At 47.9% G+C, this 72,089-nt stretch overlaps 2 protein-coding genes across 6 annotated transcripts in view; both read left to right on the top strand.

Annotated features, from left to right (window-relative positions):
- Positions 1-17,453: 17,453 nt before the first annotated feature.
- Positions 17,454-19,446, top strand: LOC144129615 (uncharacterized). Its single transcript, XM_077663736.1, has 3 exons — positions 17,454-17,626; positions 18,222-18,477; positions 18,985-19,446. Exons 1-3 carry the CDS (start codon positions 17,454-17,456, stop codon positions 19,444-19,446), a joined length of 891 nt encoding a protein of 296 aa, XP_077519862.1.
- A 32,304-nt stretch (positions 19,447-51,750) lies between these two features.
- Positions 51,751-72,089, top strand: part of LOC144128093 (adenylate cyclase type 3-like) — a 394,302-nt gene continuing 373,963 nt past the window's right edge. For 2 of the 5 annotated variants that reach the window (XR_013313680.1, XM_077661173.1), the window contains exon 1: positions 51,751-51,938. Coding sequence is in view for 2 of the 5 variants with exons in the window: in XM_077661173.1 (XP_077517299.1) it covers positions 51,937-51,938 (2 nt within the window). In the remaining 3 variants the exon portion in view is untranslated. Of the gene's footprint in view, positions 51,939-55,817; positions 55,933-66,568; positions 66,777-72,089 lie in introns of those variants that run through there. The other 3 variants (XR_013313679.1, XM_077661172.1, XM_077661174.1) reach the window with 2 other exon arrangements.

Here is a 72,089-nt window from a genome sequence, read left to right on the forward strand (position 1 = left end):
TCGTTCAGCTGCAGGCAACCAGTCATCACACAGGGCTCGTTGCACTGCTCCCGGATGGTCGTTGTGCTGCTCAGCATACAGTGGACCGCATATCTTCGCTGCTGGCCTCCGTTGTCGCGATCCCACCGCTGGCAACCAGTTGTTGCAAATGGGTCGCAAGCCCCAAGGGTAGCGTTGGCCTGGCGGCCTGGGGCACAGCTGGAAACATCCGAAGGTCCTGGCAAAGGATGAGTCGACTGCCAACAGAACAACTTGTTTATTCTAGCATCGCAAAAGAGCAGCCGGTCAGGGCGACCATGTTACTCGACGGAAGAAATCGAAGCCTCTCTTGGCGTCCGGGGCAGCTGCCTTTATACCCTCGGAGTCGAGGGCAAGAAGGAACGGCTCGGGATGAGGCGCACGAGACGGCGACGCACGGACATGTTGAGACGTGACGTGACGCGTCCGCCGGGCCGGCGCCGGTCAGACCTCCTCGCCTCCCAGTTGGGGAGCTCCTCTCCCCGGCTGCCGCGCTTTTACAAGCGTGGGCACCAACATGCACACACACACACGCACACACGAAGACACGTGGCATTGAAACCTGCCTGGACGCGCTTGGCGGGAGGCGTTGCGGCAGCACTGAATGGGCCAAAATGACCGCCACTTTGAACGAAGCCCCGGCGTCCGTTGCATCCGCGCCGGCTATTCCGCGCGTCGTAGGCGAAACGTAACACCTCCGACCTACTGCTGGGACGATAGGCTAACGACTACCGCAGGACGCGCACGTCGATGTAACAGCGACCACGTCGAGAGCGGACGCAGTACGAAGATCCACATGCAGACGGCGCCTCACAGACGGTTTTTGGAGAATATGGATGAAGGAGTGTATCCTGCAGCTTAGTTCTGCGCACTACGTCAAGAACAAGCTCTGAGCTCAACACCAGTGACATCGTGCTTCTGCACGTAGAAAATGCCTCACGGCAGCTGTGGAAGCTACCGCGAGTTTTAGAGAGAAGAGTTCCGATGGGTGCATCCGCTCCTGCAAGATAAAGCTCGCCGATGGATTCGTCACGACAAGAGCAATCCATGCAGAAGCTTGTGCCCTTGGAGCTTAACCCGATACGTTGTTGTTAGCCTATCAAAAGATGGCACATACACTGGGGGACCGGCCAAGAATCATGTGGCTACTCACCTGTGCTCAGTTAATAAAAAAAAAGAAAAGCACGCGGGAACGCAACACCGGTGGATTCTACCTCATGAACAGAAAAGGGATGAGTTTTGATTTCAAAATAAATAAATAAATAAATAAATAAATAAATAATAATAATAATAATTAAGAAATGAATGATTAAAAATGAATAAAAAGGTCTAAAAAGAATTCTTAAGTCAAAATGTAATAATTGATAGAAAAGAAAATTTTGTAGCACTTAACCCGATATCTCGCGGCCGGAAGTGTTGAATCTTTTTCACTCCGCTTTTAAAAGGATACCAGTGCCAGGAAAATGGACGCACGGCAACTCTAATTAACAACCACCTAGTCACCATAGCGCATGACGAAATTGAGGACACGGGGATAGCGCACGTTATAACGGAGGTTATTCCCAAAAAGAAGCATAAAGCCAAAAGCACTTTCATAGTAAACCTATATAGCCCACCCAGACAGAAGAGATGCAATTTCAATAAGCTTTTCATGGAGGTGGGAAGACTAGCTAAATCCAACACTCTGCTTATCGCGGGAGACTTCAACGCGAGAGACCCCAGCTGGGGCTACCAGAAAGGAGAGAAAAAAGGACAACTAATCTGTATAGCAGCGGAAAATGCAAACTGCACCCTACTAACAGATGAGAACCAACCAACGCTACTAGGGAACAGCGTTAGCCCAGACACGTGCCCAGGCCTGACTTTTGTCAGAGGAGCGCGGCAGGTCGAGTGGGAGAACTTGCTGGAGAACCTGGGAAGTGACCACTACGTAATCAAGGTCACTCTTAAAGCAGATAATACTAAAAGAAAGATTGGAACCGCCCACATAACAGACTGGGATGCTTTCCGGGGCGATTGTGGGCAGATGCAAGGCGCAATCGCCTCAATAGAGGAATGGATGGAGCAAGCAGCTGAAAGACTTGCCGGAACAAAACACACAAGAGATAGACAGAACGGAAGTCACACCGGAAGTAAATCCGAGGCTGCTTAGGCTATGGGAAGCAAGGCGAGGGCTCACAAAGAGATGGAAAAGACAGAAGCTTAACAGGAAGCTGCGACTCAAGATCGCAGAGGTCACCAAGAAGGCAGGGGAGTATGCGGAACATCTGGCCAGACAGGGGTGGGAGCAGTTTAGCAGCTCTCTGAACAGCACCCTTAGCACGGCCAGAACGTGGAGGATACTTAAAGCCCTCATGGATCCAACAAAGACCAAAGCAGAAAGTGGGAAAGCAATCCAGAGGCTGGTCCACAACAGCAAAGAGTCAGATGGAGAGATCCTGGAGGCGGTCAAGAAGAAGTGCTATGACACAGACAAGCCGCAAGGATACTAAGGAGAATATCAAGGGGAGGAGAACCCGCACATCGACAGGCCGATAACCAATGAAGAGGTTTATGCGGCCATCAGGGCGGTTACCAGAAACACAGCAGCAGGAGCCGATAAAATGAGAAACTCGCTAATTCGCAACCTCAGCGATGAAGCGGTGATGCAACTCACAGACTACCTCAATACACTGTGGACAGAGGGCACACTGCCACGGGATTGGAAGCATGCAGAAGTTGTGATGATTCCCAAGCCAGGCAAGAAGTTGGAGATAAACAATTTGCGCCCTATCTCGCTCACGTCGTGCCTAGGAAAACTTTTTTGAGATATTCATCACAAGGAGAATACAACAATACCTGGAAGATGAAGATCTGTACCCGCACAGTATGTTCGGCTTCAGAACAAATCTATCGACGCAGGACATCCTGTTACAGATCAAGGAGGAAGTCGCAGAAGCCGCCCCAAAAACAGGGGAGAACATCATCATGGCACTGGACATCAAGGGCGCGTTCGATAACGTCAGCCATGACGCCATCACGGAAGGGCTAACCACCACCAACTGCGGAAGAAGAGTACACGACTACGTAAGGGCCTTCCTGTCAAACCGCACAGCTACGGTTGGACTGGGGGACCTACGCAGCAAGGTCTTCGAAACACCAAACAAAGGCACACCGCAAGGCTCAGTGATCTCGCCGGTCCTCTTCAACATAGCAATGATTGGGCTAGGCAGACAGCTGAGCCAGATAGAGGGGATACAGCACGCTATGTACGCCGATGATATAACGATCTGGATCAGCCAGGGCTCCCCAGGGCAAAAACAAGATCTCCTGCAGCAGGCAGCCACATGCGTGGAGAACTACGTCAGAGAGAGAGGCCTGGCATGCTCCAACGAGAAGTCGGAAATTCTACGAGTGGGCAAGAGACCATCCAAAGAAATATACAACATAAAAATTGAAGGGGAGGTCCTCCCGGAACGCAACATGATCAGAGTGTTGGTAATGTGGATCCAAAGCAGCGGGAAGTGCAGCCACACCCTAAGCCTTCTCCAACAATCAATGCAACAGGTCAGCAGAATGATCACCAGAGTATCACAGAGAAGATTTGGCATGAAGGAGAGTGACACGATCAAATTAGTCAAGAGCCTGGTGGTCAGCCGCGTAACATACTCACTCCCCTACCACAAGATGACACAGCACGAAAAAGAACAAGCAGACACTTTAATAAGGAAGGCTTTCAAGACGGCCCTAAATCTACCAAGAAATACGTCAAACGAGAAGCTCCTCAAGTTGGGAGTCCACAATACATTTGACGAGCTAAAGGAAGCTCAAGTAGGGGCCCAAATGTACAGGCTCCAGCAGTCGACCACCGGCCGAGCGCTCCTCCGAAGGCTGGGCAAGTGGAAGAGAGGGTTGCGGGCATACCTGATAACATTCGCCAAACTCTCAGGGTGTGCCCAATCCCTCGCAACATGGACCCTAATCTGCACGCAGGGAGAAGGGCTGCGAGAGCAGAGTATGTAGAAAAGCACTTAGCTGAAAAAACAAATGTAGTATACACAGATGCGGCTTTGCATCGATGGAACAGAAACTCGAAGGAACACAGTGTAGTATCGGTGGTGGTGAACCATCAAGGGGACCTAGTCACCAGTATATTGCCGCGAATATTTGCAGTGTGTTCGTTTTTCAAATCTGCCGCCACATCACTTTATCGCTTTGTTTGCTACGCAATACGCGACTAGATTTATCTCGATTGATCGCAGCCAGGCAGAACTGATTTTACGTTGTTCCGGAATGTTTTAGTAACTTTGCGCTCTTTATCTCGAAAGTTCGCTATCAGCTTTAAATTGAACACGGCCGACAGCGGCCGGCATTCTGTTCGACGACCGCTGAGCACGCTTGTCGCTTCGCCGCTGCCGAGTGATTCAGTCCATTTTGGGTGCAAGTCAGCCCAATAAACAGTTCTTTTAGAAGACCCTTTCGTCCGTCTTCATCGCTGCTTCGTCTGCCGTCACCACTACGTGACAATATCACAGAGCGGCTGCAGAGTATCCGAGGGGGAAGAAGCTGCTGTTGCGCTAGCAGCAGCTGAAGGATACCGCAGAAATAAATCGCTCACAATAATCACTGACTCCAAAGAAGCATGCAGGCACTACACTAATGGTAGGATCAGCAAGGGAGCTCTACGCATCATCCTCCAGGCGAGACCCCCGAACAAAGAAATTCCGCACAAAATTTTCTGGGTGCCGAGGCACACCGGGGTGACTGGGAATCAGAGGGCCGACGATCTAGCTCGCGAGCTTACCAACCGAGCAGATACATCAAGTGACCCTGAGCCCACCACAACGGTGGAACCATCGTACGCGGAAATCCTAAATCACTACAGAGGACAGAGGATAGCGTATCCTCCACCACACCAGCTATTAACGCAATATGAGGCAGTCGGTTGGCGTAGACTGCAAACAGGAAGCTTTCATAACTTACACATACTTCGCAAAATGTTTCCGAACCAGTACGCGGACACATGCAAGTTGTGTGGAGCCACCCCCACTTTACACCATATTACATAGGAATGTAAAAACAATTATTTATTCCATAAACTAAAAGAGCCCAATGCGGAACAGTGGGAGAGCCTGCTCACCAGCAGCGTGCTGGCGGTCCAAAAAGGACTGGTCCAGCATGCGTATGAGGTAGCAAGACTCAGTGGGGCCCTGGAATAAGGGCACCACCCCTGGAAGACTCGGAACTTCAACATGACGACACCCGGTTCCCGCTGAATCGACCAATTTTTGGCGCCAATAAAGTTTCTTCTTCTTCATCGTCTTCGCTTCCCAGCCAGCGAAGAAGAGGAAGACCGCTGGGAGTGTGCGCCGGGGGACACGCGCTGGGACTCCATCTTGGTTTAGGGTGCGCTTATTAAAGCCCCTTATAACCGACCAAGGGTCTTTGGGTGCCTGCCCGTGGCCCATCCTCAACACATGGAGCCTAAAGAGTCTGAGGCATCGACAGAGCGGCGCTCAGATTTCGCATCGAGGAGAATCGCAATCGTCCTCACAGTTTTTTTTTTACAGCCCACGAAATATAAATATTAAAACGTCTTCGCAGGCAATATTTCTTTTTTTTATATATTTTGTGAGCACGATATCGCGGGTTGGAATTCATGGCCGCAATGGCCACGTTTGAATGGAGACAAAGAGGAAGAAGGCCTCTTTATTGCATGTTATGTGTTAGAAAACCCGAAATGGCCTAATCCAATATGCTCTTTCCCAATGGCGTTTTTCGTAGCATAGAGATGTGCTCTCGGAGGTGAAGACACCCAGTCAAAGATGGTCTTGGTAAAAACCATCGAGAGTGAAGGAGACGGCCCCTCTCCTGCGGTTCTTATTAGGCCTAAAAACGTCCAGTCGCGAGCGGTAACACAAGACCGAGAAGATGCGCAGCCCCTTTTTGGTAGATCTGACGGCGCGTGATCGCTGGTGGCTGATCAGCCCAAGACACCGGTGCTCTGTACTTTAGTAGGCGAACGCACTTGTTCAAATGAGCTATGTGTCAGGAGTTGCAATGCTGAACGCTCGACCTAATAGAGGTTTGCAGCCGGGGCGCGCCGAGTGCGCATGGCCACGATCGAGTTGTAGGAAAATAATGAAAGCTCTTCTTTCTTGTCAGACTACTTGCTTTAGCGACACCGGCATACGCCGGCTGAAAAAGAATTTCCTCCGTCTAATTCGTCGTTCAAGTGCGTGTCGATATGTTTACGTTCGCTCAATCATGCGCTGCCTGAGCGTTACAGATGCACGAAATTGTCTTCTCTTCTGATCAGAGGCAACAAATACTCTGATCTATATCGTAATTTGAAAATAATTTACTATAAAGCATTGTGAATAATAAGCGCAGCAAGCGAGAGCTCTAAACGCGTCGGCCAGCTTACACATGAACCCGCGCATTGCATATGGTGTTATTAAACTTCCGCACACAGTAAAAAAAATAGTGAACGATATGCTGAAACGTATGCGTGGTTCCCGCACGCATCGCAGTATCCTGGCAGAGTGTATGTCGTAGCGCAACAGTGCTTCGGCATTTCACTTTCCACACTAAGAGTAGCTTCCCGCAGGGTGGCGTCTGCAACTTGCAGGTGTTGGTGAGTGGCGACACCACGGGTTCCCGAGCATCCGCAGGGACATCCCCGCAAGGGGATGATGGTGAACAGTGCATCACCACGGGCCCGAGCACCCGCGCCTAGCCGTGCGTGACATCGCCGTGTCCGGAGAAAAGGGGATCCTGGTGGTTGAGCCGATGCCGAGCGTTTAAACCTTTAAGGCCCCTCGGCGGAGGCAACACACCACTGTGGCCCCAGCTTCCTGTAGACGGCACCTCCGGCCTGACCCGACCGGGGGAAATCGGCATCGCATTTTCCTATCCTCCCCTCCATCCTTCACTTTCCTATGTCTTTCTCACAACTCTCCTATCTCCTACTCGCTTTTTGGTTTTTACTTTTTTCTTGGCGGCGAGGGTTAACCTTGTGTGACCAACTACCCTGAGTTGCGTCGTATTTGGTTATAGTTGAGGTGTACAGCTGGCGTGGGCAGGACTTGCTTTCAAGTGCCTGTCCCGTCCCCTTGGTGGACTCCGTGGTGGGTGGCTGGTACCATGACCGAAAAACAAATTTTTCTTATGGCTCCCCTACTTTCAAAACCGGATAGCTCTCTCAAAAGAGGGCGGAACGAGGCAGACGACTTCTTTCAGAAAAGAAAAGTAACCTTTCCCTTCCCAAATATCATGTGATCCACTGTGAAGAACCAAATAAACAGGCAAGAATAATATCCCCATTCCTTGTGTCAAAGTGCTTGACAGAAACCTTGGGCATTGGCTACAAGCTCTCAAAAATGGCCAGCGGCGATCTATTGCTCGAACTGTGCGACAATGTCCAACACTCTAAACTCTCCAACCTAAAGTCCATAGGGGAAATCCCTGTCTCCGTGACTTCTCATCGCTCGCTTAACACTGTCCGTGGCGTAATATCCGAAAATGATTTTCTTCACATAACTGAAAAAGAAATGCTCGAAGGGCTCACCGACCAAGATGTCATAGATGTCCACCCAATCAAAATCCGGAAGGACAATATGGAAATAGACACAAAACACTTGATCCTCACGTTCAACACCAGCACACTGCCCGACATAACCAACGTCGGATATTTCAAAGTCAATGTAAGACCATACATACCCAACCCTCGCAGATGTTTTAACTGTCAAAGGTTCGGCCACGGCTCACAGAGCTGCCGTGGTCGCAAAACTTGCGCAAAATGTGCCTCGAATGATCACCAGTCTGAATGATGTGAGGAAGCAATGCGCTGTGCAAACTGTGAAGGAGACCATGCTGCACATTCCAGGGAGTGTCCGTCCTGCCCTACTGAAAAATGTATATAGGTTTGAACGGGTCAGCAAATAGGATTATGGCACATTGGTTTGGCTTTATAGGATGGACGTCCCAAAGCGGCTCAGTCTATGAGGGACGCCGTAATGGAGGGCTCCGGATAATTTCGACCACCTGGGGTTCTTAACGGGCACTAACAATGCCCAGTACACGGAATTTTCACATTTTTCCTCCATCGAACTGCTACCTTAGTGGGCGGGTTTGAACCCACGACTTGCATGCACTGTGTGATGTAAGTGCACGGTAATTAACCACAGGTAATGGTAGTTATACGGAGCCCTGCACTAAGGAGTCACTCAAAGGCTGAATCGCTTTGGAAGCTTCATCCTATAATGTTAAACGAAATGTGCCATAATCCTATTTGTCTCCTATTCAAACCTGTACACATTTTTCAATAGGGTGGAAGAAAGAAAAAGAGATAATCACCATAAAGATAAAGGAAAACATTTCATTTAAAGAAGCGAGAAGGCGTTGTACGGTTCAAAACACATTCTCCTTCACAGCAAAACCAAACTGCGCTGATGTGGTGCGCGGGGGCGTAGCACCACACAGCACTCCGGCACCTGCCGAGGCCGCTTTTACAGAGCCTATGGCAGGGCCATCCACGCCCAAGGAAGGGTCAGCGAAAGCTGCCCTGTCATTGCCAAAGCAGGGACCGCCGGTCCATGGGTCGGCATCCCGCAGGACCTCCCCCCGTCGGGAGAGGCCTGAAACTAACACAACCGCGGCTGCGCGGTCCTCCAGCATCTCTGTTGAGGTGATCGATGCAACACCCACTCTGCCTCCATTACAACGGCGGAGCAGCTCTCTTGAGCGAAAAAAAGACAGGCCCCTCATAACAGGCCCACCACATAAGTAAATCTCCTTTCATTTCCTTTCAAAAGCATAAACATGGCTTTTTAATTCACTGGAATTGTAGAGGACTTATGCGGAATTACAGTAACATAACACATATTTTAGGGTCGATGTTACCCATAGTTTTATGTCTTCAGGAGACCAATCTTGGTCCACAACATGTGCATATCCTGAAACATAAAACTGTTAGACGCGATCGCGATCAGGCAAATCGACTCTCGGGAGGCGTCGCAATTGTCGTCCAAAGCGGCGTCCCTGCTCGAGAAATCAAGCTCAATACAAAACTTGAGGCGGTTGCAGTCAGCATCTTCAGCTATAGAACACTAACAATCTGTTCCGTATACATTCCTCTACACTTTACATTAACAGTCCATGATCTAGATGAACTGATAGATGAACTTCCAGAGCCATATCTGGTAGTTGGGGATTTTAACGCTCACTCCCCTTTTTGGGGAAGCGAGCGCTGCGACTCTAGGGGCAAACAATCGAAGATTTTATTCTCACAAACAATATATGTCTTTTATACACCGAAAAGGCCACATACTGTTCTCCAACCTCGGAAAATATGAGCTGTTTAGATTTGTCTTTTAGTTCTTCATCTGTTTTTAACGATTTTAAATGGGACGTTATCGACAACCCATATGGCAGCAATCACCTTCCGGTATTAATCACTTTGACATCCACGCCAAATATCATCCCAATTAAACCGCGACGTTGGAAGCTGCATTTAGCTGACTGCGAAATTTTTAGAGCACAAGCCAATTTAGAGGATATAGTTTTCGAAAACCTTAACATCGATGAGATAAACGAAATGTTCACGAATTGTATCATTAACGCCGCACACCTAGCTATCCTTCAGGAGTGGTGCGGCAAAAACACAGTGTGGTGAACAAAGAATGCAAGGGAGCAAAAAAACAACAAAATAGAGCTTGGGGCAAATTTCTCAAGTACCCTACACATGAGAACCTCGTACGTTTTAAAAAGGCAAGAGCAAAAGCTCGGTACGTCCGTCGGAGTGCCGAGAAAGCCTCATGGCAGAATTACATTTTACCTATAAGCTGTCAAATAACATAAAAGAAAATACGCACTATACGCAGTCCTTCCTGAAAAACAAAAGTATTGCCGAAAACAAAGACTTCCAACAAGTGTAGGTGCAAACCAACAATACAACAATTTAATCACTATCCAAGAAATCAATGCTGTACTGTCTGCCGGCAAAAAAACTGCTCCAGGACCCGACCAGATACACTATCAAATGCTTGCCCATCTTTCCCAGCCTGCCTTAGAGGCACTCTTGAATTTCTTTAACAAAATATTCAGAGAAGGAAAAATACCTAAAGAGTGGAAGAAAGCCATCATAGTGCCATTCCTGAAACCTGGAAAACCACCAACTTCCCCAAGTAGCTATCGGCCGATAGCCCTCACAAGCTGTCTCGCGAAATCTTTCGAAAGTGTCCTTAATATAAGATTAACATCAATCAATCAATCAGGTTTATTTCACATCAAGGATGTGGGGAGCGGGGACAAAAAGCCTATAGAGGCTTGACGGAGGTCCCCGCCCCCTACAGCAACTACATTGTGCACAAAAACCCACAATCACACAACGGTACATTATATGTTATGCCTGTGACATATTTAAAACAAAAGCACATTGCATCGAAAATAAAACACGTTCAGGGCATCAAAAAACACATAACCATCAAACATATCACGTAAAGAGGGAAGGCATAAAAGCAGGCTGAGTTAGTACACTAAAGAAAGAAACTATATGCTGTTACTCTTCACTAATTACAGTTTTTCACAAATTGTTTAAAATGGACGGGATATTATAGGACAGCATTTGTCTGCCGTAGTTAGTTCGCGTTCGCTGTAAATACCAGTTGTCTCCGATGCGCGTATTGTAGGGGCGTTCTCTGCATGTTAGTCGAGACAAATCAGCGAGAAATGCAGTTCCTTGATTAATATTTGATGTGTATTTTTTGCGGAGCATGACAGAGTACAATTGCACAATAGGTACAATGTGTAATGCCTCAAAGACAGGTTTGGTGTGTACATCATTTGGGATGTTGTTAATTGCACGAACTGCTTTTTTCTGTAGTGCATGGAGTTTTGTAATATTGGAGACAGTGGTTGTACCCCAGACTAAGAAACAATAAGTTATAACACTGGTGAACAAAGAGTCGTACAAAAGTTTTTTTATGCATTGTGGAAAGTAGTACCGAAACTTGGACAGGATACCTACTACTCTTGAAATTTTGGCAACTGTATTATCAACATGAACATCCCAAGATAAGTTCTCGTGAAATGTGACACCAAGGCTTTTAACGGAAGAGGAGACGTGTATTTTTGATGAACCGATCGATAACGTTAACTCAGAAACAGACTTATTACGGGGTCTAAAAAGCACAGCTTTTGTTTTGCTTATATTGATTATTCAGCGAATTGGAAAGTGACCAGTGGTGTAGCGAACGTAGGCACCTCGTAGCATTTACTTCCAGACTGGATACACATGGTGCCCTGAAAAATAGGCTGGTGTCATCAGCGTAGATAACAAAAGTTGTGTTAGGGTCAATGTTTACAATATCATTAATGTAGAGATTAAAAAGTAGCGGTCCGAGTATGCTACCCTGGGGTACGCCGGCAGCAATATGCTTGGGGTCAGATAGTGTGTTATCAATCACAACCTGCTGAAAACGGGCCTCTAAATATGATTTAATGATACTATAAAAACAACCTCGGAAGCCATATCTGTCTAGTTTTAGTAATAAGGTTTCGTGATTAACGCGATCGAACGCCTTAGAAAAATCTATAAAAATGCCTAGTGTTAGTTCTTTGTGTTCGAAAGATTCTAAAATCAGCTCCTTCTGTGTAAGAAGAGCGGTCTCAGTGGAGTGTAATTTCCTAAATCCATGCTGACTGGGTGTGATCAACTTATGCTTTTCGCAAAAACCTAGAATCCTGCTATGTAACAGCTTTTCTAAACATTTGGAAAATAACGGGAGTATAGATATCGGACGGTAATTGGATAGATTGTTAGTATCCCCTCCTTTATGAATTACGATGACCCTTGCAGTTTGCATCCTACTAGGAAAGGTGCCCTGGGCGAAACAGCAGTTAAAGACATGGTCTAAGATAGGACAAAGGACATCAATTGCATGTTTGAACGGCAGGATCTGGAACCCATCCACGTCCTTCGACTTGCTATTTTTGAGGCTATTAAAGCATCGCATAATCTCGTTTTGGTCTGTTGGAGCCAGGAAAGCGGTAAACGAGTTTGATTGACCAAGATATCTCATGCAGGTAGGGTCATGAATAGTATGCGCAACAGACACAAAGAAATCGTTAAAAGAATCAGCCAGCTTTTTTCCTGATAACGTCTCATCATCTATCATGACTTCCAGTTCATTAATGCTCTTGGATGGGTTAATAATGGTATTAAGTTGTTTCCATACCTTATCACTTCGCTTCAGAACATCCTTGTTGAATAGATTATGGAAGTACTCTTTCTTTGCCTGACGCAGAAATGATGTCACCTTGTTTCTGTACGCCTTAAATATAAGAAAGTCATCAGTGCTTCTATTCTTAATGAAACAATTATAAAGGTAGTTTTTGTGTTTTATCATCTTTAAGCATTCTTTGTTTATCCATGGCTTACGAGCACTCTGTGGTTTTCTGGTGCTTCGATATGGGAAGCATTCAATATATACCGGTTTTATGATGCTTATAAATATATCATATGCTTTGTCAGGATCTGTAACCTCATAAACTGGACTCCAGTCTCTTTGCTCAAGTCTAGACCGAAAGCGTGTCAAGGTATCCTTATTCACTAACTGTCGCTGTTGCGGAGTAGTTTTATTGGACTTTGTTATACGACTATCTATGAAGTAAAAAATCGGTAGGTGATCACTAACCTGGCCAGAGATAACGCCAGACACGATTGACTTGTCATGCAAATTTGTAATGAAAGCATCTATTAAAGTTGCAGTCGATGTGGACAGGCGTGTTGGATCAATGATGGCATTAATGAAACCGTTACAGTCTAACAGGTTATTTATTTGACGCTGCTGAGTTGAGGGTGTAGAAAAGTCTATGTTGATGTCGCCGCCAAGGACTAAGTAAAATCTGTTTTCTGTTATCCATGTTAAAAAAGTGTCAAGAAATGAAAGAAAGTTTGGGATGCTACCACATGGAGGTCTGTACAAAACAGAAAAAATGTTCTGCCCAGCCTTTAGAGAAAGTATTTCAAAATCTTCACATGATTTAGTAAAGTCAGGAAGAACTGAACACCGAACGGATTCCTTTGCAGCTATCATTACTCCACCGCCTTTTTTGTTTGGGCGGTTTAGCACGTATGAGTTATAATGCGGCATGATAAGGGCTTCATGATCAGTTCGGTACCAGGTCTCAGTGAAAAATATTATGTCAAACTCGAAATCAAACAAGCCAAGAAATGCGATTATTTCATCCTCTTTACTGCGCAGAGATTGTGCGTTAAGATGAAAGAATGACGTTACTTTTTTGTTTTTTGCAAAAAGGCTATTGATATCTGTAGGTAGAAAGAACTGGGAAGCCATGCCTAATCAAAAGGGAAATCTCAGTAGGCGCACGAAATCTTTAGACTATCTTTTCCAGGTCATTGACGCAATCGATCCGGACCACTGACGAAGTTACATCCTTCTTAGCAAAGATGCGGCCATTCCTCGTCCACGCAAACTTCCATTGCTTATCTTTCTTACGAGCAACAGTGAGTCCCATCAGCTTCTTGAGTGAAGGGCACAGGTGCTCATTTATATAGACAGGATTTGCATCTTCATCAGGGTGCCCAAGATCGCTTGTGGTAATTCTTTGTTTTCTGGCTTTTTCAAGGAAGGCGTCGCGTTTTGAGCGTTTCTGAAACTGTAGCACTATGTTCTGGCACGAAGAGGTTTTAGTAGGCACACGGTGGCACACTTCAATGTCGTCGGATGTCACGGGTACATTCAAAACCTCCCCGATCCTCTCAATAACCTCAGGAAGGTTTTCCTTCTCGGTTACCGGCAGGCCAGTGATCTCTACGTTTCGGTTCCTGGAATATTGTTCCAAGCTGTTGAGCCTTAGTTCACAGTCAGACACTTGACTTTGTAGCGCATTACGGTCAGAGGTCAACGCGGCATTTTCAGCCCTTAAGGATTTGTTTTCTGCCTTCAGCGCAGCACACTCATTGACCATGTCATCGTATTGCTTGCTACAGTAATCTATACTCTGTGAAACTTCTCGCAGCTCCTTCCTCAAGTCACGTTCAAGAACGCTTCGCAATGCCGCAATGTCCTTCGCAAGTTCTTTCCTTAATTCATCCCGTAATTTCTCAAGTTCGCTAGGCATAGTTCACAGCAGATGACGAGAAAAAAAAAAAAGAAAACGATGCAGACTTGGAAGCACCAATGAAAAATACACTACTCTCGCGCTAAGATGGTTTACGATTGTACAAAGAAATACGTGCAGAGCATGAAACTATTTGGCAGCAGTGCAAACATGCAAAAACCACGGACAGAGTGCCTAGAAAGATTCAGCTTACCTGCAAAGTGCAGGAAACGTTAGTGACTGTGTCAAGATGTGCACTGCTGCCAAACTACGGTGCCGTACGACGTGCTCCAGCTATTTAACGGTGATCCAGGTGGCGGGTCAGCAGTTGGCGCAGGCGCAGGAGCTACCGATAGGTCCGCGATCCTTCAGGGCGGTGATCTGGCGCGTGTCAGATCTGGCGCGTGTCCGGTTACGGCGAACAGCTGATCCCGGGAACTTGGGTCGATGAAATGCCGGATTTGTAGCTGCAAAGTGCAGGAAACGTTAGTGACTGTGTCAAGATGTGCACTGCTGCCAAACTACGGTGCCGTACGACGTGCTGCAGCTATTTAACGGTGATCCAGGTGGCGGGTCAGCAGTTGGCGCAGGCGCAGGAGCTACCGATAGGTCCGCGATCCTTCAGGGCGGTGATCTGGCGCGTGTCCGGTTACGGCGAACAGCTGATCCCGGGAACTTGGGTCGATGAAATGCCGGATTTGTAGCTGCAAAGTGCAGGAAACGTTAGTGACTGTGTCAAGATGTGCACTGCTGCCTTGAATCCTGCGAACTTTTTGATGTCCATCAATGCGGTTATAAAAAGGGATGCTCCACAACAGACCATTGAATTCGCCTCGAAAACACAATAAGAGAAGCTTTTATACACAAATAGCACTGTCTTGCCGTTTTCTTCGATATGGAGAAAGCGTATGATACAACTTGGAGTTCTGGGATCCTCCGCGACCTAGGCGATCTAGGTATCCGCGGTAGGATGTTAAACTGCCTCACTGAATTCCTTTCAGACCGTCCATTTCAAGTACGCCTGGGATCAACCCTGTCTAGGAGCTTCGTTCAAGAGAACGGGGTTCCTCAGGGGTGTATTTTAAGCACGACATTGTTTATTATAAAAATGAATTCGATAAGTAAAATAATCCCAAAGTTCATCCTGTACTCGGTGTACGTGGATGATCTTCAAATAGCCTGCACATCCTCAAACGTAGCAACATGCGACAGACAAATACAGTTGACAATGAATAAACTAGTGGCATGGGCAGATGAGAACGGTTTCCAGTTCTCCACACAGAAAACTGTAGCCATCCTTCTCTCGCTGCAACGAGGCATACAAGCCGACCCATTCATACACCTAAACGGAACACAGATACCCGTAAAAAATGAGCACAAATTTCTAGGGATAACTTTTGACAAAAAACTCAACTTCCTGCCTCATATAAACGCACTGAAAAAGAAAGCTTCCGGATCCCTAAATATACTAAAAGTACTGTCACGTAAACGTTGGGGTGCTGACAGGAGATGCATTTTACAAATCTACCGCTCAGTGGCGCGCTCCACCTTAGACTATGGGTGTATTGTTTATGGGTCAGCGAGACCTTCGTACCCGAAATGACTAAATCCAATACATAATTTAGGTTTGCGTCTTTCCTCTGGTGCTTACAGGACGTCGCCGATAAATAGTCTTTATGTAGAAATCAACGAACCGTCACTTACAGATAGAAGAACCATGCTCACCTGCTCATACATTTTAAAAATCCGTTCACTGCCCAAACACTTATGTTACCCAATAGTAACAAAGTGCCCATATAGGACATTGTTTAACAATAAACCGCTCGCTATTAGGCCACTCCTCCTGCGTTTTGAAGAGATGTGCCAAAACCTCGGCGTACTAGATACATTACCTGACATTGCTCGGAGACGAGATCCACTACCTCCTTGGTACAATTTTCCTGCAATCTGTGATCTTACTGTTACTCAGTTCCATAAAAAAAACTCACTCCGCTACAACATATACTACAAGAATTCCTTGCACTCGAAGAAAAATACAGCAGTTTTACGCAGTTTTGCACAGATGGTTTAAAAACAGACGTTTACGTAGGAAGTGCAGTGGTGCGAGGGAAGTCGGAGAAAACAGTACGACTTCCACAGTGCTCATCCATCTTCACTGCAGAATGTTACGCAGTCTGTGTGGCCGTAGAAAGAAATAGAAAACGAAAACCTCACCAACAGTATTATTTACACAGATTCCCCAGTATACTTACAGCTCTGCACTCTGGAAATGCAGTCACTCCGATTCTTGGTGACATCATACACAAGATAGTAACAGCGACAGCTCGAGGACAAAACATAAAACTATGCTGGGTTCCCAGTCATGTCGGGATAAGAGGAGGCAACGAGAAGGCAGATTTCTGCGCTGCTAAAGCTCGTGGAAAGGAAATAAAAAAGTAAATGTACCTTTTAAGGATTGCATAAACTTAGTACAGCGTAAATTAAGAGAAAAATGGCAGTCCACGTGGAACGGCGAAGTGAATAATTAAATACATTTGATAAAACCGGTGTTAGGTGAATTTAAATCGTGTTCACCAGGAACGTTTTAAGGAAGTGATTTTATGCCGTCTTCGGATAGGCCACACGCACCTTACGCACAACTTCCTGCTAACAAAACAAGACAAACCTGTTTGCGAATGCGGAGATGTTCTTACTGTTAATCATATTTTATTTTCATGTGCTAAACTTGAAACACTAAGAAAGAAGTATTTTACTCAAATTTATAATGAATGCATTCCTTTTCATTGAGCACTGCTCTTAGATGATAATGCCATTGCTAACATACCTTCCGTTTTTAGCTTTTTAAAAGAAGCAGGGGTACTTGAAAACTGTAAATTTTCAACCACTGGTTCGCTTTATTGCATGGTAAACCTCAGCCACTTTCTCATTCCTGAGAAGAAGGCTGAGGTTCTTTATTTGATTGGTCGGGAGCCTCAGGGTCCTTGCCCAGACAAGGATAGCCGCTGAGGCTACCTTACCTTCTTTGGGGCTTTTACCATTAGCTATTTCCAGATTTCGTCTTCTCTGTTTTTTACCAGGCAGTTCAATATTTTAGGCCATCTAAACCATCGAAGATGTTACATATTCCTAAACATTCTACGGAAAATCATTTTTATACCTTGAGCTTGGCGCATGATGGCCTTAGCTGCCTATGTGCCATAAAACCCAACACGGCACAACACACTAAGAGTAGCTGTCTTTACCCAACGCTGGGCAGCGGTTTCGTTTTCTCAATATGGCGGGCCTAGTTCTTAGAGCGCCAAGAGATGACGCTGCGCATTTCGCATATAATGGATGACATGCTACTTTGGGGCCGCACGAAGGAGGAGCATGGCCACCACCTGTCGCTTTTGTTGGCACGCTGTCTCGAAAACAACCTCAAGAAATGGACCTTTTTCCAGCCCGAAGTCCGCTACCTAGGGCACATCCTTAGCACAGAAGGCCTCCGCCTGGACCAGGTCGGGTGAAGGACATACTGGAAATGAAAGAGCCAAAGAACAGTAAGGAACTCCAAGTCTTTCTAGGCATGAGGAATTATGTGCAACGTTTCATTCCGAACATGTCCGTCGTGACTGCCCTACTGAGAACTTTGCTGCGCAAAGACATTGCATGGGTTTGGACCGAGGCTCAGCAACGAAGTTATGAAATGTTGCGCCAGGGCTTAGTGAACGCACCAACCTTTCCTTCTTCGATGCAACTAAACCGGTCACCCTTTCGGTCGACGCGAGCCAAATGGGAGTTGGTACAGTGCTTATTCAAGACGGCCGCCCCGTCGCTTTCTCGTCACGCTCACTAACACAGGCGCAGCAACGCTACGCACAAATTGAGAAAGAAATTTTGGCAATTGTGCATGGCTGCATCAAGTTTCACGATTACATCTTCGGCCAGGAAAGTGTAACTTTTGGAACGGATCACCGCCCCTTGGTGCCGATATTCAGCAAGCCACTATATCAGTGTCCACTTCACCTACAGCGCATGCGTTTGATTTTGCAGCGATATCCTATTAAGCTAATCTACAAGCCAGGGAAAGAGCTGTTTTTGGCTGATGCCTTATCTAGGTTCCCTAGCAAGCAACTCATGCAAGAAGAAACTGAGCAATTTCAAGTAAATATGCTTGAATACATTTCAGCTTCGCAACAGCGCCTGAAGGAACTTCTTGCGGCCACCAATGAAGATCCTGCTCTCGTCAAGCTTCGAGGTTACGCCGAAACAAGCTGGCCAGAAAAAGGCGATGTACCGGAAAATGTGCGTCCGTACTGGTCCTACAAAGAAGAGCTGCACACGCAAGAAGGTCGTCTTTTTCGCAGCAACAAGGTAATTGTACCATCTTCAAAAAGGCGAGAAATCATGCTGCTGCTTCATGCTGCGCACCTGGGAGCAGAAAAGATGAAGGCACGGGCAAGAGACGCCATGTACTGGCCAAGTATGTCGCAGGAGATAGAGCAGTTTTGCAAAAATTGCGCTGAATTTGCCGTAATTGTGGACTTTTATTTTTTCTTTTTTGAGATCCGCGAACTCCGTCAGAGCACTGCTAGCGCTCTGACGTCATGGTGCGCTGAGCTGTTCTCCACACATGGCTTAACGCTTAAGCTCTGCAGTGATAACGGCCCACCGTTCAGCAGCCGGCTTTTCAAAGATTTCTTGCAGGAGCTAGGCGTTGCCCATGTTACGCGAAATCCGTATCATCCCCGCTCTAATGGTATGACGGAAAGAGCAGTACAAGAGGCAAAAATGCTTCTAAAGAAACGTTAACGTAACCAAGTTGACTTTCATATGGCGTTGCTCGAATGGCGCAACACCCCCAGAGATGATATTCTAAAGTCACCTGTACAGAGACTCATGGGACGGCAAACCAGGACCTTGCTGCCTGTGCCCACCAGCCACCTAGTACCAGAGACAGTATCAAGCAAAGCCGTTCACAGCAGGCTCCAGGAGATCCGTCAACGCCAGAAGGTCTACTCTAACCGCGGAACAAGGCACCTACCGCCACTGTCTCCGGGGCAGCCAGTCACTACATACGACACCCTTCAGCGAACCTGGTCGCCTGCTCTTCTTTTGAGGCCAGCCGACACGCCCCGTTCAGCGATCCTGAGAACGGAAGATATTCGAGAAATCAGACGCACAAGAGAACCCCTGCGGGACTTGACGACCCGTCGCGAACACAGTCCAACAAAGGCTCCCGAAGACTGCCCCACAGAAGACCACCCCTCTCAAGAGCTGCGCAGAAGCACGAGGACTCGCCACAAGCCCTGTCGATACCCGCATCCTGAAAGGCATAATTAATTTGTGTCCCAGTAAAGGGGTGATGTAGCACGGCTGAATCTGCAGTCGTCACCTAGTCCCGTAATCACGGGATCTGTGACGTCACGTTTGCTTCTGTATATATGTGACTTGGTCGCTTCTGTATATATGTGACTTGGTCAACCGCAATAAACTCGTTGTTCGCCCAATTGCCGGGCTGGCTACAGGGCCCATTATTTTTTCTTTGTGTTGTGTTGTGTTGTGTTTTATGGCACATAGGCAACTGAGGCCATCATGCGCCAAGAACAAGGTATAGGAAAATTCTTTTGTTGAATATTATAGAAACGCAAGAATAATCCTTGCTCTAGCGGCCCTCAAACATTAATACTACCCAGTGAACACATACACAAATTTTATAAATGGCTACAAGTAAAAGCGTTAAAGAGGGCCGGGTAACCTCAGTAGCCTTCCTTGGCTGCGGAAGGACATCGAGGCTCCCAACCAATCAAAATAAAAGCCTCAGCTTTCTTCTCAGGCCTGAGAAATTGGCTGAAGTGTACTAAAATTCAAACAAACCAGTGGGTAAAAATTTAGTCTCTTGAGAAATCCCGTTTCGTTAAGAAAGCTAAAAACACATGATATATAAACAATTGCATCGTCTCCTAAAAGCAGTGCGGGATGAAAAGGAATGCATTTATTATAAAATTCAGTAAAATACGTTTTTCTTATTTCTTCTAGTTCCACACAAGAGAATAAAATATGGTTAACCGTGAGTTCATCTCCACATTGTTGGAAAACAGGTTTGTCTTGTTTTGTTAGTAGGAAGTTGTGCGTAAGGTGCGTGTGGCCTATTCGGAGACGGCATAAGATCACTTCCTTGAAACGTTCTTGGTGCACACACGACTTAAATTCTCATAAAACTGGTTTTACCAAGTGTAGTTTATTTTTGACCACATTGTTCCAAGCCGACTGCCATTTTTTTCTTAGTTTCCTTGCTACTAATTTCATGCAATCATTAAACGGCATATTTACTTTCATTACTTCCTTGCCACGAGCTTTACCAGCACACTCATCTGCTCTCTCATTGCCTTTTATTCCCACATGACTCGGGACCCAGCACAGTTTTATATTTTGTCCTTGAGCTGTGGCAGTTACTATGTTGTGTATGATGTCACCGAGCAGAGGGGAGCTTGCATTTTTAGAATGGAGAGCTCTAAGTACACTTAAGGAGTCTGTGTAGATAACAGCATTTTTGAGGTTCTCACTTAGTATTTTTTCTATGGTCATCCATACTGCGTAGCACTCCGCGGTGAAGATGGTGGAACACTGTGGTAGTCTTACTATTTGCTCTGAATTTCCTCGCACCACTGCGCTTCCTATGCAACTATCTGTTTTTGATCCATCAGTATAAAATTCTGTAAAACTACTGTATTTTTCTTCAAGGGCACGGAATTCTTGTAATATATGTTGCTGTGGAGTTCGCTTTTTACGGAAATGTGCAAGAGTGAGGTCACAGATTACAGGAAAATTGAACCATGGAGGCAGTGGACCACGTCTTCGAGCAACGCCAGGTAATGCATCCATTACGCCGAGGTTTTTGCACACATCGTCAAAACGCAGGAGAAGTGGCCTTATTGCTAATGGTTTGTTGTTAAATAGTGTTCTAGATGGGCACTTTGTGACTATTTGGTGACAGATATGTTTAGGTAGTGAACGGATTTTTAAAACGTACGAGCAAGTGAGCATGGTTCTTCTCTCTGTAAGCGACGGCTCGTTGGCTTCCACGTAAAGACTGTTTATCGGTGACGTCCTGTATGCACCGGTGGAAAGACGCAAGCCTAAATTGTGTACTGGGTATAGCCGTTTAAGGTACGATTGCCTCGCAGATCCATAAACTATGCATCCGTAATCTAATGTAGAACGTACTACAGAGCGATGAATTCGTAAAAGACAAGTCCTATCGGAACCCCAATGTTTTCGTGAAAGTACTTTTAGTATATACAGAGATTTAGAAGCTTTCTTTTTGAGTATGTTTATGTGTGGTAGGAATGTGAGCTTTTTATCATAAGTCATTCCTAGAAATTTGTGCTCATCTTTAATTGGTAGTGGGGCTTCATTTAAATACAAGGAGGGATCAGTGTGCAGTCCTCTTCTAAGCGAAAAAAGAACAGCTACTGACTTTTTCGTGGAAAACATGAAACCGTTTCTGTCTGCCCATGTTGTTAGTTTATTTACTGTCATCTGTATTTGCCTCTCACACGATGAAATGCTAGAGGATGTGCAAGCAATCTGGAGATCGTCGACGTAGACAGTATACATGATAGACTTTGGGATTATTTTTGATAGGGAATTCGTTTTTACTATAAAAAGCGTGGTGCTTAAAATGCACCCCTTAGGCACGCCGTTCTCTTGAATGAAAGATTTAGAAAGAGTGGCACCAAGGCGTACTTGAAATGAACGGTTGGTCAAAAAGTCACTCAAGCATTTTAGCATTCTACCATGGATTCCGAGGTCTCCAAGGTCCCGCAGTATGCCAAACCTCCATGTGGTGTCATAGGCTTTCTCTAAATCGAAAAAGACCGCAAGGCAGTGTTGCTTGTGTATAAATGCTTCTCGGACTGTGTTCTCTAGGCGGACTAGATGGTCGGTTGTAGAGCACGCCTTTTTAAACCCACACTGATGGATGTCAAGAAGATCACGAGATTGTAATATAAACATCAATCTAATGTTAAGGACGCTTTCGAAAGATTTGGCAAGTACGCTTGTTAGGGCTATAGGTCTGTAATTGCCAGGGGAGGTAGGTACTTTTCCCGGCTTCAACAACGGTACAATTATGGCTTTTTTCCATGCCTCTGGAATCTCTCCTGATAACCATATTTTGTTAAAAAATTTCAGAAGCGAGTCTGCAGCATGTTCGGACAAGTGGACAAGCATTTCGTAATGGACTTCATCTGGTCCTGGTGCAGTTTGTTTACCCGAAGAAAGTACACTGTTAATTTCTTGTAGTGTAAATGGGCTATTATATGCTTCGTGAGCACTGCCATTTATCGACAGTCTTTCTTTTTCGGCTGTATCTTTATATTTTAAAAATGATTCTGTATAGTTAGAGGAACTAGATATAGTAGAAAAATGTTCGCCTAATATGTCTGCTCGTTCTTTTATATTTGTCTGTACACCAGGGGCGGTCAGAAGAGGAACTGTGAATGGAGGGTAGCGACCATCCATTTTGTGTACTGCCTCCCACATTTTTTTCGAAGAGACTTGGCTGTTTATCGAGGAAATGAAACGCTGTCAGGATGATTTTTCGGCATTTCGACGTATGTACCGCGCTTTTGCTCTTGATTTTTTAAAGTTTATAAGGTTCTCCTGTGTGGGGTATCGGTGAAATATACCCCAAGTTTTATTTTGTAGTTTTTTTCCTTCTTTGTAATCTCGTGCCCACCACATTTTATGGCTGCGTTGTACTATTCCTGAAGATTGGGGGATAGCCAAGCGTGCGGCAGAAAGAATGCAATTTGTGAACTTTTCATTTATTTCATTTACATTAAGATTTTCTAACGTAATATTTTCTAACGTGGCTGCTGTTCTAAACAGCTGCCAGTCTGCTAAATTGAGCTTCCAACACCGTGGTTTTGTCTGGGTGACTGATGGTGGGAATGACAGGCAGATTTTAACAGGGAGATGATCGCTTCCGTACGTGTTGTCTAAGACATCCCATTTAAAATCGTTAAAAACTTAAGGAGAGCTAAAAGACAAATCTAAAATACTCATTCTTCCTGAACTAGGGGAGCAATAAGTAGGTTTACTTGTGTTCAATAAACAAATATTGTTGGATAGTATAAAATCCTCAATAACCTGACATCTGCTATCGGTTTTCTCACTGCCCCAGAAACAAGAGTGTGCATTAAAATCGCCAACTATCAAGTATGGCTCCGGTAACTGTTGTAAAAGACTCTCTAATTCATGCTGTCTTACTTCGAGATGTGGTTGAAGATATACGCTACAAATTGTAATGGTTTTGTAACCAACCACGGTGGCTGCTACGGCTTCGAACCTAGTTTTGAGTTTGATCTCGCTAGCTGCTACGCCAGGTTGCACAATGATTCCTACGCCTCCCGAGAGTCTGCTCGCCCCCTCTCGGTCACGGCGGAAGACAGTATACTTCTTTAGCACCTTTGTGTGCTGAGAGCCTAGATAGGTTTCCTGCACACATAAAGCAATAGGAGAAATTGTGTTTAAAATGTCTTATATGTTGTTATAGTTATTTACAAGACCTCTGCAGATCCAGTGTATTATGAAAGCCATCTTAATGTTGTGTGCGTGTGTGCAGATAAAATTAGATTAACTTTGATTTGGCCCCTTGACTCGGAGCCTCACATTTTTTTTATCGATCCAGAGACCTCCGCCGTCCGTCCGATGTGGACGGCACGGGGCTGCCCTGGGTCGTGTCCATCGCCTCAGCAGAGGCGCTGGACGACCGTGCAGGATGCACGCTGACTTTTGAGTTAGACCTCGACCTGTGGGAAGAGGTCTTGAGGCCCGCTGACCCGGGGGTCTGCGCAGCCTGCTTTGGGGTTGGCGGAGTAGTATCAGCTACTCCACCAGGGGGTGCGGATGGCCCTGCCATAGGCCCACTGCGTGCGGCCTGGACAGGTGCCGAAGCCTGGTGTGGTGCGCCGCGCCCACGCACCACATCGGCGAAGGTTGTTTTCGCAGTGAAGGAGAATCGGTTTGTTTCGGCGTATCGCCTTCTCGCTTCCTTGAAATAAATGTTTTCAGGGGTTTTCAGAGTAATTATTTCTTTTTCTTTTTTCCAGGACGGACAAACCCTGGAGTATGCAGCATGGTCTCCCTCACAATTTGTGCACCGCGGGGCAGCAACACATTCATCTGACTGGTGGTCCTTCGAGGAGCATTTCGCGCAAGTTTTGCGGCCGCGACAACTCTGTGGGCCGTGGCCGAACCTCTGGCAATTGAAACATCTGCGTGGGTTGGGTATATATGGCCTTACATTTATTTTCAGGTACCCGACTTCAATGCTTTCAGGTAGTGTGCTGGTGTTGAAAGTGAGGATCATGTGTTTCGTATCTATTTCCTTGTTATCCTTCCAGATCTTTATCCGCTGAACATTTATGACATCTTGGTCGGCAAGGCCTTCAAGCATTTCTTTTTCAGAGAGGTGAACAAAATCAATTTCTGATATGACGCCTCGGACTGTGTTCAACGATCGGTGTGACGTGATGGAGACAGGAATCTCCCCTATCGATACAATGTTTGCAAGTTTCGAGTGCTGGACAGTGTCACGTATTTCGAGCAGTAAGTCGCCACTAGCCATTTTTGATACCTTATACCCAAACCCCAAGGTATCTGTCAGGCACTTTGCTACCAAAAATGGGAAAATCAGTCTTGCTTGTTATTCTTCAGCTTTGCTGTGAATGACGTGAAATTTTGGGAATGACACTTTTCTTTTTTGAAAAAAATCTTCATCGTTCCGCCCTCTTTTTAGAGAGCGATCAGGTTTGGAATGGAGGGGAGCCATAAAAAAATTTAGTTTTTCTGCCACGGTGCCAGCCACCCACCACGGAGCCCAACAAGGGGACGGGACAGCCACTTGCACGCAAGTCCTGCCCACGCCAGCTGTACACCTCAACTATAACCAAATATGACGAAACCCAGGGTAGTTCGCCACACAAGGTTAACCCTAGCCGCCCATGAATAAATGAAAAAACCAAGAAACGACGAGGAGACAGGACAGTAGTCAGAAAGAAGACCGGAAAGTAAAAGATGTAGAGGAGGACAGGAAAAGGCGACTGCCGATTTCCCCCGGTTGGGTCAGGCCGGAGGTGCCGTCTACAGGAAGCTGGGGCCAAAGTGGTGTGTTGCTTCCGCCGAGGGGCCTTAAAGGTCCAAACTCTCAGCATCGGCTCAACCACCAGGATCCCCTTTTCCCCGGACACGGCGATGCCACGCACGGCGAGGCGCGGGTGCTCGGGTCCGTGGTGATGCACAGTTCACCATCATCCCCTTGCGGGGATGTCCCTGCGGATGCTCGGGAACCCGTGGTGTCGCCACTCACCAACGCCTGCGAGTTGCAGACGCCCCCCTGCGGGGATATTTTTTCTTTGCTCCTGAGATGCCCGCCCACGCAAAAGGAACACTGTATCCAACTGGGCATTCCAAATGGAAAGAAATGTACTCAATTTGTCAGCCAACTGGACTCGTGAATCCAACTGTGCAGCACAATTGCTTTTCTTACTTCCAGGTGGGCAGCCCAATGATCCTACTATTTCAAGTGTACCATTAAATGAGGTAGAACTGCAGCGTAAATTAGACATTCCAAGTGGAGCTTCCAACTGGTTTCAATTGGACGTTCCAATTGTAAGCTCCAATTGAAATGTTCAATGTCCAATTGGAGCTTCCAGTTACATGCGTCCAATTTAATCTTCTAATTGGCTTCAAACGGAGCTTCCAATTGGAAAATTCAATTGGAAGTCAATGATTTCCATAAATGCAATCTGCATATTGCTCTTTACAAGCACAGAACAGTGAAATCATGAGGTTCTTGGGAAAAGAAAATCTGCTGAAGTGTTTTCATCATTTCCAAATCACTGCAGTCGTGTTTAAATACAACAACTTCACTCAGCGGGCCAGCGCCACTGGCTTCAGAGCGTGGGTCCAATGAATGATGTATATACGCCCAAAGAAAAAAGATATATTGACTACTGAGGTTTTGTATCACCTCTTCAGGCTTTTAGTGTTTGTTTTATGGTTATGGTTTATGTGTTATGCATACTTAATTGCCTATAGCCCACTTCGAGCTGTCACTTCAGTTGGGAGCCAATAGTTACCCAAGAGTTCCTGTATGCTGCAGATGGTCAAATACACAACTGGAACGAATTGGATGTCCACTTGTTTCCAAAAACACAATTAGAATCAAGAGGACAATTCAACTGGAACATCCTATTGCAAGTTCCAGGTATTCCAGTTGGTTCTAACAACACAAATGGGAATTTTCCAATTCGACACAATGGTTTTTTCGCCTGGGCCAAGAGTTGTGGAAAAATACTGATCAATTCAGTATTGTGTCACCTCTTCAGTACTGTAGCGTTCCTACAGGGTTTATGTGTCATGCATGCCTGCCTATTGTCCACTTGGACTTGTCACGAAGTTTGGAGTCAAAAGTTAATCTCCTTTAAAAGCTCCAGTTGGAGCGTCCGTTTGGAAAGCCCCATCTATTCCAAATGGGAGCTTCCAATTGGTTCCAAATACGCAGCTGGCAACTTTTCAATTGAAAGCCAATTATTTCTCTTTGACTAGGCAGGTATTCTAAGTGGACGTTGCAATTGCAGATACACAGCGGTTCCAAGTAAACAACTGGTTGCCTGGGATGGGATGGAAGAGGGAGTGGACCAATCGACCTCCCTCTCGCTTATTCTTGCGAGAGGAGGAGGTTAGGAGCAGAAGAAAGGGGCAGATCACTGCACTGGCTCGGGCCGGCCCGAAAGCCCGGGTCGGAAGATGCGATGTTTCGCCGAGCCTGGGACGGACCCAGACTTGAAGTCGCGGGCCCGGGCCGGGCTCGAGCCCATACATAGAGGGAAAATAATAATAATTGGTTTTCGGGGAAAGGAAATGGCGCAGTACCTGTCTCATATATCGTTGGACACTTGAACCGCGCTGTAAGGGAAGGGATAAAGGAGGGAGTGAAAGGAGAAAGGAATAAAGAGGTGCCGTAGTGGAGGGCTCCGGAATAATGTCAACCACCTGGGGATCTTTAACGTGCACTAACATCGCACAGCACACGGGCGCCTTAGCGTTTTCCCTCCATAAAAACGCAGCCGCCGCGGTCGGGTTCGAACCCGGTAACTCCGGATCAGTAGTCGAGCGCCCTAACCACTGAGCCACCGCGGCGGGTGGAGGAAAAAATAATAATAATAATTGGTTTTTGGGGAAAGCAAATGGCGCAGTATCTGTCTCATATCTTGTTGGACACCTGAACCGCGCCTAAGGGAAGGGATAAAGGAGGGAGTGAAATAAGAAAGAAAGAAAGAGGTGCCTAGTGGAGAGCTCCGGAATAATTTCGACCACCTGGGGTCTTTAACGTGCACTGACATCGCACAGCACACGGGCGCCTTAGCGTTTTGCCTCCATAAAAACGTAGCCGCCGAGGTCGGGTTCGAACCCGGGAACTACGGATCAGTAGCCGAGCGCACTAACCACTGAGCCACCGCAGCGGGAGGAGGAAAAAAAATAATAATAATTGGTTTTTGGGGAAAGCAAATGGCGCAGTATCTGTCTCATATCTCGTTGGACACCTGAACCGCGCCTAAGGGAAGGGATAAAGGAGGAAGTGAAATAAGAAAGGAAGAAAGAGGTGCCGTTGTGGAGGGCTCTGGAATAATTGCGAACACGTGTAGTCTTTGACGTGCACTGACATCGCACAGCACACGGGCGCCTTAGCGTTTTGCCTCCATAAAAACGTAGCCGCCGCGGTCGGGTTCGAACCCGGGAACTACGGATCAGTAGCCGAGCGCCCTAACCACTGAGCCACCGCGGCGGGAGGAGGAAAAAAATAATAATAATAATAATTGGTTTTTGGGGAAAGCAAATGGCGCAGTATCTGTCTCATATGTCGTTGGACACCTGAACCGCGCCTAAGGGAACGGATAAAGGAGGAAGTGAAATAAGAAAGGAAGAAAGAGGTGCCGTAGTGGAGGGCTCTGGAATAATTTCGACCACCTGGGGTCTTGAACGTGCACTGACATCGCACAGCACACTGGCGCCTTAGCGTTTTGCCTCCATAAAAACGTAGCCGCCGCGGTCGGGTTCGAACCCGGGAACTACGAATCAGTAGCCGAGCGCCGTAACCACTGAGCCACCGAGGCGGGTGAGGAAAAAATTGAAAATTGGTTTTCAGGAAAGGAAATGACGCAGTAACTGTCTCACATATCTCGGTGGGCACCCGACCCGCGCAGTAAGGGAAGGGATAGAGGGAGTCAAAGAAGAAAGGAAGGAAGAGGTGGCGTAGTGGAGGGCTCCGGAATAATTTCGACCACCTGTGGATCTTTAACGTGCACTGACATCGCACGGCACACGTGCGCCTTTTGCGTTTAGCCGCCATCGAAACGCGGCATGTAGGGCCTGTCTCCGGTTTTGATTCAGTATTGCAAGGTGAAGTGCACTCGGGGCGTTCTAGCCGCAACACGTATCAAACAAAGACATGGTAGGGACTGAGAAAAAAGTTCCTCGGTGGTTATTTATTTTTTGGTATCTTGTACAAATGCACGTTTTTGTCGCGAAAGAAATAATACGAACAGAGCGTTTTTTTTCCTGCTTTGGTCTGCTGCCCGGAACATCTAAGAAATTACAGAATCCCGGCGCTGAAAGCTTTCCAGGGAGTTCATTTGTGCGAAATGATAGAAAGCTTAACTACGTCGTTTGCAGACAGAGTTTAATCGGCGTCACTCATTTTCGCACTCTCTTCGACCCGTCCAACGCGCGAGGTGAAAAACCACGCAACCTAAAGCGGGCTCTATATACAGAGCTACTCGTGCACCATGCAATGCACAGCTATAGCTGATGATCTGTGTGAGCGCTACCTATGCCGCACAGAGAACCCACAAGGTCTTGAGTTCTAGTATGCAGGACAACCGAACACGGACCTGGACGCTTCTTTCGCGCTCTATGACTTGAAAGCAGCCATAGCCAAAAACGAGAAGGGGTACGGCTGCCGGTCGCGATCGCATTACAGTTACGCTGCTTCCGAACCTGCCCAGGCGTATCTTCGACACCTAGACTGCATCAATCGCATTTGGGACGGATTTCTCCTCCCTAGCGAATGGAAAACCTTCTTCGTATAGTTTTCATTCCTAAGCCCGGAAAGACAGTACACTTTGACAACATGAGACCCATTGCGCTAAACTCAAGCGTTGGGAAACTCATGGAGACGATGGTTCGAGACCGGTTGTCTTTCAATTTCGAATCCAAGGGTCTGTTTGCAGACACCATGTACGGGTTCCGCCCGCACATGTCGGCCCAAGACGTACTCTTACAACTCCGCGAGGACATCATCGCTCCTCAGACACCCACACGCAGAGACCGCGCTATTCTGGCATTAGACCTCAAGGGCGCCTTCGATAAAGTCAGACACGGCAGCATACTGTCCAACCTAAGGCGCACAAATTGCGGGGAAAAGGCGTTAAGCTACGTCCGGGACTTCCTCTCCCAACGGCAGGCCCTGCTGCGGATCGATGATCAGGAGTATGGACCTTACCGCATGGGTACCAGGGGCACTCCTCAGAGCGCTGTGCTGTCGCCTCTGCTGTTCAAAATAGCAATGATGGAGCTACCTTCCCTCCTGCAGCGGGTGGGGCGGGTGCACCACGCAATATATGCCGACGACGTAATACTATGTGCTAACGAAGGCCGTATCGGTGATATGGAGAAGAATCACCAGAAAGCCGCGACCATAGTCGAGACTTACGTCAACTCATGCGGGCTCGCTCTTGTCCAAGCCAAGCCCGAGCTACTGCACATTCGTGCCTGCAAGACCGACTCCACCTCGATGTGCGTTACCCTCCGCGAGGGTCCTGTCAGCGAGGTTGACGAGATCAGAGTCTTGGGCCTACGCATTCATCGCTGGCTAAAATTCGACATCACCATCGCCAAAATCAAGCGCGCGGGGGAAATGGTAGGCCGCAGGCTACGACGCGTGTCTAACCGTCGCGGTGGCTTGCGCGGACGCGATGCGCTCCGTCTCGCTCAAGCTTATGTCACCAACTGCATCCTGTACTCGGCGCCGTACCTCCGCCTGAATGCAGCTAACATGAAGCAGTTGGACGTCATTATTCGCAAAGTCGTGAAACGAGCTCTGGACCTCCCAATTACCACCTCCATGGCCCACCTCACGGCCCTCGGGGTGCTCAACACCAACTCTGAGTTGCGAGAGGCTCATCTGCTGCAGTCGCTGCAGAGAATCTGCTGCACTATACTCAGTCGCCTCAAAATAAACATATTCTGTGTCCTGGAAGAACCACTCGGTACCCCGGAGCTGCAGCGCCACAGGCTATGGGTCGAACCCGTGCCACACAACATGACTGCACACACACACGAAGGCCGGAGAACAGCGCGGGCTCTGGCGCTGGATGCACAACATAATTCCAGACCCGGTGTGTTTGTTCTACGTTCGACTCCATCGGGCCACTACACGGCAGCCGTAGTCCACCAGAACTTGCAAGCCAATGGGCTCTCCTTCCGCGCCGAGAATGCCCACCGGACAGAAGAAGTCGCTATCGCCCTCGCGGTCGCAGACCCCCAATGCAAGGTTGTCGTATCAGACTCGCGTTTCGCTTGCGAGAGCTATGTCAAGGGCGAGGTATGTCCTTTAGCCTATGACATACTCTGTAACGCCGTTAAAGACGACTCCGAGCACACGCCCAGACGCATCGTGTGGGCGCCAGCCCACCATGGACTCCGTGGTTGAGAAGCTGCGAATTCGGCTGCCCGAGCACTTATCCTCCGGGCACGTACTTCCGCGTCCTCCCCAACCGATGAGCCTAGCCGACCGCTTCTGCGGTTTCGAGACGTCGTCGACTATTACAAAGACAGGCATCGCCAGTTACAGTTCGGACTACAGGGACGCGGACGAAGATGTCGGCATTCACCAATTGCTCCGGCTCATCCTTTCTATTTCCTTAATAAAGGTTTGCTCTCTCTCTCTCTCTCGCGGAGCAATGACCGGACGCGCACGCCCTGCCGCGTTGAACGATGCAGGAGAGGAAGTTAAATGGTATTTTTCAGGGATTGAAAAACAGCAGTGAAAAACCGCTCTCGTAGTTTCTAAGGCGCAAAGTCCAGCAGCGGTATTCAGTGCACTCAAATATCTGTAGCGGAATCTGCTTTTGTGTAACGAAGCATGCGCATTTGGCAACAAGAAACCTATGTACACGGTGTGAAAATAAAGCCAGCTCCCTTTCCCGTCTTGGCAACACGAGTGTGATGTTGTTATTCCTGCGGCCTGCACAGCCGTAGACGATACATGGTGTCAGAAGTGGGATACGAACCCACGCCACATTAATAAAGCTGTGCAAGGAGAGCTTCAGCCATACGAGTTGGTACTGAGTGTTGTGAATGGTGTGCTCTTCAAAGACTCAAAAGTCGTTGCTCCTCAGAGACTTCGGACAGAAAAGCTGGCTAAGTTGCATGGCGGCCATATAGGAATGAAAAAATGCAAGCAGAAAGCACGCCTATTAATGTTTTGGGCTGGGATGGCAGAGGGCATTGAAGGCATGATTAAAAGGTGTCCCACCTGTAAGGAGTATGCCCACCGCCAACCTGGTGAACCACTCATGACGATACCGCCGCCAGGACACCTCTGGTTTCGGGTGGGTGTAGACCTCTTCCAGTACGCTGGCAAATTATACGACGTCGTGTGTGACGCACCTTCGAATACCCAGAAGTGGAATACCTGGAGGGTATCAGCTCTCGAACAGTAATTTCAAAACTCTCTTCCATTTTTGAATGCCAGGGGATCACATTTGAAGTGTGCTCTGATAATGGGCCCATCCACGTCCAGCGAGTTTGTATCATTTGCAAGAGAGCACGAACTTTCCTCTCTCTAAAGGTCTCACCAAAAAGGACGTCCAAATTGTAAAAGGCATCCTATAGACGACCAAGTCCCCCAATGGAAAATTAATTTTGGGTCTACTGAACCCCAGAACTTCTCCCATAGTTGATGGTAGACCACCCGGTGAGCTGCTCCTGGGCCGTCGACTGCGCACTCGCCTTCCACACTTCACTGCCGTGCGACCAAAGCAAGTTGAAAAGCGTGGGTCAGCCGACTCTGGATCACCTACGACCCCACTACGTCCTGGCGACTGTGCCAGCGTCAGGGATAACCATTCATGGAAGACCAAGGCACAGGTTCGAAGAATGGTCGCGCCACGCTCATACCATGTCGTCACAGAGGATGACAGAGAACTGCGCCGAAATCGACATATTCTGCCTTCGCAAGACAGGTATCAGACGGAACAAATACCAGCGACGACTTCCATCATCCTAGAAGACATTCGCGCACCGACGAGGGAGTCAGCGCTACCATCCGCACAGTCAGAAGCTCTGGATCCCAGCCCACCAATAAATTCATCAGACAGTGATGCGTTATGCCCAATCACGCCACCGTCAGCAGCCCACGACGCTCTTCAAGGACACGTCGTCCAAGCCATAAATTTATGTATGATTGTTCTTTCGGGCAAGTCATTGGCATGAGAGTGGCAGTTTTCCCAAAGGAAGGGTTATGTAGAGGAATCGGCGCTTTTGTAACGAACCACGAGCATCTGGCAACAAGGAATCTATTTATACAATGTCAAAATAAAGCCAGCCCTCTGTCCCGTCTTGGCAACCCGAGTGTGGTGATGACGTTATTCCTGCAGCCTGCACGGTGGTAGACGATGGAATAATCATGTGCCGATTACTCCCTTGATCGTGGAGTTGTTGCCAGGTGCCAGGCACTGTATTCCGTTAAAGGGACTATGCAATGAAAAAACAGTCGCTTGTAAATGTTTTCAATGCTTAGAAATGATGCTAAGAAGCGTTCACACTGTAAGGTTTCTGGCGACAGCCGGTGGTCTGATTCAGCTGCGTATTCGGCCAGGACACCTGCAACCGGGGTCACTGCACGGCGATAGGCATTTTGGTTCCCACGCTCGGTCCTCGCGAGGTTTATTGGATTCGAGACGGAGGATTCCACTGCCGTTTGAAAACAACATTGTTCGCGGAAAATCGTGCGGCCCGGAGCACCCCTTCAACTATGCCTGCTCGCCGGCGTCTAGCCTATTCGGACTTCCCGGAAGACGTGGCCGGCTGGAACGTGAGAACTGTCGTTCGGAAGCGAAGACACCGCTCTCTCTGGTGGGGGCGATTGTCCAGCGGCACCCTCTTTCTCCGGCGAGGCATGTGACGGGGCCGTGTCCCTATGTGAAGTGGTGTGTGTGTACGACAACGCAAGTTAGGCCACGCCCAACCTGGCGAATACTTCCTCGAACCTGGGGAATCCTAGGGACCGGGCCCCTTTTAAACCGGACGACGAGTGCCGTAAGAAAAGAATCCTCGATCATCCTCAGATCTTCTCAGATCCTCCGACCTTCCCCCATCACCCTCCAATGGGTTCCAAAATCTTGTAAATAATGTAAAATAAACCGCCTGTACAGTTTCCTTCATAACCAAGTCCGACAACGTCATTCGGAGAAGGGACCTGCGGCGCTGAAAGAGTCAGCTCACTCAAGGACCCCTCGTCCCCAACAACACCAAGTATGAGTCTTCGGAACTGAGTCTTCAATTTATTATGAACTTTTTAAAACCGTGTTATTTTTAAATTCGCGGGCCGATTGGTGTGCTCGTAGTGACCGATTTTGCAACTAAATTTGTGAATAAAAACGTCACTGTACCCACGACGTCACCAGGCCACCACACGCTGTCATTCGCTGGAGCCACGGCAGCCACGACGTTACGGGCACACTTCCTGTAGCCGTGAAAATCGTCTGCTCGTGCCGCCGCGCCACCCTGTCGGGCAAGCGCGAGCTAGGGCATTGCCTTCGCGCATATGGTTTCAATTTTCCTCTGCCGCGTCCTTTTGTCAGGAGTTCCGGAGCCACTCGCAGTGGCTCGCCGAGTCGCTACTGTCGACGCTGCATAGGGCTCGATGCCCATCGCGGCCGTAAGAGCGAGCAGTCGCGCCTCGATGTCCGGGTCCGTTACTGCTAACTACAACAGACGACAAGCAAAGAAACCCGACGCGCGCCGCAATCACGCCGCCGACGCTGCTGCTGGGGTGCTAGGAGCGACAACCGGAAGTTGCAAAAGGAACGTCAGCGGATGACGTATTCATGGGCGGGGCCCAGTCCCAGAGCTGTTTTCTTTATTTTTGTCTGGTGCCCCGCGTGTACGAGTTGAGGGGGGAGAGGAGGCGCGTAATTTTTAATCGCCTATATCTTGGTTGTTATTGATGCTAGCTTAAAAATTATTGCGCTGGGGTGAAGAGTGATGAAATGCCTATCTTTCGTCTGCTTTACGTAATCTCAATTAATTTATTGCATAGTCCCTTTAAAGTCGTGCGATCACTCTCTTGTTATACGCTGTAATGCGACCTCGTACGTGACATACAAAAACCAATCTAGGAAGGTTTCATTTCCTCAGGCTTCCTACAATCGATATCCACGAGATGCAAGGTAAAAAAAAAATAATAATGGACGCTCTTTACCTATAGCCAATCGCTCTTTTTATGGCAGCTGGAAATGACGCTAACATCGCAAGTCGGAAACAATAAATATTGTCTTTGCTTGCAATATTGCAAACAATGTGCGCTTACTTTTATCCTGTTAATATCGACTGTTAACAGTGCAATATCTGCTACACGTGTCTTCCGCCTCGTTCAAAATGTGGCGCTAGAAGTTAAAATAGCGAAAATCAACGCTGGCAACTGCGCCGGTCTCTGTAATGGTGATGATGAAAAGTGCGGATGCGCATCGCAGATTATAGTTAAAGGGATGACATTACGCAGCTGGCAGTGTTTCATGCATGACTACACTGCACGGAGCTGCTAACGCCGGGGCGCATGAAAGTTTAGAATGCCGCAGAAGTTGCTCCAGGCGAACGCATGCGTGCGCGCCACACAAAATAACCGCTCGGTGAACCCTACAAGGCGAATTTTCGCCCACTTGAAAATAAAGCAGCTGTCATAGTGCGCGACGCTTGAATCTATGCCTAAATGCGCGCATTAAAACGACAACGGCACAGAGTTTGAATTTGCAGCCCACTTCCCAGTGCCGATTCTTGCCATCTTCAGCGCCAAACTTCAAGCGAAGCAGCGGACGCGGTATAAGCATGTTTATTAAACGACAAGGACAAGGGTAGCGATGTGCTGGGAGTGGTGAGGGAATACGTCTACTTAGGGCAGGTAGTGACAGCTGATCCGGATCATGAGAGGAAAATAACTAGAAGAATGAGCGTGGCGTGGAGCGCATATGTCAGGTTCTCTCAGATAATGAATGGCAGTTTACCAGTATCCCTCAAGAGATAAGTATACAACAGCTGTATCTTACCGGTACTCACCTATGGAGCAGGAACGTGGAGGCTAACGAAAAGGGTTCAGCTTAAGTTAAGGACAACGCAGCGTGCTATGGAAAGAAAAATGATAGCTGTAACGTTAAGAGATCTGAAGCGGGCAGAGTGGGTGAGGGAACAAACGCATGTTAATGACATCCTACTCGAAATCCAGAGGAGGAAATAGGCTTGGGCAGGGCATGTAATGCGAAGGAAAGATGACCGCTGGTTCGTAAGGGTAACGGAGTGGATTCCAAGAGAAGGCATTCGTAGCAGGGGGTGGCCGAAAGTTAGGTGGGCAGATTAGATTAAGAAGTTTGAGGGGATACGATGGCCGCAGTTGACAAAGGACAAGGTTAATTGGAGAGGCATGGGAGAGACCTTTGCCCTGCAGTGGACGTAGTCAGGCTGCTGCTGCTGATGATGATGATGCAGCGGCCAATTTAAGTTCAAGTTTATTTTCCTTTCCTACAAAGGAGGAGTGGGGACACTAAAAGCAGTGGTAACAGCTTGACTGAAGGCCCCGACTCCTTGAGATAGTGGCAGTACAGAAGGAAGGCGAAGGTCACATCATTCACATCAATTTGGAACGTCATGGGTAGGCCACACAGATCCGCATTTACGCTAAGCGCGAACACACAAGTAAGAAATCGCAATACACACATGCACTGAAAGCAAATGTTTGCAAATAACTAGAATATACAGTATAGACGTCACAAACAATGAACAAGGAAATTCATATGTCTGCTTATTTCACAGACAGAAATTGTCACTGCAGTAGTCGCGGATTGTGTGGTTTGAATTGCTGGTAATATTAAAATTGTCATGGCCTAATTTGTCTAGCAAGGCGGGAAGGTTGTAACTTAAAGACTGGTTCATAGAGTGAGTTATTGGTGTTGGAGTGATCCAAGTTCCTTTGTGTCACGTGTTACGGCAGCTGTTGTTTTCTCTCAGTTGTCCAAGCACAGTGAAGGGATTATCACGTTGTTGTCAAGAGTATTTATAGCGTAATAGAAGCCTGTAAATGTATAATGTGAAGACTGGAAGGTTTATAAAGATATTTCTTGTGGGAAAAAGGAATGGCACATTCGCTATGGACCGGACGGCTTTTTTCTGCAGCAAATGCAATCTATGAAGATTTGCTACCTTTGTTGTTCCCCAAACCAAACTGCAATATTGGATATGAGTTAGTTCTATTACGCGTCGTAGAGCAGCATCTTTTCCCTTACTGGAAAAATATGTCTAAAGCGAGCAAGTACACCTAGAGCTGAGAAAACTTTCGAACAAATGTGTTCTATGTGCGCGTTCCAAGTTAGTCTGTTTGAAAAGATAACTGTGAGACGAAAAGCGCGAAAAAACACACGAACGCAAAGAGAGACGAAGGACAAGCGCTAACTTCCAAATGACCTTTATTAGAAACATCAAAAGATATACAGGCACATGAAAGGGGGGAAGACAGAAACTAACAATGAGAGCAGCATACAAAAAGTCATGTTAGGTTCTGTCTTCCCCGCTTTCATGTGCCTGTATATCTTTCGATGTTTCTAATAGTTGGAAATTAGCGCTTGTCCTTCGTCTTTCTTTGCGTTCGTGTGTTTTTTTCACGCATTTCGTCTTACAATGCATTACCAACTAGCCCGCACCCACACCTTAAAAGATAACTCCCAGTGTTTTTACAGAAGTCACAAGCTCTATTGGTTGGCTATTTAAGGTAATTTTGAGTGGTCTAGATATTCTCTTTCCTTTAGGAAGTAAAATAGAATTTATGTCTTTGGCGGATTTATGCATTTATGAATGTATGCGCATTTTTATGCTTGACCATTTTCAATGTTCTCTCGTTAACCAAGTTTTTCGTGCTCTCCTTGGCTTTTTTACTTGTATTACTGAAAAATGCTAGTTGTATATTCTCTTAAGTATACTTATAAAGTTAAGACACGCTGTGTTACTTTCCCAGCATTCATATACAATATCCCATGTTTGTTTTTCAACTTCGCGGCGGAATGATTCAAGACGCGAAGATGTAACTTGGCTGTATGCGGGCTTTGGTTCATTCCACTTCATGAAAAATTGCTTGTCTGCGAATAAAACAAAATTCCCAGGTGATCACTTATGCCTGTACAAGTAGTGCCAGCAAATATAGTGTCTATGTTAACGTTGGTAGTAAATACGCCTAATAATGTAGAACTTTGTTCTGCGATACGCGTTGGGTGGGTGATTACATAACATAGGCCATATGTAACAAGAGTAAGGCTCAAGTCTTTCTGGTAAGGAGTAAATGCAATCATCTTTACATTCATGCCCCCACCTAAGAAGATCTGCACTTTCTGCTCCGTCACATGTTCTAAAAGTTCCCCTACAAAGGTCAAAAAACGGCTGAAAGTACCAGATGGCGGGCTGTATACCACGCAAAATAAATTGTCAAGGTGTCGTAAGGTAAGCACTTCAACACACAGAACTTCGCTTCGGTATAACAGAGCAGGTTATTTTCTACCAGCATAGAAACACCACCGCCTCTTGTCTCGCGTGATTCATGACAGCTTCACCGATATCAAGAAAGCACGCTAACAAACGACGCACCCGCTCGACCGTATACTCAACGCGCCGAGATGGCAACCAGAAGCTACGGGCGTGGTGTTGCCAGATCTCCAAGCGGTTTCGCATATCGTCTATGGGGCCATTGAGCTTTCCATTTAGAAAATTCCCAACAGACGATATTGTGAACTGCTTGGATATCACTAGCAATCGCTGAATTCGCTATTTATGCCACAGGTGCAAACGTCAACTATTTCCAGCACGGATGATTCCAGCGCAAGTAGCAGGCAACGATTATGCCGCTTCTTTCTCTGACATTTCTGCACTTGCGACTGCTCCCCTTCGGGTAAGTCTCATTTTATTGTCGAGTATGGAAGAAGGCCTAGCGACGCCGGGTATCCCAACACAACGACAGCGGTTTCGGCTAAGCTACTTGGAAAGCTGCGCGAGTCGTCCTCCACCGCCGAAGACGAATAGCAATAAAGAATTACGTGATGAAGGACTCTTCCGCATTCAAAAACTCAGTCCTCTCGTCTTTCGCCTGCTAACACGCCTGCAGACACAGAAGCAGCACTGCACAATCGGCAGTTGTAAGCTCCGTCTGCTCATCTATGCTTGGTCGCCGAGTGCTTCCAAGAACGAAACCGGGCAAAGTCCACAGCGTACCACCTTTTCTGAAAATTTTCCACGCCAGAATATAAAACCCTCTCTCATTCAGAGACACGATAGCGTACACCGAAGGCCCCATCTCGGACACAGGCTGGGCAGCAAGCGCAATCTTCGTGCACCCCTTTGCAGTTGGACTCGTCCCTTCATGCACGTGACCCATGCATCACTCCTCCCACTGTCGCTACTCGAGACAGCGCACCATCATGCACTCTCCCGGGCCGCTCGCGCTCCTTCATTCACAATTTACACAAACTCCATGGCGACTATTCGCTTCCTCCAGCGCCAGCGAATTCCTTCCGGCCCATAAAAGGCCCGGACGAAGTTTACGCACCGTGGCGCCGTCCGCACTCGCCATACGTAGGTTCCTGGGCTTGCACTAGTCACAGGAGATAACCTGGGTCATAATCTAACTCGATATTTTCACTTCCAAGCACCTGTGATTCCCTGGTCAAGCCATCCAATGTAGACCGAGGCGTTGGCCTTGAATTATTGGGGAACGTTACTAAAAACACCACTTCTTATCCACGTCTATCGTTGCCTCATCCACTTCTCAACGTTACCCAAGAACACGTACATGGGCACACAAAAGTTTTCGGAACACGGAACTCACAAAAAGCTTGATTTCTTGGGAGTATTGCTCTTCCCTGTGTTACCTGCAAAATACGGCCCCCGGTGCCTGGCCGCACCTCTAGGCAGAGAGAGCTAGATTCAGCTTTTTCATAGTTTCAGTCTTCCGGAAAAGTTCTATGGGCACCAGTTCTTCGCACATTTCAAACACCTTCATTACGCTATCAGACTCGTTTCTTTTCTATGTTCTGACCCCTCCTGTCCCGACTGCCCTGATTCTTATGATTCTCCTGTCCCGAGTGCCTGGCTTCGTCAGGGGCGCCCCTATGCGGAGCGGCAAGCTTCAGAACACGAGGAGGAAGGGCTCTTTTGCCCAAGACTGTACTTTTTAACTCTTATCCTACCCTAAATTGCAGTCACGCTCAAGTGAACTTTTATATCGACAGTGCGACCGCCGTGCGCCGACGACGACTTTGCTGCGGGTGGACCTGCCTGGTTCCTGCCTAAAACCAGTCGTCTTGCACTCTTCCTGCCGGTGAAGTTTCTGCGCCAAGCGTCACACTGGTAGCCAGGAAAGTGAAAACTGTCTGGCGTCGGCGTCTATGTGAAACCTCCAACTGTCAACCGTGGCAGGAGGCGGTTAGGGGGGCTTCCCGCTCTCCACCGGCCCTCTCCCCTCCCGCTCTCAACTTGTAGGAGTGAGGCAGAAGACCCGGGACTAAGAATGACTCAGCGAAATATATGAAAAAAAAAATGATTACGAATCGATATGGAACAAGAACAGAGTCAGAACTGGAATAGACTGGTGAGGACAATAAAATCAGAATTGATATAGATAGACGAATAAAAGTAATAAGCAGTCGCATTTCCTCCGCATAAAGCCAATCGATCTCCCCAATTTATTTTTTTTTTGTTTTTAAGTAAATAAAGGAGCAGTATCTGTCTCCTTTCTACGTGGACACTTCAACCGCGCCGGGATGGAAGGAATGAAGGATGGAAAACAGAGAAAGAGGCACTGTAGTGGAGGGCTCCTTGATGAAAGATGTAACGAGACAAACTGACAGCTGGAGTAAAGCAAAACACTAACAATATGCGCATCGCCTTTCTTCTTCGAGGGCTAGACTTTTACCGTGTGCCTTTCCTACTACCTCCTCTTAAAAGTTCGCCCCTCTATTTAGCCGACTTCAGCACATCGTTTTGAGCGCATGTACGAATACCGTGCTGGCCTTTTGTTTTTCTGGTGGAGGCTATACGCAAAAACGCCGGTGCATTCAAACCTCTGTGTACGTTAAGGAACCTTATGAATTCGATGCTAGCCTGAAGCCCTCCACTATACGGCGTGCCTCATACACGGTTTCTCTATGTGGCAGTCCAATGATTTCTCCAATATGCTACACCACCGCGACCCAACGGTTCGCTCAGTTTCCACGAACCAAGCCCCAACATCCATTCAGCTCTATTCATCTGTGGAAGCAAGTACGTCTGCTCAATTATATGGCGGTCCTGTACTGCTTCTGTCATTTTTTGTTGTTACATAGAACGACTTCAATACCGTTCCGACCTCATTAGCCAGTGGAAGCCGCGGTCCTGTCCATCTGAAAGCGCATTACACAAATCAGATTAATGTGCCAGCGTGTTCTTTTGAAACTACTGATATAACTCGACGTATGTGACGTAACCCTATTTTTTTGATCCGCTTATTTAACTTCGTTGCACGAGGAACCTCTCTGATTATTTGAGCATTACGGTTATATTTTATTTATTTTTTGCCAATATTTCTCCCATGAGTACCAGACAGTCAAGGACAACGGCACTTCTGTTCGACGACCACCGTGCTTCGCTGCCAAATTTTACATCGCATGTGACGTAGCGAGCTGCAGTCAATAAACATTTCACTGGGTCTTCTTCATGTCGGTAATTACAAGTGCGCTTTCATGCGGTAGTTCAATTTTATTTCTTCTTTTTTTGCTGCGCATGAGTGTGCATGCATTACAGCGCAAATTTAATTACAATGATGTAGTAGAGAAATTTTAAAGCGCCGTGAAAGTTCAAGTATTGAATAATTAATTAACTGAGTGAATAACAAACTGAATATAACGGCATTAACTAAGCGATGCCATCGACAGAAAAAAAAAATTGGAGGGGACACTCACGCTCCGCCTTGAGGGTATGACGCGACAGCTTAATGAATTCCCTACCTAGACGAACTTGCTGCTTTTTTAACGCGACAGCGTTATGGGCCCCGTGTCTCAGAAAAGCCGGTGTCGTCGGCGTCGGCGGCGTTGGCCGTGAGCGAAAAACCCCAGAAGCATCAATAAATAAAACCGAGCAGGAAATTCGTCGAGTTGGTGAATCGAACCAGGGCCTCCGGAGTGCGAGACGAGCACCCTAACCACTCCGCCGCGCCAGCTCTTTTCTTTTCGTCTTTATTGCCTGTTTCGAGAGTTTACAACAGATCACAAACACATGTTCTGCGCTGCACTCTCAAACATCAAGAGCGAACGTATGTTTCGCTCAGGTACAGAAAATCAAAACTGTTTCAAGGAACACAACTCTGCCATACACTCGATAGCTTCTTCTCCAAAACAGCTCTGTGTACACTTCACGCAGCTTAAATATGTTTTCTTTGAAGTAATCTCGGACATACCGCGCATCTTCATCGCAGTGCCGTATGCAGCCATCCTGCTTCGCCAAATGCTGTGCAGGCCAAGGAGGAAAATTAACATCGTATTTATAAAGATCCGGCTCAACGTCCAGGAATCGTATCCCGTACGACGTCACGGGCAAGTCTTTCTTTATTGTACGCTGGAGCACGTTCCAAAAGAGCAGCCAGTTCGATAGTCTTGAATGAACAAAGGCGCTTCTTAAAAGGGTGCTTTTCCTTGCTTTACGGCGCGGTTCGAATGTCCACCAAGATTTCTTTCCTTTGCTTAAATTATCCGGGCAAGACGTCGAGCCGAACGGACGATGGCTTTCCGTGGGTTCCTTGGCAACGCTGCAACACGCTGTGGCGTCCTGCTCTTAACGACGAAGCCGTGGCGGTGCTCCAAGGAGGCACATGACGTCACAACGCGTGCCTCGCCGCGGAGCCGAACCGCTCTGGCCGGGCCGGCGGCGGCTGGCGCACACTGCGCGAAATAGAGACGTGAGCCTCTGCCAGTGCGGTCAGAGTGTGCCGAAGCCGCCGAACGCGTCGTTGGTCAAACGCAGTTGGAGTATAGAAGGTCTCGCTTTGACCGACGTGACGTCACAGTGCAGTGAGCGCGCGCGTTACGCGGAAGTCTAAACGCGCATTAACAGAGCCTGCGCTTAACCGCTTACCAACGTATTCGGTGGCGGCATCTATGGGAGCCACTGAAACCCCCCGCCCACTCACTGAATAAAAAAAAAAACCTGCGCGTAGGCTCGGAATCGAGCCAGGGCATTTGGCGTTTGAGGCGGAGACGCTGCCACTCCGCCACGAAGGCTCGAGCTTTGGCACTGAATGCTTGGAGAGAAGTTTTGCAAGCTTGGCACCTCGGGCACATGTATGTGAGCTGCCCCAAATTTCATTATGAGCATTGAAGTCTCCGCAAATAATATGCGGAGAGGGCGTCCTTGTTATCAAATCTTCAAGTCTCAAAGCATCAAATGGCGTGCCTGGCTCAAGATATACTGCAATCAGAGTGTACTGTTGTCCGGCAATAACTGTGACAGCGCATACGTATTCATTGTCGCTGTGAGGCGGGACATCAACCGGTGAGGCCGGGATATCCTTGCGAAAGCCTATCAGCAATCTGCTGACGTTATCTGGTCGTTGTGAATGATGGAAATAGTATCCATTGAGTCGGAATGTTTCCTCGACGCGTGATTCACAGATGACTATGAAGGGGAAGCGGTACGTTCGCACGAGCTGTCGGAAATCTGAGAGTTTAGAGCGTAGCCCGCGAGCGTTCCACTGGAAAATGGTGCATGTACGAAAAATGTTCTGGATTGTCAGCTGCGGTGAAGTTCTCGCTGTGGAAGCCATGATTACTGAAGTGCGGTATTACGCCCCTGCGGAGCGTAGGAGACCGACACCAACGGCTCCATTGCAAGGACAGCTTCTACTTCTGGGAGTCTTCCTGACGAGGGGTTTGCACGGATAAGAGCCTTGATGGCTGCAAACAGCATCGGAATCAGTAGGCATGTGACATCTTGTTCAGAGCTTCCTGTTTGCTGCCTGCCGCTGATCTTCTTGTCATGTTGTGGCGCCCTAGGGTCAGAGCAAGCGACGCTGTTTGTCGGGTCTTGTGTAGTGCGTTGCAGTAGCTTTGATGAAGGAGAAGAACCAACGGACTTCCAACGCTTCTTTTTTACCGCATCTGCGTAGGTCTTGTCAGCTGCTCTGCCACGCTGTGTTGACTGATTCTCGGAAAGAGCTGCCGTAGTCGTGAAAACCACGTCGGGGTTAGGTGGTGGTTCATGGCGCTTAGGGGGTTTCCCCTGTGTTTGCTCTGCCGTGCGAGCAACTGTGGCTGATTTCTTTTTATAACACCCTCCATAGGAAGCAGGGTGTGGGCCACCGCAGTTAGCGCATTTAGGGTGCGCTCTCGAAGTGCATTCTTTGTGCGAGTGGGGGCCAGCACACACTTTGCAGAGCACGGGGCCGTTACAGTGTCTTGATATGTGGTCATGCCTCTGACATTTATAGCACTGAGTTGCTGCTCCGACGTATTCAGTTACAGGATAACTACAGAACCCCAGCGTTACTCGTTTTGGTAGCGGCGCATCTTTTGCGAATTCCAATATAACTGTGTGACGGCGTACCGCTTTTATCTTTCCACCATCCTCAGGAGTGTAGGCGATTAGCCTCCTTGCTGAGAGGACACCTTGGTCGCGTAGAAATTCCTGCAGATCTTCGTCTGTGTAGGTGACAGGTACATCTTGTATTTTGCCATAGCTTGCCATGTAAGAGTATGGGACTCTGGCCTCTACAGCCACTCCAGCCAGCTTAGTTACCGTGAGCAGACGGTTGGCGGCAGGCAGCGTCGATACTGTAACCATCAGGCTCCCATCCTTATGAATGCGATGGCTGAGGACTTTTTCTTGAGCCGATGCTACAACCGCCGAAGCCACAATGTTGGGGTTGGCTTTCCATAGGCTTCCTCCTTCCTCAGTGGGCCTGAAAACTACAGGAACACCGGTAGCTCTCTTTTTCTTGTACGATACAACTGTAAATGATGCTTGGTCCATGTCCTCTGGATGGTCGGTCAGAGGCTCGTTGCTGGCTTGGTCGTCGCGCAGTCTCTTGTTTGGCGGGGCCTGGTCTGTAGCCGCAACTACAGGGGCCGCTGCACCCGCCGCTGGCGCTGCTGCCATCAGTGCAGCATGGAGTTCAGCTGGCGGTGATGTTCCGTGTCGGCGTTGATACGGCGCACAGCGCCGAGGAGGTCGCTTGACGTGCTTTTGCCGGCGGCCAGGGACCCCCAGGTCGTCGCACGTCGAGGACACACGCCAAAAAGACTGGAAAACCTCTGAAGTGAGAAAATAAAGCCGAAAATTACGGACCGGTGTCAGACAGCCGGCCCACTAATCGCCATCTTCTTCTTCCTCACATAGCATCAGAAGCTGTTGTTATGCCTTAGCTGGAAGTGAATGGTGGGTTTTTTTGAGACCCTAGCCGCCCTTCCCGATCTCTTCCTGTACACCATCTGCCAAGGTTTGCAGGGGGGGGGGGGGGGTGGGGGGGGGGGGGGGGGCTTCACACGAACGAACCTGGTCTGGTGACGTCGTGTCTTCCTCAGCCAATGGGAAATATCAATTCTGGTGGCGTCACTGATATCATCACTGTCCGCCAGCCAATAGAAATTTTTCTGGACAGCGGCACACGGTTTTTGCTCCCGTGAGGATCCTTTGCCATCGCATAAAAAAAAAGACTTGTTACGGGGTTTGCTGAGAAGCCAGCATGTTTCAAGTGCCATCAATCTGTCTCGAAGCTAGGGCCTTCGGCATTCCTAAACAGAGATGTTGCTTTCCTTCAAGCGCATATCGTGTCTGCAGCACAAGGAATGACATTTCGACGGTTTTTCTCATTATGTGCAGCTCACACGTGTGAGGAAGCTGGCAACCTTATTTTCGCACGAGCTGAATGTGCGAATCGTATCCAAAGCTTCGCTGTCACCTGAATAAAGCACAAAAGCAAGGCAAGCTGCTGCTCATAAAACGGAAAGGCACATAGGAGCCGCGAAATGTGCAGACGACGGAAGCGAGAGCGATAATTATTGTTAGTAGAGCAGAAAGTTGGGCTAGTTGGTTGACATGCATGCAGAAAAAAATTGCGCAGAAACGCGAGGAAAAGATAGAGGGAGAAAAGCTGCGAATGTCGAACAAGCTTCATGGTTTCAAACTCGTTTTTTTTTTTCTCAGAGTAAAAGGTTTCATCACAAATTTCAGTAAGCATTTCTTTTTTTTTCAGTATGCGATAATAATTGCCACTATAGAACCTTCGATGGTTTACCAAGCTTCGTCCTTATTACTCAAGTTCTTATGTGTCTGGAAGACAATGCAAAATTTCGGCGTCTCACAAAGGCCCATGCTAGTTTTGGCCTGTGTTCCATTTTTGTGGAATGGGAGCTCGATTACTTCGGCCCATAGCCACTTCCGCTTTGCAAGACAGCACTAAGGAGCAAAAAGTAATTCGAAAACGTGTTTCGTGACGTAAGCAGTTTTCTTTATAAGAGTGATACCATACAGTCCGCAGTAAAATATGCAGGTGGCCTTTCGAGCACTTTTGAAGCATCCATCTTAATGAAATGGTACCGTATTTGCGTAAGGCTCCGTTCAACAACGGGGCGTTGCGTGTCAGTTAATAGGCTAGGTCGATAGCGGCTAAAGCACATTTACAAGTGCGCTTTTTTTTTCACACAATGAGAGAGAGAAAGATAAAAGATAGAGGGAGAAAAGCTGCGGATGTCAAACAATCTTCATTTTTTCAAACTCCGTTTTTTGCCTCACAGTAAAAGGCTCAATCACAAATTTCAGGAAGCACGTGAAGGTAATTTCGTAAACTCTATAGAAATGCTTTTTTTCCTTCGCACATTTATATAGCCTCCTTTGATCAACGGTGGCTTTGTTTTCACCTCGCATTTTCCTCTCACAAATATTGCCCGCATAGCTGTAATTACTGAGTACGTAGAGAAACGGTCACAATGAGTGCAATCACCACGGCCTATCGCACGCGAACCACTCGCGCCAGGAGCGCTGAGTCGTTCGTGCTTCCGAATGCGGCGGGGAGATTAGCCGTGCGTGTTTGGCTTGTACTGTTTGTTAGGTGCACAAGGCGCGAAACGGTGTATACGTAGAATCGAGCATGCCGTGTAGCAGACCGTCCCGAGTCAAGAGGGACTGCACAAAGCTCGAACTTATTCATACATGAGTAGGCCACGAATGTAGGTCGACAACCTAAGTTAGGCACATGAAACCAAAAATGAAGAAAACTACTAGACTATAGCTGCACCCTTAACATTATGAGGGCGGATAAATATCTGAGGACCACAATCGCTTGTTGCGGTGCTATTCAGCACCTAAAAGGCGCGGGTCGTTCATTACTGAACGCCAATATTAAACGGACGCCTCAGCTCGTGGACGCGGACACTTTTTTGGGCCTTGATGGAGTCGCTTAATGTACGTGCGTACTTGAGCCAAAAAATGGTAGCGGTTTAGCATAGTTAAACGCAGTAGACATTCGGAAGCAGGTGTTCATTCGATTGGAGGGCACTTATAAGCTCTGCCGTAAGTGTATGACGTGGTATCCTTAGTGGGTTAATGCCGATACATGCAGAATTGGTCATTCTCTGCTGAACTTGCATAGATGGCGGTGAGTCCTCATACCACTACCATCCCAGTGGCGCGAAGGTTAAGCGATACGCCACTGCACTAGCAGCTTCAATCACAGCCACCGGTAGGGATTATTCGACCGATGTTGCTTTTCCCGAGCAACCTCTTGAGCAGCTGACGCGAAGCTCCCCCGAACTTGCCCGAGTTACTACCCGTGGCTCGGGCATTTACTCGGGTTGCTATGCAACGGCACAAGATCGTACGCACGTGCTGTCGGGGATAAAAGTGCCCACGACACGCGATCGATGTTAAAAGCATATGGCTTTGTTAGCCGGTGGTTGCAGATCGCACTTGTGGAGATAGACCTTGGACTCTATAATATGTGCTAGCGAAATCACCCAAACAATAGCACACTTCGCCTCTATAAACCAATATCACCAGTCACGCGTCTCGGATAGTTTTGTCCCCAATAGCACGTACGCACGATAAAAGTATGCACGGTGACAAGATTCTTGGTCGGTGTCGGTGAGCGTGTGAGTGCTTTTGGACTAGTAAAAATTTTAAATTGTGGGGTTTAACGTTCCGAAGCGTCAGATGTGCATGAGGAACGTCGTAGTGGCGCGCTCCGGATTTATTTCGACCACCCGGGGCACAGCACACGGACGCCTTTTGCGTTTCGACTCCATCGAAATGCGGCCACCACGGCAGGAATGGAACGCGGGTTCTGCGGCTCAGTAGCCGAGCGCTCTAGCCACTGAGCCACCGAGTAACTGAAAAAAAAATTTTTCCATTGACTTAAACGACTAAGCCCCTCCACCAATGCCCTTAACTTCGGTGGCGTGAACCCGTGCCTATCGCTTTTATTCTTCGTAGCAGACAGGATGGCTGCAAGGATCGGCATCGGGAGCGCGGATAATGAGACTGCCTCATCTGCTCAGTGTAATCCACCTCTTTCACGCGGCCGCTCTGCGCATGCGCTCCTCTCCTCGTCCAGCTCCATTGCCTGAAAACAATCCGTCTGCTCCTACTGCGCATGCGCAGTTTATGGTGACAGGTGCGAGCGACAGATGGCGGCAGCTGTCAAGCACTGACTCGCCACTTCGCAGGCACATTATGCCTCTCGTGGAATCTCGTCGCGCCAGTGCCTCCCACGTGCGTGTTTTCAATTAGTTTTCGTCCACTCCCCAGAGGGCGCCACATCTCGTGAACAAAAACATCGGGGTTTAAAAAGCATTGGGGTATAACGACAGTGCAGGAAAAGTAAATTTTAAGCGGGTAGAAGTAAGCAAGCGAAGGTTATATGATCGGTGGCTAAAATCAAGACGAGTAAAATTTCACAAGTCATGCTTAGTGGCTTGAACCACCGCCCGATTTAAAGGGTTCAGCTTTTCCATCCATCCATCCATCCACCCACCCACCCACCCATTCACCCACCCATCCATCCATCCATCCATCCATCCATCCATCCGTCCGTCCGTCCGTCCGTCCGTCCGTCCGTCCGTCCATCCATCCATCCATCCATCCATCCATCCATCCATCCGTCCGTCCGTCCGTCCGTCCGTCCGTCCGTCCGTCCGTCCATCCGTCCATCCATCCATCCATCCATCCGTCCGTCCGTCCGTCCGTCCGTCCGTCCGTCCGTCCATCCATCCATCCATCCATCCATCCATCCGTCCGTCCGTCCGTCCGTCCGTCCGTCCGTCCGTCCGTCCATCCATCCATCCATCCATCCATCCATCCGTCCGTCCGTCCGTCCGTCCGTCCGTCCGTCCGTCCATCCGTCCATCCATCCATCCATCCATCCATCCATCCATCCATCCATCCATCCATCCATCCATCCATCCGTCCGTCCGTCCGTCCGTCCGTCCGTCCGTCCGTCCGTCCGTCCATCAGTCCATCCATCCATCCATCCATCCATCCGTCCGTCCGTCCGTCCGTCCATCCATCCATCCATCCATCCATCCATCCATCCATCCATCCATCCATCCATCCATCCATCCAAGATGCTTTTTGGTCTAGGTTATGCGATTACAGGTCGAGGCCCCCTTAGCTTAACACACTATCTGAGAACGAAACACGACGAGGTCGACGTATATGCGAATAAATGCGGCATTAACTACAGCACATCAGAGCGCACAGGGCGTAAGAGACGAGCAGTCTTTGCGCACACAGCCGGGTCCTTTGCAGATAGTTCCGCCAGACAGTGTGTGCTTCTAGCCCCATGGAAGCCACTATTGGAGCCGGCACGCCGAGGAGAAAGTGGCGCTCGTCCGACCTCACCGCGGGCTAGGAGGCTGAGTAGCACAAAACACGTGCCTGACGAAGTTCAACATCTGGCCTAGGACTACAGCGGCGGTTGGTTTCGTTGGTGACGGAGCATAGTAAGGGTCTTCCACCGTCGTATAGGGGTTACAGAGTTCAGGAGAACACGAGAGAGAGAGAGAGAGCAGCGCTCACGCTGTGTCCCTCTTTTGTGTCTTATACCCCTGTCACACGCGTGCCGCAAAGGCTTTTGAGAATCAGGTCCTTATATCCAAAGGCGTAAGGAGTGCAACTACACGGCACAAATGTTGCGCCTTTGCCGCTAAGGACCTTGGAGAAGGCGCCCATCAGAGACCTTAGGAGCTCACAGGCGCGGCCTTCGAGAACCTGCGATCGCAGTGCCACCCAATGCCAAAAAGTAAAAGAAAAAAAAATAGATACAGCCAACAATGTTTGAAAACATTTTTTTAAGTACGAAAGGTGTGTCTGACTGCTTTTTGTACGGGTGTTTATATTTTATGCCCAGATTTCATGACAGTGAAAGTGTTGCCCCTGGTGGCCAAGGCAATACCCAAAACCTGCTGTTGTTGATGAGTGTAGCTGTTGCAGTTCTTTTAACGAAGCAGTTAGAATAAAAAAAAAATTGTCTGAGCTCGACGAATGAACAGAATACACCACTTTAATTTTAAAACACTCACTTCAGCCGCCTCGAGCACAGCAGCGGGTGCTAAGCCTGAACGACAGTTTCACCTTTGGGCTGCACCGTGTAGCTGCGTCACTGCTCCTTTAAGCTTTCGCTCCTTTGGTGAAAAATGGTGCCTTTGCAGGAAAGGCCTTCGAGGAATGCCGTGTGACAGGGGTATTAGTCCTCCCGCGCTGCGCAAACGTTAGTGGCCGGGTAGATTTTTAATCCAATAGCCTGCTGGCACGAATGGCCATTTTACAAGGACGACACTAGCAGGCTGCGCTTTCGCCAGTCATCAATATCTTCCGTTATCCCGAATCAAGCGCTCTTGTTGGACCGATGTCCACTTTCCAAAATTACCTCTGCAGTAATCGAAGCTCGCTTCGCCACCGGCCGCCGATGGGCACCGGTGCCGTTCCTGAGACCGAGTAACCACAACCCATGCACGTTTGTAGGCGCGGTGCAAATCCCGGCCACGGTGACCGCGTTTCTCTTCAAACGAAATGCAAAAGGCGCCCGTACGATGCCAGTGCACGTTAAAAGACACTCACACGGTCGAAATTAATCCGGAGCCCTCCACTGCGGTGCCTCTTCCTCTCTTCCCTCCCTCCTTCATCTCTTCCGCCATGGCACGGTTGAGACGTCCATGTAGCATGAGACTGTACTACGCCTTTCGAGTGGGGGCAAATGGACTCTCGGTCAGGAAATTAGTCCAGACTGCTCACCACACACATGGAGAATGCAGTGTGGTTCAGTTCACGTGCGGACGCGGTAAATTCATTATGGCAGAGGTTTGAAGGCATTTCGTTGTGGGCGGTCTTTGGTCATACCTGCCGGTTGTTTAGAAGGTTCGGCTTCACTCTTAAACAGAGCTCGTCCAAGAACCATGGTCATTTTGATCGCATCATTCTGACTCCTCCGTGTTTCTGAAGTAATCCATGTTTAGTGAGCGCATAGTTACTGCCTTTACCGAGTTTCGTTCTTTTATCTTTTTTAGACAGCGCTCGCCATTTTTATCAAACGTTTTTTTTTTTCGCCTAACAGTCGCTGCAGGCCTCAGAAAAGCAGCTGGTTTTTGAACGCCAAAACACCAGCTATTAATATTCTACAAGGACGTAAAAAGTGTTTTGCAAAGTGCCAGAACGGTTGCATGTTATAGCGTCAAAGCAGCAGGTTTTTTCAAGTAAGCGCTTTAAGGATCGTGGGATAATATATGTTTTTGTTGTTTTTCGAAAAAAACACATGACATTATGAAATTCATGAATCAGATATTACACGGATGGCAAAAATTTTGCATATGACTGCGCCGAAGGACGGGAAGCCATGCGGTTTTCAGACTTTAAAAAGTACCGCACTTGCAATGTCAAGAGCGCACCACTCTACTGAAACAGGAAATTACGGCTAGCTGTAGCGCTCCCCCTGAAAAAGCTGCTAGTGTGTACGCAGTTGTGAATATGGCGCATGAAGGGGTTAAGGGCACAATTTCGCCTAACAAATAGTTTGCCCTACAGCTTTCGCCGCCGCCTGATTGTTCTCGTCTAAACGTGACAATCCAAGCCCAGATCACGTCTGCGTTAGAAGTCCAAGTGAAACGCTACGAGCGACCTCTTCTCGAACGTACAGTGTGATCTGCAGCGTCGTCAAACAGCCTTTGGGTGACAAGTGCCAAGCTGTCAAACTCGAGAAAGAGCCGATCTGAGAAGATGGATGACGCGTGGAGACGCAGTTGTCTTCGTAGACCACAACAACTTTGGCGAAGACTTCGAAAGCGGTGTTCGGTCTTTTTGGCCAGAACCCTGCAAAAAGTCATCTTGGGAGCCTTCTAGCAGGTGCGTGCTATCTTCTTGGCTGTGCAGAATCCAGCGGAAATCAAGACGAAGGACGGAAAGACGAAGACGGGCACGGGCGTTTCCTTTACTCATATGTAAGTAAGCCATTGTTATTTTTACACAAACGCTGAACCGAACCATACTGCATTCTGCATTTACGTGGTACCAACACGTACAGTTTGCTACCCTAGATATCTCCTCTGATTTCAACACCGTAACTCATCAGACATATGGTCTCGCGGCTCTCACAGTCGTCTGGTGAATGCGTCACAAATCCTGAGCAATCGTACGCGTAAATGTCCTTCGCAGGAAGCTTTCCAACACTCGAGTGGCCTTATGTCATGCTTTCCTTGGCTGCTGCGCCGATAAAAAATGCGAATTAAAATATCTTATTAGGAAACTATAGCTGTCTCACTACTCGGCGGGCATGCACCTCAACAGTGCCGTGAGGAAAGGCACGAAGCAGAAGGAGGCAGGGAAAAAGAAGCGCCGCAGTGGCGGGCTCGAGCTGTCCTGAGTTGTCCTTTAGCGTGTACAGCCGCCGCACAGCACACGGGCATCTTTACAATTCTCCTTCCATCGCAATGTGTCCGTATAGGGGTCTGGATTGGGTCGCGTGACACCGTGCAGCAGCCGCGCACCATCCAGTCGCAGACCACTATATCGTGACCCTGGTCTCAATGCTGCGAGTCCGTGACGTCACCCGATGCATGATCCCTTCCATTGTGAGCACTCGCCGCCTGCAGTGAGAGACGCACCAGTTTTCCGTTTTACGGTCGCTACTTAAGTTTATTTTTGTTTCAGCTGAAAGTGGAGTGGTTTCTTTGACGCTTTGCGCATGAGCAGCTGAGAGAACACACTGTGGCAGGGCGGGCATGGTCTTTTTCTATAGCCCTGTCTACATCTACATGAACTCGATAGAGTCGAGTCGAGTTTGCTTGTCGGGTAAAAAACCAGTTTTCGGGTTCATGTAAACGCTGTCTTTCGAGTAAAATAAGCGGCAGAGCGAGTCAACTCGCCTGACCCGCCTTTCCAAAAACCATGTAAACGCAGTCGGGTCAGGGAGTCGGGTAACAGGAAACTCTGGGAAAGATTTCGGTCATGTGATCAATAGACCAAAATGGCAGCCGCCGTCAGTCCCCGCGCTATTTCCCCAGAGCTTCTTGGACCGACAGGGAAGTGGAATGCTTTCTGGCACTAATTAATGAAATAAAAATGAGCGAGGCGCTGGATAGCAGACGGCAGCGTAATCTAGAAGTGTTTAAAGACCTGGAGGCCGAAATGGCCAATTTCGGCTACCCCTGGCAGGGCAACGAGCCCGGTAATGAACCACCGCCGCAGAGAGCAGCACATTACGAACGCTTATCTACCAAAATGGTCATGAAATAAAGCTGATGAATAGTGAGCATTATATGGTCAAAACAGCAGACGGTACGGCCATTGCGAACGCACGGGAACCCGCGGGCCAAAAACAGGAACCGGAAGGTTACACAATAACTGCGAACCTCGACTTTAGGTACCGCTGCGATACTTACGCGCTTGAACAGAGTTTATGCAGACACCAATCGGGGCGAGTCACCTATAGCCTGATGCTGATTCTACCCAGGGGGAAGGAAACGTACCGTGGTTGGCCTTCGCCAAATGTTCAGGAAGGTTTGTGGCAACGCCTGCACCTTCTCCACTTAAAATGGCATCGACGTTGATGACGTAGGGTATTCTAACCTGAAACTCCCGCACTCGCCGAGCAATGGGAACGCTACCGGGAATTGCTTGGCTGAAAGTCTTCTTGAGAAGTATCCAGCGTGGATATGCGATTAGAGCGCGGCCGCGGCTTCCGCGTTTCGATGGAGGCGAAACGCAAAGGCGCCCGAGCGCTGTGCGACGCCGTCAGTGCACGTTAACGATCCCAAGGTGTTCTAAAGCATTCCGGAGACCTCCACTGCAGCGCCTCTTACTCTCTTTATTCTTTAATTTCCCCATTCCTCCCTTCCCTTACAGCGCGGTTTGGGTGTCCACCGAGATATGTGAGACAGTTACTGCTCCATTTCCTTTCCTCAAAAACTCTATAAAAAGAAATCTAGCTGCGTCTAGTTACATGTGAGCCGTTATGGGTGGTATTCACCAACCGTCATTTTGTCGTCCCAAAGTCGTCGAGTGGGTTTTATCAACCGCACTAGTGATTACGTTGCGAAGACTGGTCGGCGAAAGGTGAACTCATACCTGGCCTTAAAGTTTCTGCAGACTTCGTGTACTGTGCCATCGTTTTCAATACTTTCCTTTGGTCACAAAAAGTGCGAAGACGAGCAAGCAATCGATTTCTACGATCCCGCGTATGCAGTGGTGACTTTGTCTTAATGCTTTTGCGATTAAAGCCGTCTTAAATCACTCACAAGCAATTCGTGTTAGTTGCTCAAAGATGCTTATGGTACCTCTTTAATTGGCTCGCCCTACATGCTTAGCGTATACTTGTGAATGTCAACGTATCCGGTAAACTTGGCATGTGTACATATGTAAATTCTTTTCCAATCAGCTGTTTAAAATGATGTTTCTGCTCTTTGTGCTGCTTCTTGGGGGTAGCTGGCTTTCGTAAGCATCTGGGAATTCGAATTTGCCGTCGGTTTTTAGTTCCGTCGGTTTTCGCTCCTAATGGGCGGAATTAGGTGGGCGGATCTTTTGGAGGGTAGAGTTGAGTGTGTGCGCGGTAGATGGCATCTCTGGATGGTGAAGGTGGGATGGGGTGATGAGGTAGATGGGAGGTGGTGGGGCGCGGACGTGCAGCCCCTAGCCAGGCGGTGCGGTGGGGAGGCGGCTGGTGCTTCTGAAGGGTGGAATCTGGCGCCTGTAAGCTCCGCCGCCGACACGCCAGATTCCTGGGGGAGGGAGTACTGTTTGCGCACTGCAATAAGAAGGAGATTAAAACTAACCAGCTTCTTCAACTTCCCCGAATGCTATTTGTGTGAGCGCCAGCTAGTTAACGAAGGCGAGAAGACGTGGTCATGGTCAGAAAAATTATCCAGTGGTTGTTGCAGCAACAGTGCCAACCGCAACAAGCTTAAAACTAAAATAATGCGCCCAAGTAAGACCGGTCACGTCATATGAAGGAGGGGCGGTGCGACTATCGCTATGAGGGTGAAAAGTGAGGGAGACCTTTTAAAAAAGAGGTGGAAAGGCGCCGTCATTTTTAGTACGCTGGAAACAGATGGGTCACCAGTGAAGAAGCCGTCTCTCGTCAGGTCGAAACCTCGGAGTGACTCGCTGAGCCCCTCTTATCCCTGGGGTTTCCTTAAGTCCGAGCTTTTAAGCTGAATCATCCCTCGCCGCTCGGAAGTAAAAACGAAAGGGTGCCTGTATAAATGGCTGCTAAATTGTTTCATGCTGTTTCTTTGGTTAGTTTTACCCTCAGAGCTTTCTCATATACTAAGGGGAGGTTCGAAAGACGCGCGTTCGATCCCGGCCGAAAAGCTGTCGCATTTCAATAGAGTTGAAATTTTAGGGGCCCGTGTACTGTGCGATGTCAGTGCGCGGTAAGGAGCCCCAGGCGGTCGAAATTATCCATTAGGGTGCCCTCATAGCCTGAGTTGCTTTGGGACGCTAATTCTATAAAACCAAGCCAAGCGTTCCATAATCCTACTTTCGGAACCCATTCAAAGCTATATACGTTATTCAATACATTTATGGCCAATATGCTCTACCTTGAGGGATTCCTCTAAAGACTGGACCACCAAAAGTGTTGTTTTTCAACAACTCCTTGTCTACAGCTACACCGATACAAAGGCACTGGCACAATCGGCCTGTTTCCATCAGTGTGTTTTCTTCTCGCGTTGCTTTCACGCCCTAGCACGCTCACTATATGATAGCGTCTCCAGAGCACAATTCATGGGCAGCAGCTGGGAAAAACGCGTTCATCATGTACTGAGAGGCGGGTTGTGCCGACTTTGAGGTGACACATTCTCGGCTAAATGTTAAAGTTTTTCACAAGTGGCGTTTATTTTCCGGGGACGAGTGCGTTCTTGAAGGCCCAAAACGCGTTTCTCCGAACGTTCTATGCTAACCAGTTCAGCACCATCCGGAAGGGTCAACGCATCAAGCGTGAGTAATGCATTCACTACAATACGTATTGGCTTGACGTGAGTTTTTGACAGGTAACGGGGTTTCATGTGCCAACAGCAAAGGAGCGGCTGCGATGCACGCTGTAAGCATCCAAATGGGGCCGCCGCGGCTAGGAATCAAACATTCAACCAGTAGCAAAACGATCGCCATGGTCAAGATGCTGCGCCGGATGATGTTCATTTCTGTCGTTCACTGCAGGGCACGTTTCCGGCAGTACAGAAACTCCGGCAGGCACTGCAGTGACTGCATTACATAGTCTGGTGTATGCTTTGGTTTATGTGGTTTTAACGTCCCAAAGCGACTAATGCTACGAGGTTATGATCGAAACATATACTTCGCCATATGCCCTTTTAAGCAGTCAAGCACTTCATGCTCGCGTAACCTTTATATATATATATATATATATATATATATATATATATATATATATATATATATATATATATATATATATATATATATATATATATATATATATATATATATATATATATATATATGAAGGAAGCCAAAAGTCACGAAACCAAGGTGCACAGGGGAATGTTTCTATTTTTTTAACGTGTAGTGCCAATGAATTAGTTTAAATGAATATAAATGAATTTTCTTGAAACTAATTCATTCGCACTACACATTAAAAAAAATAGAACCATTCCCCTGTGCACCTTGGTTTCGTGACTGTTAATGGCTTCCTTCATATGTTTGTCAAACGAGCCACTCATTTCATCTGCCTTGTCTGCTAATATATATATATATATATATATATATATAGTTGCGGGATTAATGATTTTGGTGTTCTCTTCCTGGGGGCTAAATGCTAAGTTAACGGACCAGCTAGGGAGATTTCTTCGGGAATCCGTTGAACCTTTCACAGCCTTTGAGCCTTTCACGCCGATACTTCTGTGAGTGTTCGGCAGCTATCTAAGAAAAATCGCCGTAAATGCCGCAAGCATTACATTTCTGAAAGACCTTAAGGCACAAATCGCAGACGGGATTGACGCACTTGTTGGCATATCGTCGAAACTCTCGTTTCGCAGTGATAGCTGCGTGGGGCATTTCCTTGTGCCAAACGGAGCCGTAGCGTTCCACATCGTCACCCGTCACATACACGTTCACTACAGGATAAATACCTCTAGCACTGACTTGCAATGGACTCGTTTCGAAAAGGTCAAGTGAGCTCCACAGCAACGGTGAGTGATCAAGAAATGGCGAAACTGCGTATTTTTAAGTTAAGAAATGTACAGGCACAGTTCGCGTGTTTCAAGACGTACCCAGTACAAGGTGCTGACGCGGCTACCGTGATCGCACCACACGCTGTTGCCAAGTGTTATACCCCTGTCACACGGGCACTTTCGATCCTCATTGAGCTCGATCTGCATCGAGATTTTCGAGCACGCTCGAAACATCCGGTGCTACACGGCATTTTCAATGCTCATTGAGAAGTTTCCCTCATGTGTGTTAGGTGGCGCCAAATGTTCCGCCGACAGCCATAACAAAGCGATGTCCGGCAACACTGTGCAGTCGGGGGCAGCGGCAGCTAAATCCGCAGCGAAATCGGTACATTGCCTATCTGCGCCAGGTTTTTGGTTTTTGTGGCGCACCTCTGCTGCTGTGCGATGCAACCCAAGGGCACACAACGCCTCCGCGATTTCTGCATAGACTGCGGCGTTTCTCTTCTGTCGCCGCAAATCATTTAGGCGGTCCTGCCAGCAGTCGATGAGAGCGGCTGTCTCGAGCTCGCTCCACAGTTTCCGCGCCGACGAGCAGGAGGACGCCATCTTTGTTTACACTGACGGCGAAGCTTGGAGCGTGGTGTAGAGATTATCTTCATATGCTTTCATATAAGAAGGCATAGTACCTGAAAAATGTTCTGTATTACATTTTAATCAATCACAACAACAACAATTGTGGTTTGGTTTTGTTAACTTGTGTTTATTTTTATAGCTTCATGAGAGCGAGAGTTCTCGATTGTGCTTGGAACCTCAAGCACTCTTGAGGAATCGGCATCGAGTCAAGCAGGATCGAGCTCGATTGCGCTTGAAAGTGGCCGTGTGACAACCGTCGATCTGCATTGAGTTCGATGAGCATTGACTCAATGAGGATCGAAAGTGCCCGTGTGACAGGGGTATTAGAGCAGCTTTCTCAGGGAGACGAGATTGCGGTGTGATCACGAAGGTGACTATGAAAAGTGGACAATAGATAATCGGTACATTGACAAACTTTTCCGCTTTCTGAGCAAAACCAGGTCTCCACTCTTTCTTCTAACTTTCCCCTATATTCCACATTCCGATTTTTAAACCTGCGCTTTGTGGCACAAATGTTGAACAAAAATAATAATAAAAAAACACTTTGGACACTTCGTCTTCAGTTTACTGTCGTGATGCACCGCCATTTCTAAATCATTGTGTATCGCGGGAAAGCCACCTTGAAGAATTTTTACAAGGACACATAAACCCTGCTAAGCGCCAGTTGCAACCATCCTATACTCGCAAACTTCCTCATACTATCCCCAACGCACCCGATTTTCTGCGTGCTTCCTGGTACAGTTACCATGTCTTCAATTCGACTAAGCTGCCCTGACGGACTATATGTTGCATGCTATCTGCATTGCATATCCGGCCCGTGTTGATTTCTGCTTGGTTTCAGCTAGGACGTCATTTCCTCGCGTTTGTATCCCATCTCATTCTGCCCTCTTCCTCATTGTTGGCATGTGAGCCCAGCCGACTTTCATTTGTTGCTGCCTTTTCCACACGGGCTCGCTTGTCCGATACGCCGTAGATGTTCGTGCATGTTCAGCATTTCTCGCTGTTTGCGTGTGTTTTGCTGGTTTATGCATTATTTCTAATGCTTTTTTCTCACCTAGCTGCATAATTACCCCCTCCTCAAATTACTTCGTCAGCGCAATGAATTATCTTTCCCTTCTTGGGCAGCGTCCCGGCGTTTTCTGTTTCACCCTTGTGTCTTGTATCAACGGGCTGCTTCCTCACCACTTTTTCAGTTCTTCCTAGGGAGTAGCATCGAGCGTCTATCCCTTGTTACAGCGTTGTGCAGAGAATGGTAGGAAGTTAAGGGGCTCGTTCCAGTATACCTACGACAGAAGGCAACGTGCATTAAGACCAAAGAAAACACTGTGGAATATATATTTTTTTAATGGTTGTGTTGGGGGATCAATCTGGTGATGAAGCAGGGACCTGTACATGCGCCCTGTTTAAGCCAGTCCTTTCCTGACTTGCGAACATGACTGAGGTCTCCAGTGGAATGCTCGCCAATATACTATGTGCTGAGATATCCGGTAACGGACAGCCGAGCCATGCCGTCAGGTGTGGTCGTGCCGAGGAGCATTTTATTATGGGGCGATACACCCGCAGGCTTGTTTCTCGAGCTAATACCAAGCCATGGTCCGTTGATCGGGTGCCCCTCTTGAACTTTCCTGGTTGATAAACTATAGCCTACAACGGTCTCCCCACCGAAAATTTCTCGCTTGGAAGAATCCCCCTCTTGTGCTCATATACACTGAGTTCAGAGATATGCTGCCATTATTGCGAAGGAATTATGCAAGATCAAGAAGCAGGAAAACGTACGCTTTCCAGCCTAACTGTTTCTGGTGCCCCGCACTCCGAGTAATACAGCTGTAAAGTGTTGCAAGGAAGACAAACTTTGCTTGCGCAACTTGAAGAAGCGCCAATGGAGGATGTTTCTTTTAATGCCCGCAAAATATGAAATGAAAACGGGTGTTCTTGAAACACCTCATGTGAGGAGTTATGTCTGTCTCAGTCCCGCTAATCACAATGGCATCTATCAATCAACATCCCGTGTTGGGACACGATCGCATTGAATTGTTAAAATAAAAACATCTAAATTAGGCTAAGGAGGAACTAATATCAGCCAATTCGTTTTGTATTTACGATACAGTTGGAGCGCTCCACTCATAAATCCAATATTAGCGCAAGCTGTTCTAGGGCTCAAGGCGAGGATGGGACCGTTCTCCGCTCGCCCCTCTTCCTGTTTTACAGTGTGACTGAAAAGTAGTAGAAAAAATAAAAATTCAACAATTTGAAAACAAGTGCACGGTTCTTGGGCATCAATAATAATTGTGAGGCAACTGTGGAATAGTGTAAGGTTCTGTTATGGAAATATTGAAGGTAATTGTCGAATCTTCCGATGTGCAGCAAAATCTCTTTTAAATGTTTGTACATTAATAGGATTGGATAGTTGAGACTGCCACAGCCATAGAAAACTAATGAAGAACGTTTTGGACGATACCAAAAACTTAAGAGCAAAAAAAAATGCAAGCCCGCCGAGAAGAGATTTGTGGATATATTGATTGCTTGTAATGTAATTTCAACGATATCTGGAGGAAAAAAATTGCGTTCATAAACAATTTCTGGTTGAAAAATGCGCTTGTCCAGAATTTCTGAGTATGCGGTAGAGACGCGGCATTGGTGCGGTTTTAACAAAAATGCAATGTGGGAGCCTTTTTTTTTTTGTAATGAAACATTTTATTGCAAGGAATAGTTACGTTTTCCGCGGAAAGGTGGTGGTTTAGATTTTCAGTTATGTCAGCATTTTGCGCAGTGGCGCTGTACAAATTTTTGTGTACTAATAAATCCCATGCACTTGTGTGCACTACAATGAAAATCGCATCCCGCTACTCTCTTTGTTTTTCAGATGATTAAATGTTTACTTTTTTCTCTCGCCTTTAGATCACCTGGTGTATAACTTATGTTTCTACAGTTTCGAAAGTACAAAACATCTGAACCTAGGAGCAGCTGTGTCCTCATCTCGTGGACCGCAGATGTTGTGACACATTTACATTTCGAGTTGTGCTCTAATTCTGGCATTTCTGGAGCAGCATTTCACGGCCTTTCATAGTTGTCACCACACAAATAGCGCAGGTTTGCTTGAACGTCAGGAATAACACGATGTGCTGGTTCTTTTTATTTCTCCGGTCTCTTCGCTACCTTTCCAAAGGAGAGCGATGACACCGAGCAGGGCTCTTATTGAAATGGCTCTTCGATACCTGCTTTCGTACTAATTCCCACCTGTGCGGCCGATAACGCCCAATATAATTTTACGTAAGATCGCTTAGCGCGTTGCCGACATGAGAAGGCATTTCATTAGCTATCTTTGCAATGATCATCAGTGAACATAAGCGCGAATCGCATTTCTGAAGTCTATCTCGCGAAATTTCACTCCCGTCCAACGCGCCTGCGCATGGTATATAGAGGAGTTGCAAAGTAAATTCTTCAACACGGTGTGAAATCGGTTCGTGTATTGACATGGTTTGGCTTTCAAGTTGGGCTGGTTCGCGCCACACTTCTGAAAGCGCAGTTATACTTTACGTCTGCTGAATAGTTTTATTTATGACATACTGCGTCCTGTGAAAAAAAAAACACGCTTGTCGCATTTGTAATACATGCATAATGCTGGAACTTCCGAGAGTTATATATACATGGTGCAGAAGCTCAACTAAGGTGCGATCATATGTCGCAGTGACATCGGCCACCGAACGTAGGGCAGTGAAACTGGAGCCAAACATACCTTTGGAAATTCATTTTTTTTTCACATACAATAAGTCTTGTGTTCAGATTGAGTAAGTTGTACGAAGTCTAACTCAACATATTACATATGCAGTGAATGCTATTCGCTTTAAATTTGGCCGATGTTGAATTTTTCCGTAGCTTAATGCGCATTGCCCTTTATATATGGCACATTAACTCTGCTAAGTTTCGTGACGAACAAAGCTGTCTCCGTCACCAGCCTTTTTTAGAGTAATGTCCCCCTTTTGAAGGAAATGGGCGAAAAAATTGAGGATGGATAAAATTGGGTCATCGCTACGGATGAGCCACCGCTAAATACCGGGAAAGTGGAAGTTGCAGCATTCGCGGGGCACCGGTTTGTTCACAATTCAAGCTCATCGAATGCAACCTGCTTCAGGCCGCGCTCGATCACTTCACTTAAAAAAGTCCTATGTGCTGCATTTTTGTTGCGAGATTATAGAGGGAAAGTCGAAGTACCGCGAAAGACGCGGTAAGGCCAAATTTGCTCGCATCCTGCGCATGCAGTCTGCAGTCGCGGTGCAGTGGTACCAAGAGGAAGCGCTGATTGTGCCTTACTGTATACATGCGTATACTACGGGGTACGACCGCAAACCGCGACAAAATTCGGGTGGCCTATTGTGTCTCGTGGCGTGCTGATCTTTGCTTTCGATTGTAAAACGACACAGCGGGAATGAAGCATGTACGTCAATTCGAACTTAGCACATAACACATTCCTTTTTTAAAGTCTGACATTGCTAACCAGAGAACGGAGTGGTGATGTTATGTTGCGCCTGGCCGTTTCATTGACCCACTCGCCGCACTTCACGGGGGGGGGGGGGGGGGGGGGGGGGTGCTGTAAGTGCGAGCAGTAGGGTGCATCGATGGGTCGGCGTGGCTGGCTTGCGTACGGACTCGGGCTTGGTATTTGCAGGCCGCTGTTGTCCGACAACACTTCGAGTATACCCATGAACGCCAAACAATTGCCCTGAACAAACTCATTGCTACTAGAGATCAGCAGATCCTGTAATTGAGGCTATATTCCCGATAGCAGGAAGCGCAGGAAGTTAATACCAATAGCTAAACAGCACCAGAAACAACCAACGTATATAGGCAACCTCAAACAAGGCTGATTAACCTAGGGTCGTTAACAGATTGAGAACTGACGGAAATGATGGTGGCCCCAGGGCTGTCCTGTCATCTGGAAAATATATACTTCTGCCATTCATTACAGACCCTGGCACGGATGGTTTAGTGGAACACATACCTCATTTCGAAGCGGTCAACAAAAGCCACGTAGGATTGTAAGCAAACTTTATCGAGGCATTCCTAAAGGACTGCGCATTCGAAGAACACCAGACAGCCCAGACGACAGAACAGGCGTACTGCAAAGCCTACTGTTATCAGCGATACTTTTCAATGTGGCCGTGACGAACACAGCATTTGGTCTCAAAGCGAGAGAGAGGAAAAAAGTCTTGCGACGTAAGAAAAAATGAACATCAGCTAAGGATGCGCGTGTTGCATAACTGATAGCTCAGAAATTGCCGCGCAAGCACGACGCTTTTCCAGAGTGTGGTTGATGGTCGACACGTCCGAGAATTTTGCTCTCTGTCGGCGAGCGAGCAGTGCAAAGCTTGTCTTTGAGCGGTAACGCAGGACATTCAAAAACAGTTGCTCTGTTGTCTCATTCCTGTCGCAGGTGTCACAGGCATGACTGTCGTTCATGCGTCTTAAGGATGGATACTGATTTCTGGAAGAAACGCCGACCGAACGACAAAGGAATGTTGCTTCGCGTCGCCATATATGCAAGGCGAAAGACAGACCTGCAATCCATGTTCTACAGAATAGAGAAACGGGTGTAAAAATTGGCCCGCGTTTTATGCCGCAAGTGTGCGCTTCCGTGAAGGAGTGGTAACCTATCAGCTGCGTCAACCATCAATCTAGGGATGGTTACACGGAAACCTTCGTTCTGGGCAGATCAGGCAGCTTCGTCCGCGCCAGGGTTTTCGCTGAAGGTGCCCACAGTCACCCTGTGAAATTTGTGCTCGATGTTTTGTGCCCCTATTGGGCTCATATTTTCGACCTTTGCCTGTCGAGTGCCTGTTACCCGAGACAAATGCAAATCGCCGAAGTCACTGTGCTGTTCAAGAAGAGAGATCCTAAAGATATCAACAATTACTGACCCATTTCCGTCCTACCGACATTTTTTAAAGGCCTAGAAAAACTTGACCATCATTAACGTTCTTCCTTTTTTGATATTCACAACCTTAATTCGTCTGCTCAGTATGGCTTTAGGAAGAACAAGTCGACTGAATTAGCCTTACTGGAGTAGAAAGAGCTTATTTTATCCCAGTTTGAAAAAATAATTTTGTGCTTTTTTATTTACAAAGGCACTGATTTTTCAAAAACCTTTGAATACATTCATCACTACACTTTACTATACAAACTAGAAATATATAGAGAAATATACGTACATTTCCTAGAACTCGTCAAATTGTATCTCCCCTTTCGGCAGCCGTTCATTCATGTTTAATCACATCGTTCTGATTTAAAAGCTATACTTAAAGGTGTGCTTCAGGGCAGCATTCTTCGCCCACTTCTTTTTAATATTTACATCAATGACCTCATTAACTTCTGCACTAAATCTGTTTTCTACCTAAATCTGTTTTGTACGCAGACTACGCCAGTCCATATGCTGCCCACACACTGTGCAGTGTGCACATGCACAAGCATGTGTACAGTAAGGACAGAGTACGAAGCCGCGGTCGGATTGCAGCCGCCATGCCACTGATATGAGTGTTTGATACCGAGGAAGACGATAGCGGTCTCTGGTGGCCCCCTAGAAAACAGAGCGGTAGAAAGCGGAAAATTGACGATTGAGATTCATGAATAAGCTATAAATGGCGATACCTCGGGCGATTTCTGTGGTAGCTTTGAATGTGCCGTGCCTGGCAGCTCATGCAGCAGCCACTGTGAACGAGAAGAAGCTCAGTTTCTGCTCCTTTCGGAAAACATGGGGCAGACTCGAAATGCAGGCAATCAGCCGCACACGAAAAACGAAATAGCGGTAAAGATTGCGCATCGCTTGATTTCTGTTCGGAAGCATCTCAGCGTAGAGATTTGTGCGTGGCTAAATTTCAGTTCACCGGTTTCATGTTTGTGGCCGTGTACGTGTGGCCCCAAATACATCTCAAACCCAGCTCGAGGAATTCCTTCCACAAAGACTCTGCGTGTTACCAGACCAAAACGCTCCGCTTCTCGTAGCCGGGACTTTAATGTGAACGTTTGCCATGGCAAAATTGCCGAAGTAAAATACTTTATGGATGCAGATATATAACGCTGGTACAAAATCAGCCACAAACAACGATACAGTACTGAATATCGAGCTTGGAAAGTACGTTTGTGGCGTCGAAGTACAGTGAATCAGCCGCACACGAAATTTTGATTAGTGCGCAGTGGAGCATGCAGCCCATCGCCTTTCCCTGCTTTTCCTTTGCCGGATATGGCGAGGAACCGGGAGTGTTTTCGTAGCTCTTCTGGTAACGACACCCTCATCCGATCTGCTCATAGCTTCTCCATCCACGGTCACCCTGATGCCATGCACGGCATGCTCTCACAGTGACATTCCAACCGTCCTTCTCATTAGCAGTGAAAGAATAGAACGACCTCCTTGTTGACATTCCTTCGATGACAGACCACTCTACTGTCAAATCATCATCATCATCAGCCTGGCTATGCCCACTGCAGGGCAAAGTCCTCTCCCGTGTCCCTCCAATTAACCCTCTCCTTTGCCAGCTGCAGCCACCCTATCCCCTCAAACTTCTTAATCTCATCCGCCCACTTAACTTTCTGCCGCCCCCTGCTACGCTTGCCTTCTCTTGGAATCCACTCCATTACCCTTAAGGACCAGCGGTTATCTTGCCTTCGCATTAATTCCCAGCCCAAGCCTATTTCATCCTCTGGATTTCGAGTAGGATGTCATTAACCCGCGTTTGTTCGCTCACCCACACTGCCCGGTTCCGGTCTCTCAACGTTGCACCTATCATTTTTCTTTCCATATCTAGCTGCACTGTCCTTAACTTAAGCTGAACCACTTTTGTTAGCCTGCACGTTTCCGTCCATCCAGCTGCACGTTTCAAGCTGTAAGTACCGGTAAGATACAGCTCTTATATACCTCTTTCTTGAGGGATATTGGTAAACTACAATTCACGACCTGAGAGAACCTCCCAAACGCGCTCCACCCCATTCTTATTGCTCTATAGTTACTTCACTCTGGCGATCCGGATCTGCGGTCACTACCTGCCCCAAGTAGACGTATTCCCTGACGACTTGCAGCTCCTCGTTACCAATTGTAAACTGATGTTGACTTGCTAGACTGTTGAACATTACTTTGGTTTTATGCACGTTATTTTTTAGACGCACCTTTCTGCTTAGCCTGTCAAACTCATTGATCATGATTTGCAGTTCATCCTCTGAGTGACTCAGCAAGGCAATGCCACCAGCGAATCACAGGTTACTAAGGTATTCTCCATTAGCTCTTATACCCAACGGTTCTCAAATTCAGGCCTCGGAGTACCTCCTGTAAACAGGTGGTGAATAGCATTGGGGGGATCGTGTCTCCCTGCCTGAGACCTTGTCAAATCGTTTACTCCTATATCAGGTCCTCTGCAGCCGCCACTTCGATATCCAGTCCTTAGGTTGCGCCCGAGGCCCTCGAGGCAAAACAAATAAACAGGTAAATAACGAAAGCTCCTCAAGACCCGGCCGTTCAGCGAAGCGGCGCAGAGGGAGCGGCGACTGACGTAGCGGCTCGTCCGAGTGAAATGTCATCGCTGCGAGCAGCTCGCTGACCGACAGCGTCTACGAAGCGCCGTCCAGCGGGGGATGTATGGCGCAGAGGGGGCGAGAGAGAGTGACACCGAGCAACAAAAGCGGAGGAAGGAGGACCGGTCGCGCTTCGCACCTGACCGCATCGTTTTGATGGGCTCGAACACGACGCGTCCTCGGTAGGAGATGTCAAGACGAGGCTTCCGCCGCGCGCACTTCCTTGTTGCTGCTGCTGCTGCTGCTTACTCGCTTGTTCGCCGAGCACCGGCGTCGCGGCCCGTCAGTGTCCGAGTGTCGCGCTGGTTCCCGGCGGCGGGCGCAGAGAATGAGCCCGGGGCCCCGCTGCTGTTTCTGCTGCTGCGATGGGGAGGAGGAGAGGAGGTCGGGCCTCATCATCCGCCATCGTGTCCGCGTTCCGGCAGAGCATGTGCGGACCACGAGTCGTCATCTTCGTCCACAAAGGTGCGTCAGCGCGGGTGCTTTTTAGTCGGAGTGGCCTATTTTTTGAAACCACTTTTTTTTTTTACTTCCCCTTTTGCACTTGCCAGGGTGCACACACACACAAGAAAAATAATGTTGAAACCCTGCTGTGTAGCACAGCTGAATGCTATGCCTAATCAACAAAAGCATCTTTCTTCCCTTTCTCAAATCAACAACAACAAAAAACAACTGTACCGAGACTGCAGGCAAGAGGTGGCTTGGCAGAACGTTTTGTTCACCTATAGATGCTAAGGGCGTATTCGCGGCGGCAAGTAGGTACGTACGCCAAGAACGTTTCGCCGCATAGTGGAGAGGGTGATCCTGAATGCGCCTACGTGAGAATGCTTCCATATTCTTGGAATTTACACGGCCAGTCATTGGTAGATTCCTCGTGGATGCCCGGTACAGGTTCGATAAAACGGCCGTATTAGTAATGGGACGTGCCACTGCTTTCCTGTATGCCCATCGCGCCACAACAAGATCGACCCTTTCGGCACAGCGCGTGGTGAATATGTTTTCTGGTGTACGCGTACATAAGGAAGTGTTGTTCTGTCCACGGTTCAAGCATTAACCACGGCTGTACGATTTGCTGCAAGAAAAGCTCAATAAGATCTGCCTAGCTGCACAATGCCATTGTTTGCAGAGTGATAACAGCAGTAGCCAGTGGTATACACCCGAGTGTACAACATTGGCTATGCGTTGCTGGCGATTCCCCCCCCCCCCCCCCCCCCCATTTTTTTTATAACATAGCGAGGTCATTGGGACAGCGATGCATCTGCGGATGAGTCTCGGCGTACCCTAAATATATTTGGAGAAAACGACGCTTCGTTAAATTTAAGTTTGCGCTATAATTTGTACTTTTTTCGCTTTACTAAGCGGGTGGTAAAGGGTCAGGTGGGCGGATGAGATTAGGAAGTTTTCAGACGATAAGGTGGCCTCAGCTAGCACAGGGCGGAGTTAATTGGAGGGATACAGGACAGGCCTTTGTCCTGCAGTGGGCGTATTTAGGCTGATGATGACGATAGTTCACTGGACTTCTGGTTGACTAGTATGGGCAACCTGGGAGCTTATTAGCTTTCTTGGCGTCTTCCAAGGAATGGTAGCTGGACCAGCCGTCGCTGCCCATCTTGCCTGAAGAGTGGGGCAGGCCAACACCCGAATCGAACCGCGAAACGACTGGTCGGATGTCGGACGGAGCTGCCTCTTGACCACCGCTGGAAGAACAGACGAAAGAATGTGTGGGCGGTGCTGCTTGTCAGACGCAGCATTTCACGTTGAGCTCTCTAGTGCACCGCATGGCCGCCAGCAAGGCAAAGCAGCTGTAAAATCCTTGTTATGGGCCGTAATGCCCGTTCCGCAGCTTTTCTTGTAGGTCATACATATTCTAAGCGCTCAGACAGTCCCCCATTCAGAGACAACAAACAGCCAGTTCTTTTGTTTCGTGCTTCACGTATCTCAGTAATGAGATCAATAGTCTGTTCAAGCCTTAGAGCCATTTTTTTTTGTTCTTGTGAGCTCCTGTTACACATTGGGCACGTCAAACTACCATCATTAATTGACCCTTTTGCCCAGGATGTCACGTACGATATGTTCTGCGCTACCCGTAACCGCCATCCGTTCTGTCGAAAAAGGCATCTGATCGTCACTGCATTACACAATCTTTATCGCATAAATTCTCGAAGAGAACTCATAGTGCCAGCTGACAGAGATATAGGCGGGCTGTAAGCCCACTGGATGCAAGAGATGACCTTCCTAGTGGAAAAGTCTGAAACTTCATCAGACGGCCTGCTAAATTACAAGACACTAAAGGACGATTGTGACTTTTTGTATAGATTTATGAATGCACTGCGCATATGGCTGCAGCTGTATCGTTTTTGCTAGTTTTTGCGTTTCTGTAATGAAGTCTCCAGTAACGACGAAAGGCTAGAAGCTTAGGACTGTCATGCTAGATTTTATTGCCGGTGTTAAGAGTTATAGTAAGGCTGTCCGTGTGATAAAAAGAATCCTCGTTTTTTCCTAATTCCTATAGATTGACATTGATTTCATGCGCTATTTGATTCACTCTTGCACCAATTAGCGTTATTCTGCGGGGAGTACTGTGACGAACAGATTTGGAAAATCTCGCTCGATTGAACAAAAAGTGCTACGCGCAAACCTCAGTTCATTGTCAAGGGCAAGGGAAGCACGTGCCAGCAGCCCCTCTGCGGCTATCACAGAAAACCAACCGAGGTTTTCAGCAGCAACTAAATGACGCCGTTGCTCTCGCCATCAACAGTTGTAGTATGAGTCGTCTTTGTTGATTGTTGATGTGTTTTCTTTTGTTGGCTGAGCCCGTCATATAAACTTGAAGCCAAAAAATAAACTTCGGTCGTAAGTAAGCAGTCGTCTGTCCTCCTTCCTCCCTGCTTCAACTCGCGCTGCATTACTCAATGGTACATGGAAGAGCCCACTGCGACCTGCCACCGGCCACGCTTGGCAGGTGGAAAAGTGGGGAGAGGGAAGCATCTCCACTTGCGTGGCATGTGTGGACGTGCATGGCAGCTCACAGATAGGCTTTTATGCTAACGCATCGCCACAGCTAATCGTAATTAGGTGTCCTAATTAATGGTAACTAGCATCGACTATTCTCTCCATAAGCGCCCTACGACGGAGTGAATCGGCGAACTCGGCTAGAGTCTGCGCACTAAGCACGAGGCTGGGAGGCCGTCGTCTCCTAGGCTGTTCCCAGAGTTGCGCGCCCAGCCCCCGATTCTTCCCTTCGCTTATCGCACTGCTCGGCGGATGCACCACTGATGTTCAAGGCAAGCCACGCGGCACGGACCACTAACAGCACGCTCCGCCTTTCACAAACAATACTCGCTTTCATTGTTTCGCTTGTTTTTGTTTCTTTTTACACGCCTTTACGGAAACAGTTATGACCAGAGTGCTTGCCAACCCGGAGATAGAAATACGCACACGCACAAAGAACAGCAACAAAAGTTTAATCTAAAAATGAACGCATGTCACTACCTCCGGTGATCTCTGGCATTCGGCGGTGGATACAAACAGTGCGATAATCGATGGATGGAATCGGTGGCTGCCGTGCGCAGCTTTAGGAACAGCTTAGCAGTCGACGATCGATCATCTAGCCTTGTGCTGCGGGCTCGCGTGGCACTTCAACAGATTTTACAGATTCTGTACATCCTTACGCGCTGGTGGAGCGAACAGTAAGATTCCCAAATGAAGTTGGAAAGGTGTACATAGTTGAATTTAGTTGTTTTTCGCCGCAGAATAAGGTATGTTGGCGGAACGACCACGACATGAAACAGGAGAAAACTAAGCTGATACAGCGAGTGTTGTGAGATAAAGCAACTCGTCACTACTCACGCACTGTGCGCTTCGGCCCATTCAAAATGCGTGTCTGCGGCACGCCTATGCAGGGAACCTTGGCGCGCAACAATATGGCGGGCGCATCGCGTCGTGGCCACACGAGCCACACAATCCTGCTTTTCGGCCAATCCAATAATGTCCCCAAGGCGTGAGCGGAGGAGCCTTTCGTCAGCGCCCTTCGACACGCCTATTAAAGAAGCGGGGTGTGCGCCGCCTCAGCACACTTCCCTTCAGGCCCGTTTCACATGCTGCGAATTTCACCGTCCGGCACTGCGAATTCGTTCGGTCTGCGGCTGGAGAGGGCCGCCGCTCTTGCCGCAGACGGCTTGGGAACCATTTCCGTCTGGTTGGAATTCATTCGCAGCGGCGGTGTGTTCGCTCTGCGACTGACCAATAGAAAGCATCCACTGCTTGGCTCTCTGTCAGGCTTGGCTTTGGCCAGCTTTGGCCAGGCTTAGCTTTGGCCATCGTGTGCTTTTGGAATAATTCGGGACTGTTTACTTTGATAAAAAGATATGAAATGTTACCTTCTATCTGAAATTGCGCATGACGACAAAATAAACCCATTCCATGTTACATTACTGCCGCATTTATTCACAGGTTGGATAAGCAGACATCTAGCAAACCTTTTGTCACAACCGAACCGTAGGTTGTGCGTTGCACGTGAAAGGACTGAGCGGCAATCGCATTGCGGCGTCAGCGGCGGCACCGAATTCGCAGTGTCAGTGCGGCCAAATTCGCAGCCTGTGAAACGGGCCTTACGCACCGTCTTTTGGGCCTGCGAACACCCCTCACTTGGAATATATTTGGAGCTTTTAGTTTCGAACACCGCTACAGTATGGCGGCTGGGGGGTTACACAGAGTTGCCACGCAGGAGCCTCCTGCCGCCCGCCAAATCTGATAGTGAATAGGGTCTATTGCCGCCGTATACGCTGTGCATCTGGGGCTAAAAATAACCGTGCTTGACACATCGAAGTAAGGCCGACAGTTTATCATGATTGCCTTTGCCATATAGGACAGACGATCGTGTCTTTGTGGTGCCAGGGGAAAAAAGACTCCCCCCCCCCCCCCCCCCCCCCGCCACCCCACGTCACGTGTCATTCGAAGTCGCCAGCGCCAAATTCGCCGCTATTTTCGCGGGAGCCAAAGCGCCGCCAAAACGGAGAAGGACATTGTGCTCCCGTTGATGCCATCAAGGCCAGTTGTCTGCGAGCAGCCTGCCTCCCGTCTTTACAATTCACATATCGTGGTCGGAACGAGCATTTCGTGTGCTGACACACAGCACAGAAGAATAGGGAAAAGGGGAGAAGGAAAGAGAGTAAATAATGCACGGAGGGGCTGGAATGAATAGAAAATACTGCGTGAATCGATGCTTTTTTAGCTACGCCACGTGTCGCATTTCGTCTGCTCAAAAGACAACAGCGCCGTCAGCTGCGGGGAAAATGGACAAGCTCGATTCTTGTACATCGATGTCCGAGCTTTCTTGGACATCGACGGAGACCACAATTGAATGCCGTCAAAGGAAGGGAAAAGAAAGCAAGACGAAAGGAAAAAAAGTTACCCTTCGAAGCCTACAGCTACAGAGATGAGAAAAAACAAGAAAGCAGAATTAGATAGCGGTATTGTACGGTCACTCAAATAGATCCGGCAACAGGGCGATTTTCAAGATTAAATGGATGGAAGTGTGGTTCGAGAACTTTGGTATATTTCCGCGAAATTACCGACAGGAAGCGGTCATTTTAACTGGCACCGACTCTCGCCTGAAACAGCTTAGACGGACGAGCCTTATAAGGCGAAGGTTTTTTTTTTTTTTGGCGCAATGTTTATGGGAGAACATCGTGAATGCAAGAAAAAATTTTCCTTAAAAAAAAAGAGGGAGTGTGAAAAGAAAGATATTCCCTCGCGTGCGACGCCTTTACGCAGTTC

The sequence above is a fragment of the Amblyomma americanum genome, chromosome 4 (assembly GCF_052857255.1).
Source record: "Amblyomma americanum isolate KBUSLIRL-KWMA chromosome 4, ASM5285725v1, whole genome shotgun sequence".
Lineage (NCBI taxonomy): Eukaryota > Metazoa > Arthropoda > Arachnida > Ixodida > Ixodidae > Amblyomma > Amblyomma americanum.

Bases quoted from the DNA above. Each gene is read 5' to 3' on its own strand.
- LOC144129615 (XM_077663736.1), top strand. From the start codon at position 17,454: ATGGATGACATGCTACTTTGGGGCCGCACGAAGGAGGAGCATGGCCAC. The intron at 17,627-18,221 runs GTGAAGGACATA...TGCCTTATCTAG, and splicing joins CTCCGCCTGGACCAGGTCGG to GTTCCCTAGCAAGCAACTCA. The intron at 18,478-18,984 runs GTAATTGTACCA...GATATTCTAAAG, and splicing joins GTCTTTTTCGCAGCAACAAG to TCACCTGTACAGAGACTCAT.